The sequence below is a fragment of the Apus apus genome, chromosome 2, assembly GCF_020740795.1.
Source record: "Apus apus isolate bApuApu2 chromosome 2, bApuApu2.pri.cur, whole genome shotgun sequence".
NCBI lineage: Eukaryota > Metazoa > Chordata > Aves > Apodiformes > Apodidae > Apus > Apus apus.
The window spans coordinates 15,265,543-15,326,490 of record NC_067283.1 but is presented as its reverse complement, the minus strand read 5'-3'; the positions used below and the strand labels follow the sequence as shown (position 1 = coordinate 15,326,490).

General features: G+C 37.8%; 1 protein-coding gene across 1 annotated transcript; it reads right to left on the bottom strand.

The window, feature by feature from the left end:
* Window positions 1-397: 397 nt before the first annotated feature.
* KIF5B (kinesin family member 5B) lies at window positions 398-36,030 on the bottom strand. The gene is made up of 26 exons (XM_051610386.1): window positions 35,671-36,030; window positions 27,170-27,257; window positions 25,434-25,507; window positions 24,871-24,975; window positions 24,414-24,462; window positions 24,044-24,099; window positions 23,846-23,933; window positions 22,294-22,418; window positions 20,966-21,070; window positions 20,398-20,543; window positions 18,500-18,648; window positions 16,978-17,171; window positions 16,211-16,279; window positions 14,971-15,177; window positions 13,719-13,862; window positions 12,902-13,090; window positions 11,920-12,037; window positions 11,528-11,589; window positions 11,327-11,436; window positions 11,048-11,149; window positions 8,210-8,270; window positions 8,032-8,103; window positions 7,753-7,857; window positions 7,037-7,253; window positions 5,124-5,256; window positions 398-2,958 (listed from the first exon to the last, which is right to left on the bottom strand). The coding sequence occupies exons 1-26, from the start codon at window positions 35,794-35,796 to the stop codon at window positions 2,952-2,954; spliced, it is 2,901 nt and encodes a 966-aa protein (XP_051466346.1). The 5' UTR covers window positions 35,797-36,030; the 3' UTR covers window positions 398-2,951.
* Between the last annotated feature and the right edge of the window lie 24,918 nt (window positions 36,031-60,948).

Sequence of the window (60,948 nt, the reverse complement as noted above, 5' to 3'; positions counted from 1 at the left end):
CAAGAGAAGCCATTAAAAATGGATATTAAGTTGGCATATTTATGAGCTTCATGAAGTGTATGCCTTTAAGAAAGGTCAAACAAATCCCAGGTGGAAGGGGTTCAAATTCAGATATACTGTAATCAATGTCTGAACATTTCCACAGGCATCAACAGTTGTTTTTTCTTCTCTCTGGGAGTTGTGTTTGTGTTTCTTCTATCATTAACAGTCTTTTGAAGATTAAGACTGAAATATTTGTATTCATGTGGGAAAGCTTACTTGTATTAAACACTAGAATAAGTTGTTAGAGACTTCAAATAATCACAATTTACAGAGATAAAACTGGTCATGAAACCTATCCAATGAAGAACACGATATGGAGACAATTTAACAAAGAGATGTAAAGACCAAATAAATGCACAGTTAAAAGATTTTTCTTCTCTTTATTTAAACACAAATACATTTACAGCATGCAGGTAAGTTAAAACTATATGGCGTCTTCCCCAAACCAATTGTTTTAATACATCTTAAGTGTACTGAAGTTAAAATCATATACCACAGGTAGACTTGTCCTCTCATGTCAAATTTAGTTACACACAGTAGTGAGTCATCATTTAAGTTATGTAAATAATTTAGTTGTTCACCAGAAATAAATATTATGTCACCAAGTTCCTATCCTAAACCACCTTTTAAAAAATATGATCTAGAGGAACATAAAAAATAAGAACCATTCAAAGACTGCAAGTTGAAACAGCAGTGTTGAACATTCCCCCTACAGACTTGAGTATTTTAATTTACAAAAAACAGTAATTGTCCTGGCTGGCTGGCCTATGACAGCCAAACCAGAGAACAAAAAAAGTTGGTTTTTTTTTTTCTTTTTTTACATTTTAAGAGGCAGTTCTTGGTAAACTTCATAAAAGGTTTAAAAAAAAAAGTTTAAATACAAAAGGTGATGTACACTAAGCTACAGGCTAGTTACCACTTAATTTATTATTTTTTTTAAACACAGCAATTTTCAGCACCAAAACCCTTGATAATCACCTACAGGAATGAAACCCCCAATCACAGGCATGAGAAAAAATCCTGCTTCATTTGAATGTACTTTAAAGAAAGAGGGGTTGTTTGGTTTTATGATTGTGTAATAACAAATGAAGGTCTGAAAACCTGTAGTTAACATTGAGAAAGAGAACAGAGTGCTGTTTCCATTATGAGAATTTTCATTCAAAATAATTTGCTGTTCCTTTGTTTTTCTTTCCTCAGTGTGCTGCCTTTAATCATGCTCTAAAACAATGGCAGGTTTGGAGTATTTGGCAGCCTTAATGAACAAAATAGTCTTAAAGGCTGAAAACTCCAAAACAGTGAGATTTTCGACTAATACAACTCAAACTTTAAATATCAAACTATTAAAAATTCGGACTATTGTAGATATAGAAAAAAGTGGTTCAAGGTCTAAAATCTGACTACACTCCATCATAATATAAATATTTTTTCTATTTATAATATAAAAGTTGAAAGTGATTTGCTGTCTGAACAGTCATAAGGTCTCTGTTTCCACAATAACTGATGAATACCCAGCAAAAAAAATTCAAGCCAGCACACAAACTGGTACCAACTGGGTCTGGAAAGCTAACTAGATTCTTTCAGAATTATTAAGTTCCTTCTTTCTCCAAGGCTTGGTAGCTAATTTCTATCCAGAAGGCAGCTGTTCTAAAAAGTATAGTGGCTAGACCCTATGAGTAAGTTAGGAAAATTACACTATAAAATTTCAACACCCAGATTCAGCTCAGTGGGAGTACTGGAGCTCAGAAACAAAAAAACCCATGTTTCATTTTGTTAGCCACTTTACACGACTTTATTGCAAAGAGAAGAAAAATATTCAACAACTCCTACTTTGGACATCTCATACACCTACTTACAAATGGATTACAAATACAATTCAGGATAGCACTTTTACTGAGTCGTTTTAAACATGTCTCTGGGATTTCCAGATACATCAGTTTTAAAAAGTTGTATCCTTTATTAGTGTATCAGAATTCATTGGCCAGTTGCTGACATTTTTACTTTATTGAAAGTTAAAATTTTAGCCAAAAATTCCAGTACTGTATATGCAGTGGAATATCAGGTTACATTTTAGATTGTGCTCATTTCACTAGTATAAAATAGTGAAAGTGAACTGCCACAGATAAAGACAAATGGACAGAGAGGCTCATCAGAATGAAGCAGAATGTTTTCACTCCACGAGACTGTGCTGTGTGTAGCATCAGGAACAGGACAGATGGGATAATCCACTGCCATAGTCTTTTTTGTAAACTTAGGTTTACTCTTATTACTGTACAATATTTAAGTCTAAATTACCCGAGAAACGGGCATTTAATCAGATAACAGTTAAACAGCCTTGTTCACATTGAACTCTAGTTCTGTGGTGCAGTGCCTTATGGCAGTTGTCGTAAGCACACTTCAGGATTCTTACCCTGTACAAATAAATTTAGTTCCAATGCTCCATGTAGCATTCCAAAAGAAAACTATAATGCAGAGTGCCGTTCTAATTCAATGGGACACGTAGTGTTATGTGAAGTGGTAAAAATGAAAGTATACTTAAACACTGTTGCACATTCCCTAAGACATGAAGATGTACACAAATTAAGCTAGAAAATTTGAACTAAGATTTTCTCAACGTACATTCAGCTTGGCACAGTGCAGACTAAATTTAAGACATGAAAGACAAACTGTGTAATGAGCAGAGCTACACTTTAACATATCATTTTTCAAGACGCCAAAATTGCACTCTAGGTTGTTGGGGTTTTTTTTGGAAATCAGATAGCAGAATTTGTAGAAGGGGGAAGAGCTGTACAGGCCAGGTATAATTTATACATTTTCAAAAAATAATCCTACAGTCCCCAAAGGGAGAGATTACTGTCATGGAATGACTCCCTCTACACGATATCCAAACCTTCTCACACTTCATTTACTTCTCAGCAACTGTAAATTAGAAAAAAATAACAGTTAAGTGCTTGTACCTCATAAGCCAAAAGAGCAAAGTTATTTACATTTTATGTAGACTGTAGTTACTATTTACATAGTCTGTAAGAGCTCAATTCTTAGACCACTCCGATAAGTGCTAGTAAAACATCTGCTTTAGAATAAAGAAATTAGGCAATGAAATTAGAAAAAAAAGAGAATTTAGGAATTTAAGAAATGCTGTCAGTTACAAGCACATTTGCAGCATGATAAACTGACCAGTTATCCAGTCTTGGTTGCCATGACAGAGTAAACATTACAAACAAATTATTATAACCTAGCTCCACTTCCTATGACTGCTGCTACTTTTCCAGGCCAGTGAGAAGTGTCTGGATAAAACCTACAAGCTGCTGCAAAGTTCTGACTTTTCTATTTTCGGAAGATGAAATGGGTACAAAGAGATCATTTGTCATTAATCATCCTAAAAAAGTTTGCATGTGTTAAATGGTGGTAACCAAATGTAAACCAGTACATCACGTTGCTACTGTACAAAAAAGTTTTTCTCTAACCAGAGGTTCAGATGGTTAGTATCTGTATTAATGCTCAAAAGAAGTGTAACAGATATTACTACAGAGCAAAATTATACATACTGGCTACCTGAATATTCACAAGCTCAGAACAAATTTATATTAAGTAGCAAAGTAAAGTTCAAAATTTTTTTTTCCTTTAATTCCATAAGGAACAGATTCTTCAAAAAATAACATAGGCAAGTTGGAATAAATGATGACCACTCTTCTGCATTTAACTGCTAACACTTAGCAATTTTCTATTCCTTCATTATTTATCTACGCATAGTCCAAAAGTCCAAGTGCTAAGTCTCCTATCTAAATTCCCCAGTGAAAGCTTCTCCAAAGCAAGATGCAAGTTCAAAGTTTGGTTGTTTATTGCTGATTATATCAACTATAATAAGTATTCTTAAAGTGTAAGACTAAATAGGTTCTCTTCAACTAGAATTCTAGGCAACATCCGAGCATGTGCAAACTCAGGCTAAAGTAGGCATCTAAAATAAATTGGGTCAGTCATACCTTAGTGTCTACACTGGATGGCTGAGCTAGATTGCTTTTGTAGTCAAAGTAGCTATCTGGAAATTAATTTTACCATTTCCACATGACCAAGAAACCATGAATTGCCAGCTCTCTTAGTCATCCAAGGTAAACTCTGCTCGAGGTTAAAGTACAGATGACTTAAATGTCTTATGTACTAAGAGACACTACTGATCAGAACCAGGTACTCTTAAGTACTCAGCCTGATGTTCACTAAAATTGAGAGAAAGCTTTGAAAAGTCAGTCAGCTAAGAGAAAGAAACAAATAGAAACAAGATAAACTGCTCTGGAGTCCTTCAGAAGGGAAGCACCCAGGATACAAGGCCATGGAATCATTTTAGGAGTATTTTCAAACTGAAGAGACAGATAACCTTAACTAGGGAATGTCCAGAAGACATTTGTACAGGCATTAAGAAGTTAAGAAGACAAAGAATGCAGCAAAGCATTATTATTGTTCTGTAAGCAACTTAAGCATATTAAGTACCAGATCGCATGTAATTACTTAGGAGATCAGAGACATTTTCAGACAAGTGCACATATTAATTTCAATTACTTTAACTGTATTCTAGCTAGGCTAATAATTTTACCAGATGAAGACATTACTTTTCCTGTTAAATACTTCTAAATTATTGACACATGAAGCAGTGTGCAAATGTAGTGAGAACAGCAAATAAACAACACAAAAGGATAGGCCCGTTTTTTCACATTATTGCTGGATGTTTTTTGGAGACTACCGTATTTTATAAGATACTAGCAAGCCAAAATAATTTAAACCATTCACTCATTTTCCAAACAGCAGCTATTGGCTGTGTCTAGCACCAATTGACTGTTTTCACATTTTGTTCTACTCCAGCAGAACAACCCCAGAACTACCATTTTACAACAAACACTAGTTCTGTAACAAAAACAGTGGCAGCATTAGTCAGGTGTATGTGTTTACTGCTCCTCTAACTATAATATTCTGAAAAAAAAAGAAGTTAATCTGAATATTTGAGTGATTTTACATCACAGAAAGCACTGTAATAAAACTAATATGAAATGTTTTAATCATGCATTTTAAAAAATCCTGCAAGACAAACTTACACTTTGTCTTGCCGTCCACCACCTCCACGCAGTGCAACTGGCTGGCTGTTTTGAGTGAACGCACCTCCACCACGAATTGCACTTGGATGAGTTGGAGAAGCTGCTGGATGCTGGCCAGGACGGATAGGCTTAGCTACAGGAAAAGAAATATGACTTACAAATACATATATATCACAATTTTACCTTTATTTAAATTTACTAATGCTTTATTTTACAGTATCCAAAATGTAACAATCAAAATTGAATGCACTTTCAATAAAAAAACAAGTTTAGGAAAAGGTATTCTGCAAACCTAACAGATTAGTGCCAACTATAATAAACACTGAAAAGTAGACAAAGTTTTGCTTTTATTTTCCCTATTAGAATTAAAGCTAGCAAAGCTTTTGATAACTATTATCTTCACAAATATTATCTGCCCCACCTAATGTATTTCCCTGTGACAGTAAATAGTTCTTGGCAACCAGAACTCAAATAACACACATAGTTAGACGAAGTTTCATAAGGATTATGTTCCTGTAAGAAATCACTACCCTGCTCTACTTGATTGATAATGCACAGATACTCTGCTCTGCAAGTGGTTCTGGGTACTGATTAATCCACAGATAACATTGTTTCATGAACTTATAAAAATAAAACTTGCTCTGTTACCTAATTCAAAACCAGTAGTTTGACAGGTAATTCACAAGCTCAATATAGTTTGATAAACAAACTATATTTTCAATCAGTTTTTCACTAGCTCTTAACAGGACACACATTACAGTATGACTTTAAAAGTTCTGTAATAGCACACAGAAACAGTTAAACTTTCAGCAGGTAAGTGTGGATAAAACGTATCTACAGGGAGCAATGGCACCAGAGGAACAGATCTCAATTTCTGCCTGACAGGACACTTATCTTCAGTAAGACATGACTAGTTCATCTAGACATTTCTGTACAAGAGGCTTTATACCTGTGGTAAGTTCACTAGATAATTCTGTTTGTCTTTCTCTCAAGTGATCTCCAAGAAGACAGAGACAGGATAGAGCCTGTCTTCAAGCTGACAATTGAAGTGACCAAGAATTTTATTTTTTTCTGCCATAGCTCCTTGCAGACCTCCAGAATATGAGCAAAGTTCAACTGCAATGCTCATTTCAGCTGCATTAGCATTTAAGAGAAGCATATTGATTATTCAAGTCCAGACGCAGGAGAACAGAAAGGCTGGACCACACTGTTACTTCTGCAACAATAATGCAATACACACAACAAAGACCCCACACATCACACACCCTCAGCACTTGACAGCATAATGGCAGTTGGACGACCAAGAGAATAGGAGCAACTTCCCACCACACAGTAAGAAGCACTACTGGCTATGTCAGGTGCCTTGTTTTTCCATTCTCCTCTAGGGAGCGCTATGGAGTACTAGTTTGCAAACAACAGAAAACGTAATAAGGGATCTTAAGATGTTAATTGTGGGTTTCTGTCTGCCCTTCTCCCCCACAATATCAAGAGACAGCAAGATAATTTTGTTGTTAAGTTGATGGCTTAACCTCTCTGCCTGCTTTGGAATACCTATTTAGTCTTAGAAATGGGCATTATATTACAGACTTCAGACTTAGATTTAGTGTATTGTTTTGTTCTAAGAAGTGGAACATGCATTCAGGCTAGAATTCTAGGCTGGTAAGCCTTTCCCAGCTTGTACAAAAACCCAGCTAACAGGAAAGAGACCTATTTAAAAATAAATCAATAATCCAAACAACCATACACCAAAACCACTCTTACAGTCTATTCACCGAAATATAATCCATGGTAGAAAATACACCATGTTCAACACATGCAGTTCCAACTTAGGTTGAAAGATGCACATATGCACAAAGATTAAAAAAAACAGGAGACAGGTGAAGCTATTAGGAGGCAAGGGATGCTTTACTAACCAATTTGTGCAGAATGTCCTCTTCTGGCCATATTCTTGGATCTTACAGCTTCCTTTATACGATCTACTTCTTGCTGATACCGTTTGCGATCACGAGAAGCATTCTCTTTGGCTTCCTTCAGTGCAGACTCCAAAGCTTTAACTCTTTCAGCTGTAGCTCTAAGTCGCTTCTCCAGTTTCGGAAGTTCACAGCGAAGATCTGCATTATCACGTACCAGCTACAAAACAAGAAAAATTATTTTCTTGGTATCTCTCTTCATAGAGAACCAACCACACACCCTCCCACCCCTTAACAGGCAAAACAGTAGGGCGACTGTATTATCTTTGCTCAAGCTTTCAGTTGATCTCATAGTTTATCAGTAAGATTGTAATTTGATTATCAGTTACCGTGGAAGAACATGCTACCCAACACAGGCACTTAAAGTCTACAATCTTCTTCAGAGACAGGCAAGCATCCCCTAGACTGATACACTAACTCTAAACACTAACTAACTGGGATCTTCTTCCATTATACACCCACATGCACTTAAAACAGCTATTAATTTACTTCACAGGGAAACTTCTGCCTATTATATTGTATCAAGAGAGACACTCAAGATATAGAAGTATTTAATTATAAAAGTTATTTTATGACCAATATGCATTCAGTCACTTCTATAATAATGCACCTTAAATAGTTTGTTTTTAATTAAAACTTGAAATTAAGCTTCGTTGTACCTGCTTGTGAACCTTTGTAAGCTGTTCAAGATTATTCTCAAGGAAGGAAATCTTCTGCTTTTGTGCAGCACTGCCTCCTGTATCATCTGAGTCAATCTCAGCACTCTGCAGTAACAAAGACATGGGGAGGGAGAAAGGAGGCTAAGTACAACTATGATCTTGCGTATTAACATCAAACCAGAAAAATTGTATCACATATAGATCAAATCCTAATTAAGTTCTAAACTAAATTTTATGTAGCATTCTCAGAAACACAGTTTCAGCACTGCACCACGTTACCTTCTTCACTCTAGTAGCCAGATCTTGCACAAAAAGCTTCCGAAGATTGTGAAGAGTCTGAAGTTCTTTTGCCTACAGTTAAGGACAAGAAAAAAAAAATAATTCAAAAAATAACTCAGAAGGAAAAAAAAAAAGCACATATTGACATTTGCTTTGGAATATATTCTGAATAACTTACCACAGTCTCTTCCAAACCCTTTAAATCTTGCCTCGCTTGCTCCCGTCTGTCCTGCATAACCCTAAAAGAGAGCAAACTCATCCTGAAACGTCCGATGTACTGTACTATATAGTACAAATTAAAATGTCTTTGAGTTGAAGTCCTAAATTAAGGATGTAACCAACAGATAACCCCATCCTGAGAAATCTCTATGGGATGGGGTGGAAGTGGGGGAATTGCAAGAAAAAAAAAAAGTACTTTTAATACTGATGGAATACAAACAAGTGCATAAATTGTGTGTATCTAGAACAGGTAAAGAGAGACTCTCTGAGATAGGTTCAGGATGAATACTTGGGGAGATCTTATCCTACAAATGTTGTACAGTCTGACCAGCTGAGATGCTAAGTATCATGTGACAGAGTAGAGATTTTTTCTTTGTTTTGTTCTACACTTCACCCCAACACATTTGCCAAAGCTAGCATCATAAACAACAATCTCAGTTTACAGGAAGATAACTTAATGATTATGACTTTACAGAGCCTCTGCTTTCCTACTGAACATGAAAGCTTTTACTGCACTGTTAATGTTCTCTCAGATTTATAAGGCAGTGCATTTACTAAAATGGCAGGATACAGGACAAAAATGTGGGCTTTTCTTTTTATGACTTGAGGACAGAATAGGAAGGTCAGGGACTGCATGGAAATCAAGTGCTCCTAATTAAGTAGCCAAAAAGCACATCTTCCTCTTGAAATTTCTCCTCACGTGGCCAGTTGCACTGCTAGTTCCAGCTAACTGGTTAAATATTAGAAGTAATAAAATATTTTAAAGAATATCTCAGCATCCTATCCATTTTCCAGATTTCACTGGAAAAGTAGTTCCAGGCATCTTATAAAACTCTTGAAGTACAAAAAAAACTTTAAAAAATAAAAAAATAAAACATAATGTGAATTGTTTCTGGCCTATCATTTGCCACATACCTTTATGACATACAATGTAAAATAACTGGATTCAAAATGGCTGGGAGAGGACACAGAATACTAAACTAATTTTTAATGCTTCTTTGAAAGTTTTTTGAATAGAAAGTTTCTAAAACAGCAAGTGCCTTTAAAGGATCAATGATATATATATATATATATATATAGTTAAGCCTGCACACTGAAATAAGCAGCAATTATGTGGTACAAATATAAAATTTTATAAGATAACTTATTGTAACTCATGTAACTTTTGTAATCATATAAATAAATAAGAGTAAGATGGATTAACAAAAAAAGAGTACTGTTAAAGTTTTAGTCAGTTAAACCAACATTACAGTACATCATAGTAAAATAAAAAATATAAAAGCAAGCATTGCTTATTGGTTACCAGTACAGACCAGTCAGGCCCCTCTATTTAAAATTCTATGACAAAAACCTGAAAGCCACTGTGTATTTTTAAAACATAGCCAAAAAGCATGGACTTCTGAAAAAGTTTTAAGTATAATGTATTTCTAGCTTCTGTAAAGATAAGTTCACATACGCCAGAAAGGAATTGCTACTGATAATCTAGAAACAAACATTTACAGATTATGGTCAGGTTTCTAGATGTTGAGAACCGCCTTTCAGTCAGAACAGCTCGACCCCTGGATATTTAGATACAAGCAGAATTAAATTCTAATTACTGAATTAACTTTCTAGTCCCTAAATCACTAATACACTGTATTTACTCAATGAAGTATGCAGCTGATTAACCTCAAGAATAAGCCAGTTATAGAACCACCTAACCAGTTTAGTCACATCAGCACAAAAAACAAACAAACAAACAAAGAGTAAGGGAACACAAGAACCAAAATAAGGGAACTGCCACATGTCTCTTGCAGTTTTAAGAGCATGCAACACTTAACTGCAAATTGAGAAGCATATTAACAAAGAAAAATTTGTGGCCTTCATATATTAACTTTACTTCCAATTTTAAATATTAAGCCAGTGGAAAGGTTTTAAAAAAGTTCATGAAGGCTCTGCAGCCTCTCTTTAAAATAGGCAAATCGTACACTGAGAGCCACCTCATTGTATTAGGTCACTAGTTTCTAAAATGCAGTGTTCCCACTGACCTGGTTTGAGACAGGATGAAGCCAATTTTCTTTTTACTTTTTTTTTTTTTTTTTTTCCCCCTTAGTGAACTCTCTTAAGTAGCATAGCAAGTTTTCCAGCCAGTGGACTGGTAACACTCAGTGTTTACAGATACTGCAGAGAGACCAATGACACTTGGCTCTGCTTGTCAGATTTACTGCTTTGGACACTAAAGGAGCAGATCAGTCACATCTACAACCCTCCCATGGGGAGAAGCAGATTAGACAGACAGCAAAGTTGGTGAACCAAAGTATTCCACCCATGTATCTACGTTAGTCTCGGTATAAATTCAGGGATCATGGAAGTCAACTCCCTTTTCCTTCTTTTCTGTTCATGGCCAGTGTCCAGGGAAGACTCTTGTCTATCTATCACCATTGATTTCTAGGCCCATATGTTCCTGACCCTCATAACTCTCCTCTCAGCCCCCATCTCTGGGGCTTTTCAGAACTGCTCACAGATGAGGAGATGCCATGGGAGTTGCTGGGGGTGGGGGGAAGTGATAGGCATGTTGCACATTCCTGCACATACTTGTATATATTTGTACATCTTTTCTTTCATCATTAGTATTTAACTAAAGCTGTCTGTCTAGTTTAGTTTTCAAACCAGAAAGTCTCTCTCCTTTATTCTCTCTCTCCCTTCCCTACCTAGGTGGGAGGGGATCAAGAGCATTGTTGTAATTGCTTTAATTGCCAAACCTGAGCCAATCCTGTGACATCCACAAATATTTATTTTATGCACCACCATCACTTACGTAAGTTCATGCAGTTTTCTGCTTTTCTCCTGATCAGTTGCTTTCAGCTTCTCATGCTCAACTCTAAGTCGTTCCTGTTCAAGCATCATCTTCTGGTTTTGGCTGAACATAGAAAGTAAACATTAGATCAACGGAATCTGTCAGACAGGTTAATAGCAACACAAATTAGAAAGACACTGCTGGAGGAAACCCTGGCCACTTCCTTTCCACCATACTGTGCCTTTGTATTTACACAGTCCAGAGACACCTGGCACTAATAAAATAATAACCATTTCTTACTCTTGAAGTTCAGTGATAAGTTTCTCCTTTGCATCAACTTCATCTCTAAGGCTGCTGATTTGTTTCTGATGTGTCTCACGATGGCTCTGGATTTGCTGTTCCACAGCTTGCTATTAGAAGAAATGGTACATATTATACGCTTTAAGAAGCTGCCACACTTCCAGATGTTTGTTCAGTTTATAAATAATGAAATTAACTTGCCTTGACTTCATTTGCAGTTTGAACCTTATTTAAGTGCTCTTTCTCCATCTCATGGACTTTTTCTAATAGGGAGAGAAAAAACACACTTCATCCAGGTAACTAAGTGAGCACAAGAAAGACAGAGTTAATTCCCCCTTTGATTGCCAACACCTTAATATTTAAAGGAGTCCCCTCCCATTGCAATGATCAATTATATCAGTAACATCTTTAATTTAATCCTATCCATAGCAGTTCTGTTAAACAGCAAACATGCTTCCCCATTGATTAATACAGTAATTCAGTAGCAAAAAGCCTTTCTATAGCTCTGCCCTTCAAACTAAACAGAACAACCTCCTATTTATCATTTTATGCTCATAACGGTGGTGCGTGGGGTTTAGGGAGGCAATTCCTACCCTGTGCTCGAAGTTGAACTAATTCTTCGCTAAGAGAATCCACAGACTCTTCCAGTTGCCTCTTCTTCTGTTCCACATTCTGAAGATACTCAGTCAATGACTTGATCTTGGCTTCATGCTTGTAGAATGGAAAGATTAATTTATTTTGGAACTAGGTATTACGGAATTACATCTGCATGAACAGTTTATACTTATTTTTAAACAAGTAACCTGATCCCAAAACAAAAATGGTGCCAACTCAACTCTAAGAAGAATACAACTACTCAAGTAAATTTGTAATATAGCCTGTAAGACAATGCCTTATTCTGAATTGGAACAAAACTTACTTTTGTTGGGAAAAGAGATGCTTCAAACATTAAATATTTTAAGGGGCAAGAAAGTCTCACTATATCTAAAAGACTGCACTGAAATATGCATCTCCTGATTTAAAAAAAAAAATACTATCTGTACATAAAACAAAATACAGAAAAATTAAATTGTGTGTGCAGATCACTATTTTGAGAAGTGTCAGAAATCACTTCACTAAACTTTTCTAACAATCACATTAAAATTACTTCTCTCACACTGAAAGTAAACTTGATTTGATCTGCAAGCCTACTGTAGTTTTACTGAGCTCTTGCCACCTCTCCCACTTCCAGCTTGCTGAATTAGTAGGCAGAGCGCTCACTAGCCATTGCTTCAGTAAGACTTGTACATGTAAAGGATCCTGTGATGCAGAACAAGTGCTGCAAAAGCATTATCAGGCTACAGACATATTGTGGAAATTCTGACATCCTGTCACACAATTACTCAGAAGCAGCCAAACTGGGAGAGTATGGAGGATACACCTGAGACTTGCAGCTCTTCAATTACAATGTACTATGTTAGGTGTCAAAAAGAAATTGCAACTTTTTTCTTTTCTTTCTTCTTTTCTTTTCTTTTTCCCAGCAGGTTAATGACTTTGAAAGAACATTTAGGAAGTACACCGTAAAGAAAAACTTACCTGTGAGATACGGAGCTGGCAGGCAGCCAATTCCTTTTCATTTTCTTCCATTTTCTTATTGCTTTCTGCTTGTGTGCCTTCTAACTGTTTGCAGCGTTTTACCATTGTTTTTACTTCTGATTTCATCTTACTAATGTATAGTCTTGCAACTGTGAATTCTTCATCTATCATGCCAGTTCCTTCAGGCTGCTGAAAAGTGCAGAACGACATATTTAGAAAGCTCAGGTAATAAAACAGAATTAAAGATTAGCTGAGGCAACTTAGTGTCCAGCACAGATCCCCCACCTCGACTGATAATCAGAGCATTTAAACACAAAAATGTAACTTTATTAAAAAAGTGTTCTGATTGATTATTTAGAAGTTTGCACAAAGGTAATGAGTCACTTGAAGAGTTCACTGAAGATTTTCTAATGCTGCTTACATTAGTTTCCTACACTGATCTTCTAGACTTGTCTTTTATTTCAGCTCCTCATTCTGTTTTTAATAGAAGTATCATCCTGATTGCCAGTCTAGATCAGCATTACTTTTCCAAAATGATGCAGTTGATTATGACATTTTCATATATAAGTTTAACAGCATGAATCAAAACACTGCTTCAGAAAAGAAAATCACACCTGCTTTTCCATGTCTGTGCATAATCCAATTCTGTTTGGGACCTGATTAAGTCACAGTAATGGATAAACTTACACCCAAACTATTAATATACATGAGGCTTCCTATGGTGGTTATTTTTACCATACTAAGAAAACTGACCCCATCTATCCACAGTGCATGTGTGTAATCCACAGCATTAAAAAGGGCACCGAATAATACTTACCTTGACATCATTATTTCCTACTGCAATTCCTATTTCTGCAAGATCTTTAAGTAAGGAGGCCATCATTTCTGTTGCTCGTTTCTTCTGATGGTTGGTCATTTCTTTAAGTTTCTGAAGCTCTGCATCTATACTGGCTAGAGTAACCTACAGTAGAAAGAAGTTACACTTTAATTAACAGAACACACTCTTGTTTTTAGAACTAGTTTCATACTGTTTACTTAAATACAGCAACATGTGGTTGGCCACTGAAATATCACATTTTATGTCTAAAACAAGAGTGGTATCAACCTATGTGCATACATCATATAGTAAAAATTTTAAAGTCCTAGAGTGACAGTGAAATGTAAAGCACTGGGGACAGAGGCTTCACCTCACAAAATGTAATCTTACAACTCTGCAACAGAATTTATGTCAACATCACTTAACAGCATTCAGTGTTCTATTTAGTCAAATCTTGCCAACTGACATTGAAAGCTGCATTCACTAGAAGATTCAGACCCACTCAATTTTCACCTTCAAAAATGGAGAACAAGTCTTGTACCACTGCAATTCTGTCTGCAATGCCAGCAAACATGCTGATCCTTTCCAGTACCAAGAATTTTAGGATAGCGGGTGGAGTACTAACTGTTTAAAACTGACTGAATCTGCCAAATAATTGGCTACCAGAACTGTCAGTCAATTCAGGAACTACATAGGTATGTGAGAAGGTGTATGGTATTCATCCTGCTGCTTCTGTATGTTCACCAGGGTGATCTTTTGGAATATATCCTCAATGTTCAGGACTACTCCTTCCAGAAGGTAAAAAGTTATATTTTATGTGCCATAAATACTGCATGCAAATAAACATTCATTTCCAGAAAAGCTGCAGCATGCTCACTGCAATTTCAAGATTGGAGGGAGCAGATTTTTTTTTTTTAGCAGAGGATTACTCCAACTGCACCAGAAAGACAAATAAAATTGAGTCAGATCACCAGTATGTAATGAAAGTGTTCATTTCTGACATGCAGGATTTTTCTGAATACTCTTCAGGTAGTAAAATGTCATAGGTACAAAAAAGACAAGAGCTATCAAGGTTAATATTCACTGCATATTTTTCTGAAGTTTACTGGTTTTAGAAAATCATCCTTTGCTAGAACTAAAGAAGTTTTAGACTTAAGCTCCCATTTTCCCTTGTGAGAATCCTTTAAACTACTTCAAGCAAGAAATACAGGTAAGGCAAGAAAAGTTACAATTTCTTATCCCAATTTCATACCGATTTTTGATTGAGCTCATCACTAAGCAGTTCATACTCTTTTGCCTTATCTTCTACTTCCTGAGACTTCTGATCATAATTGACAGCTAACTCTTCAAGGGCTTGTAGCACCTCTTTCACTTCCTCTTTAGAGGCATCATTTTCAGCCTGAAGGCGATTCAGCTCTGCTTGTAGGTTATCCTGGTCCCTTCTGGTCGATGCCAGAAGCTGCAACATTGAGAGAGATATTTTAAATTACAACAACAAATAATAATCTAGAAAATTCCACGTATAAGTTGAATGTTATTCATGCTTTTAGCTACTTGTACCTACATTTATTGTCTAACATCACGCAATAAGGATGCCAAGGACAGGTACAGTGAGAGCACAATGAACAATTATATTTATCATCTATATCCACAGCTCTTTAGCTTTTAAAGCATTGTCAAAATGCAAATGATTACAAAACAGGACATAACGACAACTGGAAACACACGAAATATTGCAAGGTCTCAAAAAAGCCACTGAACACTATTCAAGTGTCTGAAACTGTCAACAGGCTAAGGACCAAGCTTCCAGCATTTTAACACTGTTAACTGCTGAAGAATAACTAGACAACATGAACACTTGCTAAACAGGCAAACTAATTAATTTAAATAAGATTAAACAGTAGCTCCAACTTCCCAAGCCCTTGATCCATTTCCTTCTTGCCATGTATACAAAGATTAGTATTTTTTAATCTTTGTGCTATATAGAATTATTTTTTCTAATATAGTGGCTAAATAAAATTAACAATTACTAACAGGTATTTTCCCCATATAATTAATTATATCACTGGCAACATATGCATAAAAATAATTTGAATATTCTAGCAAATATGGTCTGAAGTAAGACACATACTCCCTTTTTCATTAAAACAGATTTCTTACAGTAAATCAAAGTATCCTCGATTTTGAAAAAGTGATAACTTTGTATAGGGAAAACAACTACTGATGTTTTTGCATAAAGTATTTAAATTCCTTTAATCTTCAGAGATACTTAAGGCTCAAATAAACTGGTTTAATTTTAGTCATTAGCACAATGTAGGTGGGGGGAATGAACAGGCAGAGCATTTAAATAATAAAAGCCCTATTGTACAAAAACCCTAAGTAAGCCCTTTCTCTACTCCCTGCTCATAAACTGTCACCTATTAAGAACATCTCAAATTTCTTTAAAGGAAAGACAAATAAAACCAGAATGAAGATGCAAGAATGAAACTTACCTCTTCCTGATCCAACATTTGTGTTTTCAATTTTTCTACCAGTTGGCTTTGCTGATTAATTTCTTCATCCTGCAGTTGAAGTAAGACTGTTCAGTACACTGACAAATACCACTCCGGAAAAATAATCTCAGAGACAGTAGATGTTAGGCATCTAACTTTTTCACATTCTGAGATAACTATACAACTGAAAGCAATGAAAATAGAAAAATAGTAATTTTTATTTTACTGGTTAATCCATTAGGTTCTTGTCTTCTCTAGGTTCTAACTTCCAAGAAACAACATTTCATTAAAGGATTTTTTCCCCCTCTTAAAATTTAGTACTATTGCTTCAATTGGAAATTATATTAAAATAAAATATGCATAACATGGAAGGAAAAAAATCCTGCCATCTTCAAATTACTCTTTTTACTGCTTTCTCATTATTTTCCTTTTTCTGGTACAGCACTATTCCAAACAATCACCTAGGTAAAGTAGAAATACCATTCAAGATTCTCATGGACTTCTCCTTCCTAACTTCCATTTTTATCTTTTTTTCCATGTACTGATACTTTACTATTCAGGACCTTTTTTAGTAGTTTCAGCAAAGGAGGGAGAGCAACTAGGAAAGGGCACTCACTAGATAAGGCAATTTTATTTTCCCTTAATCAAAGCTTCAGGAATAGAGCAGGCACTTCCAATGAATACTTAAGCAAGCTGTACTAACAAATGAAGACTGGCAGTTCAAGATACATTTGCAAGAGGTCTTACATTAAATAAAAATGTAATACCTTGTCATCCAGTTGTTTGTATAGCTTGGCAATTTCTTCCTCACATTTTCTTCTTTCCGCATCAGTGAAATTGCCAGTTACTCCAATTGTGGTAGCTGGTTTATCATTAATAACAGTAATATCCTTGTCCGCTGCAAAAGCTTCTAAGTTGGCCTTCTCCTTGTCAAACTGTTCATCAACTGGCACAGTCTCCCCTTAAAGAAAAGAACATACTTAGTTTTAGCACAGTCAGTCACGAAGTATTTCCCACAGTTAGCCTTGAGAAGTATTACTTACTCCCTACCAACAGTACTGATCCACAGTTAATAAGCAATCAAGCTCACATGATTGAAATGTAAAAATGTAAAAAAATTATCACTAAAACATCCAAATTACCTTATGCTTTGCTACTTCACCCAGTTACTGCCAGCTCAAGCCTCACATCAAACCGTATCTTCCTGAAATGCACCTAACTTGTCCTGAAGACAAAAAAAATCCTCTCTTTTCCCCTTGGCAGTCTGTTTTGCTTGGTACCCATACTTACTTCAAACATTGCTTTGTTTTAATTTAAAATATTTTTTAGTTACACTTCTATCCTTTTATCTTCTTTAAGGCTTTTCTGATGAGAACACACTACATGTTTATCAAGGCACTTCTCTCAAACTAAACTAAATTCCTTAGCGTCTTATTACAAAACATTTTATACAGTCCTTGGAAGGTATGGGTTCTTTCCAACACTCTTGGCATCTTGTGTCAATATTCTGGAAGAACTATACTTAGCATTCCAGGTGTGGCCTCATACAACCTCTATAGAAGATTTTAAAAATAAATAAAAAAAACAAACCCACACCCTGCTAAATTTATTTGAGTAAGTCTTTTTCTCAGCTTTACATCAGGATGTGGTGCAGTTGTCTACAAGATTGCAGGATCATCTTCTACAGCTGCCAAACTGCAGAATACATCTGCAAGTATCACCTATGTTTCCTCCCTTTCTGACTTTAAGGCTTCATATATAACCTGTGTTTTGCTAGGCCCTTTAATCAATAAGAAGTTAATGATGCAGTAAGAAAGAATGGGCACACATTCTGCACTGTCTGCAATTTTGTTTGGGGTGTGTCTTTTGCCTATTAACATATTTGAGTTTTAAACAAGGACGAGATCTTGTAATATGGCATGAGAACACCAAAGCAGAGGAAATATTTTACTCAGTTTCTGCATTTACAACTAATAGAATTCCTTCTCCCCCCAAATAAATTTTTTACAATGTATGTAACTCCAGCTCTGCCAGTGAGCCAAGTGCTGAAGCACTTCACACCAATATACTTTCAGACACTTTTGCCATTATGTGATTATTAGAAATTGCTCCAGTTGCAATATAGTGAAAAATAGGAAGTTCCAATGTCAAATTAATTTCCTAGCTTTAATATTCTTATTTTTGTCTTCCATAGTGCTCTTAGTTATTTTGTATCCTGCAGACTTAGTCAGTGCCTGTTGTCTTGCCTAAAATTTGCAGAAAAAAAAAAAATATCTAACTGCTTCTCACCATTCCGCCATCTGTTGAGTTCATTTTCCAGCCACTGTATGGTGTTACGCAGAGTCTTGTTTTTCTCTTTTTCCTTCTCATACTTTTTCTTCCACTGTTCTGCAGTGAGCTCCACGTTGACACAGACTGTGTTCTTGATGGTCTTTGCTCTACACAGAAAAAGCAAAAAGGTCTGAACTGTCATTTTAAAAGAAAGAAATTAAAGGCTATTAAATAAAATTGCTACACATCACTAGTCAAAGTGTAAACGTTCCCGCCTCTTCCAAAAGCTTATTCCTACTCCCTCACAACTTGATATTCTTTCAGTTGGATTGATACTACTTGTTAATGGACAGAGCAGCACAATAAACCTTGGGAAGGCTGAAAAATCTCTAGCTGGTTAAGTTTGAAAAGTTCAGCTGCAAACTTTCATCTAAAAAAATTCACATCAAGACAGTAGTGCTTTGAAGAAAGAGTAGCATTCACCACACCTAGCAAACATTTCTCCAATGGAAATCATGATACTTTTACAGTGCAAACCATCTAGCTTACTTAAGAAAGCTCATTTCAACAAAAAAAAAAAATCCAGTTACTAGATGTTCACTAACCAGAAAGGTGTACAAGCTATATAAAGGTCAGATGTGATGGTCTACATTCAGTCAAGCAAATCTCATGCAAATACATTAGCTCTGGAGATGGACCTACAGGCACTAATAATACATCTTCATTAAATGAACATATAGTTCTTACTTTACTGCCATACCTCACTTACCTCAGTAACTTTACTGTATAGTCTCCTACTACCACATACCCTCCCTCTTGGCCCAAGACCAAACCAGGAAAAAGTTTAACAGTAGTTAGAAATCCACCCCATTCCCCTACTATGACTCCTGATGTATCTTTCTGCAAAGTCTTATTGGGACTGATTACTACCAAAAGACACATGACTACCTACTAAGTTACATTATATTTATTTAGCATCCCTAGGAGGCTGAGTTAATATAAGTCAGGACATCAAGAGCATGAGGCAGTCAGACTATAGAGCTACAGCTGGAACACATTTCCCAATAGCTCATTCAAGAACTACTAAGAGGAAAGGAAAAGACCTCCTAGATACTGAAAGGAGACCAAATAACCTCCACTGTTACAGAATGCATTCATTACTCCACACCCACTAAATACTCATATTCTGCCAGATTTTTCAGAAGTCATCTAGTCTACTTTCCATAATAAAAAATTCTCTGAAAAGACCAGTAGAAAACCATCTCGTTGAACTAAAGTGGAAAAGGTATGCTAACAGAGAAGACCAGATGAACTGAAATGCTGACAGCTTTTGTAATGAGCCCCAGTACATGAAGTGATTAAATCCAGTGGTCAGGAACTGGAGTATTATGGTGAAGCATTAATAACAGAGTGGCAAATAAAAGAGACCCAACAAAATACCAAATCTGAAATGGGTACTTATAAATTCAATTACAAATGATACAAAAATTTAGAAGCATTAACTCAAACGTTACTGGAAAGCTAGATACAGGAAACAGACCAGATTATGTAATTCAGCATGCCATCTAAAAAAGGGTGGCAGGGGACAGTGTCTCCTGGCAAATAAAGTATTCGACTTAACAGGGAAGAACTCCCTCCTCCCTCTACTTCAGGAGAAAAATTTTAAAAAGAGAGTATTAATTACCCTCCAAGACTATACATGAAATCACATTTTGAACCAAACTACATGCCCTTCTCCTGGAAAAAAACAGTCTTCATGATCCTCCCAGTTTAAAGCCATGTGTGCACTGAAGAATTACAGAAAGCAAGCAAACATTAACTTGCTTCAGGCATCTCAACAGCGTAACTTACACATTTCTCATTGTGCATTTATTTCTGAGCATAGTAAAAGCAAAATATTAAAGTCCTTTACTCACCTTTGGCCAAAGAGAAGAGTAGATTTAGTTTCTGATTCATTGTATGAAGATGGAGAACAGCAAATAACAATAGTGGTTCTGCAATTACCTCCTAGTGAGTCTTGAAGGATTCTAGTCATTTTGCTATCACGATATGGAACATAAGTCTACCAAGAAAATGGTTAATTAAATTAGTCAGTTTTCTAGACATATTATTTAATTTGTTGAAATAAGAGCTATGCTTTTCTTAGGTGTAACTTCATTTCAAAGACATTCAATTCTACCTTAATTCATAATTCGTTAAGACTGAACACATGGGGTGACAAAGTTAAAATTCTATGTTTGGTAACTTCTAGAGCACAAGAAAACTTTCACTAGGATGCTTAGGTGTCGCAATACTAAATGTAACTTTATTATTGTCAACACCATACAAGAGTTAGGGCAATTTCCAATGCATTGATGCAACTGCATTGGTTTAAGAGACTCCATACCATACGTATCAATGAGATTGGTAAAATTTTTTGCGTATCATGTTCAGAGATGCAAGCCTTTAATGTTAAAGTATAAAAATACAAAAAAGAACACTTACACTGCTTTCAGCCAGGGCAGAGATGACATTTCCAAGAGCAGATAAAGACTTGTTGATGTTCTTGGCTTCATCCAGCACAGCACCTTCTGCTCCAGTTTTGCTAACCTACATAATATTTCAGGACATCATAAATGCATCTTCAAGAAACACCTTCCACATGTAAGACTTCAGTAATTTTTCTCCTTTTAAGTCAATCTTCCTGTCTTTATGAGCTATTCATAAACAAGTTCATTAGAATATGCAAACTCCTGTTCAGTCTCGTTCCCTGATTGACCATCAATTTTTCATTCAGAACTCGGTGTTTGAAGATGTTTCTTTTTTTTTAAACTTCAGTGAGTATTTTCCCTGCATACATGCATAGTTAAAAACTTCTATCAAATAAACAACTTCAGAAGTTGTTCTAAGTTTGTCAAAAAGTTTTAATTCCTTAAAGTAAAAGGAAATACACATTATGAATACTTTTTTCCAGAGGTCATCCTTAAGAAAGAACAAAAAAACCAACAAAACAAACCACACATCACCATCACCACCCCCTCTGGAAAACACAGCAGAGTCTGTATTAGCAAGAATTTGTGAGAACAGCTTTTAGAGGCTGAATCTGACCTACATGAGCGCTCTAGGAACTTCAGTAGATATCAGCAGAAATCTGAAGAAAATCTATCCTGACACCATTCTGTCTACCTTAGCTCTTCTGCCTTACAGGCTGAATTTAACTTACAGTTCTATAACCCTCCCTTTATTATTTTTCTCACCAAGCTGTTATCATGACCACTACTAAGCAATTCTATTTGCCTGTGTTTAAACCAACCCAAGACAAGGAATCAGAAAACCTTGTGTATTTCAAAAAGACTGGGAAAAGTACAAAAGCAAAGTTTGAAAGAAAACAGCGAAAGTAACTAAACTACAGAGAAAGAAGACCCACAACCCAGCCCTTTTTCTGTAACTTTTTTCTCACTTTAATAAGAATTAAATTGGAAGCATTTTATGAGGAAAAAAAGACCATTAATAAGAAACACAGAATAAACACAGCTACTTATCTAGCCTACATGCCTGTACAGGTTTTTAATCTCATAGATACTGGTACTGAACTGTGGCCTATTTCCTCACCCTATTTCTTATTTACAAACCCTCACTGCAGAAATGCAGATCAGCTTAAAGAGGTAGTATCTAATAGCCAACCCAGACTACAATTAAGAAATCACATTTCAAAGCAAAAATTCAAATACTTCAGAGATGACAACTGAAAAATTGGTATGACATTTAAGTAAAACATCTGATGTACAGAATAGCCAGAGTTTGTCAGAGCAGAAAAAGAAACTTAGAATTACCTTTTCACTACCTGCCAAGTCCACAAGATAAAGTTTTCCACTTAGTTTCTGTTCTGTTTGAGTATTCTCTTGTTTTACATTAATAAGAAAAATACTATGACTTCGGGAGCTGTGTTCATTCATATCTATAATCCAAAATATATAAATTGTCAAAAATATTTGTACAACCAAACTAACTTAACAAAACAGTATCTTCCCACAGCAAAATGACAGATCTAAAGCTAATCAAACTATATAGAGTAGTCTCTCAATGACAGTAAAACTAACAGTATCATGTAATTCAGTAACAAAGACCCAGTCTCCCTTTGGCTTCTATTAATACCACGTAAGATTTGCTGGCCTGTCAACTATACATTTCACACATTTAAATTACTGCATTAGAACAGAAAGCACATTTATATTCTGATACCAGAAGGTACTTTTTTGGTAGATTTACAATGTATCACGTTTTATCTTTTTGTGAAAATGTGAACTCACAGTCATAACCTCTCACCCCTGTCTGTTTTAAATACCTACTGTCCCCACCCCTCGCCATCCCCACTGTGAAACAAAAATACAGGGTAAACAAGATGTACTGAATTTAAATAATTATTTTAATTTGTTAACAAATGTTAAGCTGACTGCCATCTGCCTTAAAGACCTAAAAGGACTATATTATTGATGACACAGAAGCATTTCAACATAGAACAATAACCTTCTACACAAATTTCTGTTATTCCTCCATTACTTAGTCTGGTCCCCACTTCAGAACATTACTACCTAAGAGCAACAAAGTGGTAGTTCAGAACTGAGTCATTCCTTAAAAGGAGCATTTTTTTTTTTATTCTTCACTAAAGAAATAATAAGAAAAATTATTTAATTTTCTGAATGACTGTGTATTCTCTTTTCCTGAGTAAAGAACTAGACACAGGAAGATTGTGAAACTCGTCCCCAGACTGGCTCTCAAAGATTTGTGACAGTCACTTCAGCTGCCAAGAACTGAAGTATTATTTTGCATACACCTTATCCTTCTTTGTTTTATCTTTTTTTAAATGCCCCATCACTTCCCAGTCCCACTTCTTCTGGGAGACCTATGACATAGCTCCTTGTATCTCAGTTGCATGCCAGAGGCCAAAAAGCTTGGGACATGGGGATGCTGCTGAACTCTGCAGCACTGAATAGATATTCTCACCAGGTTTTCTTAGAACATTCAACAAACAGCCAAACTGCAGATGAGCAACAGTGCCTTCCTTGGAGAATCATAGATTAATTGAGACAAATTCCACAAACTGGGATTTTGCACTATTCCTAATGCAAAACAACACCTTTTTGCCAATGATACAAAGCTCCTCACTGATCACTTACGTTCTCCTTTCAATCCAACCCTAAGTAACAACATCTAACAAGAAATTAATTTCAATACTTGTTTCTGAAGGACATGCTGAAACTGCTTATGCCAGACCCTTTAAAAAACCTGAATTATTTCACTCACTGCTTTTGTCTTTCCTACTTTTTAAGGCATGACAGAAGCAAACCAACAAAGCACTAGAAGGAGACAAAAAAGAATACCTACTTGTAACTGCTACATGCCGGTTTGATTTTCCTTCATCTATAGTATCCATAACTTCTTCTGGACTACATACAAAACGCTCTGTGCAACCCTATAAAACAAAACAACAACAACAAAATAAATACCCCATAGCAACAAGCCAGAAGTAAGTTACACATACTGGAGGAGTGAAAGACAAAAATGTATCAGATTGATACTCACCTTTACATAGGGAACTCTATTTTTGTCCTCATGAACAGAAAGATTGGTCTTTGAAACTGGAAGACAAAAAGTTCTAAAGCTGAAGTATACATGATTTCTTTGCAAAATGAACAAGCATGTCCAAGTCATAGATACTACTCCTCAGCAACACTTTGTAAAAACTTAATATACGTGAGACAACCACTACTGCAGCTTTAGTAATACTACATAAATTAGCTTCACACTTTCTCGTTTTGATGTACCCTTATCAGGTAAAGGTTATCAGCATAGTGCATACTTATCTTAGCATCATTATAAGGTTATTGGGTTTTTTAGTATCTCTCTCCAGAACAATTTTATTTTCTGTGTTCAATATAAACAAAAGGCTTACCATCCAAAAGGTCCCTTATTTTATCCAAGTATATTTCAAAATATGACACCTAGAAGTGGGAAGGGGAATAAAGATACACCATCAGAAAGCAAAAATGCTTTGCTTTTTCATCAGAAGGATCCAGAATGAGTATTATGATCTCCCACATAATATCACATCTAGCTCAAGTGCATAAGGCTGGCCTAAAATGCATATTTTAAAAAGTAACTATTCTAATCAAGAGCTTCAAACATCATCAACACCGCCACAGGTTATCAGGATAGGTATCATCAATGTTTAATGGAAACAAGATTAAAGTGTTAACATAATTCTTCTTTAAGAAGAGTCAGTTACTTCAAAAGTAACTCATGTTCAGATTTTCCAAGTTACAGGCATTTGAAACAGATACAGAACATCCATTTAATCATACACTACTTCCAGTTTTAATATAGATAAAGTAAGTAAAAGTCAAGTTTACCTTAATATGAAACTCAAGATTCTCATCCATAGAGTAAATATAATTAAAAATATCTTGCACTATTCTTGGAATAATACCCATTCCATCTGGGTCATGAAGCTTCCCCTTATTAGAGAAAGATACAAAAAGTAGAAACATTCATACTGAATCCAGTATCACAAACAATACCCAAAGACAAAACAAACAGTTAACAGACAAATCAGTTTTAAAATGTTGACAGGTATGATGCTCTTATTTTACCTATAAAGGGAAGTCTTGATCATTTATTTTGGACCAACATTTGCAAGAAGTAAAAAGAACACCTTCAGAAATCCCCCAAACTAAAGTGTAGATGTGCTATTAATATTATTTTGTTTCTTATTCTGCTACTGAGAACTTAAAAAAAAAAAATTAACTGCCATTCTCAGTCCTAAAAAAAACATTTTGGGTATCAAAATGTTGCAGAGAAAATTAAAACTGCAAGATGAAAACAAGCAGACATTTTATCTCTAGAAAGATAAGACTATTGTTATGAGAAGACATGATAGTGACATTAAGAGGAAAATTATTTGAAGATTTCTTACTTCCATAGTGTGTGTCTTTCCAGACGACGTCTGTCCATAAGCAAATATTGTACCATTGTATCCCTCAAGCACATCTAAAGGAAAAGAGTAATTTAATTAGGGCTAATTTCCTTATTCTAATGGAAAGTCAAATTAAATAGAACACAAGCAGGCAGTTCTCAAAATGTTCAGCAAGTTGAACCATTCAGTGTTTGGGAACTCTGTGTTAAAGCTGGGGAGAGGGAGGGTGCTCCTCCCTACCCCTTTTAATGCATTAAGCCATCAACTGCATTTTACATGTTTACTGTATTAGAAGCATCTGTTTCTTCAACCAGAAAAATCAAGACAAAGTCACAAACAAAAAGGAAATTGATACAACTGCCAGGTTGAACAGATAATCTTTGATAACTTAGAAGAAGAAACCATAAATGAGAACACAATAATACTTTCTGCTTTCAGAAAAGTCTAATTGTTAAAATGTGAAGAGAATAGGCTATGCCATAAGTTTCAAGCACCTTCAACTGTAAGATTATATTTCAAAGTACCAATGAAACAAGCCAGAGTTTTAGACTGAGGGGCCAGGGGGTTGTTTGTTTACAAGTCAGTTACTGTATAATCACATCCTGCAAGCAAACTTTTGTTTTCCAAAACCAAGCATGAGTGACAAACAAGAATTTCAAGTGGGGAATTCTTTGCCACCCCATCATACACGTAATCCACCTGTACCACCACTAGAGCGCATGTGCCACATGATGTAGCACTGCCTAGAAATGCTGCACAGAGCAAACAAGAGGTCAGCTTTCAGATGGAGGAATGAGGCAGCATTACAGCTCTTAGTCAACTCAAGTTTTTAAGGAGCAAAATTTTGATCTAATCCTGATTACTTATGAAATAATTATTAAATAATTGGAGCAGCATGGTTTTCCCACAGCAATTTTCCAAATCAATTCACTTTTCTAACTATCAAAAATATACATTTACCCAATCTTCTCTTGTCACTAATAGCTGGTATTCCAGGGGTTTCTGACAAGGCCCTGTTCAAGTTGTTTTAAAAGTGGTTTCAATTAGAACTTAATACTGATCTCCTGAATAAATTAATCCATTTTATTTTCAAGAAACTATCTAATTGCCTAATACAACAACTTACTGTGGTAACAACCTTCTTTGTGGTAAGACAGGATTTTCTGAAGCTATTAGGCCAATTGTGACAATTCAACTTTGCAGAAACCATACACCCTGACCTGCACAGCAGTAACTGAGGTTTAAACTTTTAATTTTGAAGCTAATAACCACGTTCAAATAAAATCCTCCTTAAAGTGTGTATTAAGTAAACAAGCTTAGAAAGATCTCATTATTTCACAAGTTTCCTTTCCTCTTATATTCCTCCAAACAAACATAGGATGCTTTCCCCAATAAATTTGACAAGGAAATTAAAAAACCTCTAATCTAACCCTAAAAGTTATTTTGATTAATTTCTGACAAATTGTTCTAAACTTTTGTTTCCAGAGAACTGGAAAAAAACCTCAAAACATGACAGGTAAACGTATTTAAAGGTTGCAATCAACTGAAACAGCAATTAAGTATGGACATAATTTATCAGCTGAACTACAGGATCATTTTATACTGGTATGATCCATGTTGGTTCTTACTAAACATTCAGAAGGAAAAAGGAGCAATGGAAGTCATCAGTTTTCTACACTGAAATCCACACAAATATGAGACATTTCCTCAAGGTTAAAGTTGCTCTTTCACCTTACCTTTGACAATCTTTTTAGCACAATCATTGTACACTTGTTCCTGTGATGTGTTTGACTGGAATACACGGTCAAATATATATGGCTTGGACTAGAAAAACAACAACAACACACAGAAGAGCTATTAACAAACAGATATTGGAAGTAAAACTGTAACGTGTTCATTCATATAGTTTAAAAGTAGTCTATACTGTCTCAGCCCAATCTTTCGAGGTTTTTTTAAGCACTTAAAGACTGCTGTGAGGAAACAGGCATACATCTTCATATGCTTGCTACAAGCAGGGCCTTGAATTGAACATATTTGAAGTGCCATCTAAACAGTTCTCCAAAACTACTCTGCCACACGACCCCAGTTTACTTGATTTACAAGTTAAACCAATGCTAGTCTGTACACCTGAAAACCTCTTATTCTCTTCTACTCTGGTAGGTTTACTCTGGTAAACCCAAATTATTAAAAACAGCTTAAACCACATCACACAGAGTATCTGTCTTGGTAATATTTGTTAAAAACCTCAAAACAGAGAAACATTCAAATCACCTACAGTCAGCACAAGGACTATTTCCTCATACAGGATGTCTATCCTTAAAATACAACTCCATAAGCAGAGATAAAAGGTCACTTTGGAGGAAAGAATCTTTCACTTACGACTCATTTTGGAACACACTATAGGAAGAAGCTCCAACATAGCTTTTTGAAAGAAACATTGGATTTTGCATTGTTTTAAAGAACTGGTTTTCACAACACAATTTGAAACAGCTGACAATCCATTAGGATATTAAATACTATGCTCATCTGAAGTTCAAATGTTTGAGTTTTTTTCAGAGCTTGATTTAGTAGGGAGCCAAGAAGACAGACAAGGATCTAGGTCAGTTACCATTGCTAAAAATCACCGCAACTGTTACGTGCTCCATCTTGACTAAACTTAATTCTTTATCTTCCATCCCCAAGGACATTCTGCAACTGCCTCCCTGACAATGAAACAAGTACAGCTTCCATCTTTGATCCACCTACTACATTCCCTTCCCCAGCTTGACCTTCCATTTGTCTTTTAATGATATCTAGCATAACACCAAACAAAGCTTTTTAGATTCAACACATATCTATCCGCTTACATGGCTTGCATTCAGGTGGATGAGCTCCCTCTTAGAAAACACAAATAAAAATAATTACAGTGCTCACTGTGTAAATACACTCAAGAAACCACAACACTCAGCAGGCAGAAACCATCCCTAAGGTGCCAAAGTTTGTCAGAGCACTTGTTTCATAGCAGGGAAATCACATGTCTTCTCGATTACTCAGCTTCAAATATATCTCAAATTCATATGTTCTACAGGTAGAATTGAGGCCATTACATACATCAGAAGACAACTAACAAGAAGTTCAAGTAACCCTGAGGTAAGAGAATGAAGACTGAGCACATGTTACATAAAAAGGTAAGTCACTGTAGGAAAGATAACACCAGCTATACATTTTCCTTCTCACTAGCAGTTGTAGTTTCAAAAAGCCTCCAATTTCACAAATATCAATTACCTACACTACACACGGCAAGTCATCTACATCACAAAACATTTATCAGATGTGTTTCATGCTCAAGTTCTTCTGCATATTTGTATGCACTGAAATAATACCATTTTGGAGGATCAAATTTATCATCACACTTCTGAAAAACAGTAAGAAAAATGATCATGCCTAATGTCACCACAAAAAAATCTGTGCAATATTAGCAATTTGTGTTTGTACATGTAAGATCTTCCTTCTCTAAATTATTGCTCCAGAAAATATATATACATAAAACAATTATTCCAATAAAATTGATTTTAGAATAATTGGGTGAAGTTTCCTAGATACAGTCTGACAATCTATGCAGCACTGGTTAACAAGACTCACTGTTTCTCACAGATCCCAACATAACTGATCTTTGCCATTCCCAATAGAGCATGACAACTCACAGAACAGAAAATTGTTAAAATGCAAACATTATTTTGCATAGTATGCACTTGAATGTAAACACATATATTATTGTGTATTTATAATACTACTACAGAATGTTTCTGATGCTAAACAGCAGATATTTACTGAAAAGAAATTAAATTTTAAAAATAAAAAGTTATATATAACTCCAAACCTCTAGTTTCTGGTAAAGGGAGAATGCTTTTTTAGAAAGAACTGTAGGCACAATCTGCACTAGTTTACAGCCATCCTGCAGTCTCCAGGTACTTGCAGCAGGTTCTGGAAAAGCTTTCCTTCTCATAAGTTGTTAAACAGCATTTAGACGGGTTTGATTTTCTGGGTTTTTTTGTTGTTTTTTTTAATTCTGCTAAGCAAAGGTTGATTGAATCGAACTATCCTTCTTCAGCTGTTTAAAAGAAGTTACATTTACTAATTTGCAAGTAATATGTAGACAAAGAATATTTTTAGACTATTTTACTCTCCAACTGCTATTCCAATGCCTTCATAAGAGAACAGAGCCAAATTACAGTATCTCATAATTAGTCCCTTTTGTATACAAACTGTGAATATAAAGAATAGCACGTATGATGAATGCCATGGACTTGCGAGAACAAGAAGTCAAGCTGCAAGGACTTCACTCAGGCAGTAATGCCTTTAATTAATCTTCCTTATTTATACAGTGAAAGCTCCTAGGCATATGACAAATTCCAATTTCCCTCAAGTTAACAACTGCTACCGACATACCCACAAAATTTAATACTTCTGACCAGAAGAATCCTCACTGGGGGTCACGTTTATACCATTTGTCACTTCCCATCCCTTGTAGGTGGAATGTTTAATATTTGTTTACATGTCCTCCATATTTTAAGTTCCACAATACAGTTTCAAGGCATTCAAAAATCCAAGTACATCCTTCCCTCCCAGGTCACAGTACATTTATCGTGCCTAAGAAAACCCACATCAGAGGCATGTCTTTGCTCCTTCATCCCTGAATCAATAGCTAACCAAGTAGGTTTAGCCAAGCAGGTTCCAGGATAACTATGTTGTAAGAATACAAGCTACTCCCACTCAGTATGATTTCACATCTTTGACATCTGCAATGCAATGTCTTATCACTTCTCTTTACAGTCTACTTTCTACTGTAAACAAAGCTAAAACAGTATTACACAGATTACCCTGCCCTAGAAAACCTCCTCATTACCTTTAAGAGATTAATCAAGATAGATTAAAGTGTCGGGTATTTTTTTTATACCAGATGCCTTTTCTTCCTTGAGTAGTAATCACATATTATGTTGGGACTGAAAACACAAAAGGTCCAAGCAGGTGGTCTACAAGTGGTAGCAACAGTATCACTACTGTGATATGCTGCTGCCTTGACACACTCCAGAAATTTTCAGGAAATGTTACTCAGATCCTAAAAAAAAATTAACACATACTACCTATAAGCAATACAAAATATCAAGAAAACAAACAGAGCTTCTGACTTCATCTCTCCAGAGAATTCAACATATTTACTCCTTGCCTAGCATTTGTTCTGCCAGTAATCAACAAAGCAACTTCAGCTCCTGTGATTGCTTGTTCTGAAGGGATGTGTTCCCACAGGAAAAATTGCAAGCACTCTCACAGCCCTCAAAAAGTACATCTGCCAACATGATTTAGCAGTAGTTAAACTGTATCTTAACAAAGAGTTTAAGTAGACCATTCCACAGTTAATGTGAAGACAAGCTACCAGTTATTCTTATATAAAAGGATGCTCAGCCTATCTAAATTATACAAGATTTGAAGAGTACATGAGAGTTTGTTCTTCAAAAAAGTCAGTTTTTCTCAGTACTTTCAATGAGGGCTAGACAAAAATCTGTTATCACAACTAAACTGAAATCTCACAAGTCCTAGAAATACTTAGGGCTATCTCCATAGAAATACTTGAAAATATATTTCTTTTTCCCATTGTAACTTTCAGTAAATGACACAATTGGCTACTCATAACACAAATATCGTTCACCTTATTTTCTATTCATTAGTATCTGAAGCAAAGTCAGTAGTGAAAATTCACTTTAAAAATCAGTAGCATATTTTCTGCCACAACATATCCAGATGCTCTTTACTGTTTTGCTAGCATGGACTGCTAAAGCAATACTACACTCACCCATGCTTAGCTTATTGAAGTACTAAGTAACAGGATTACCTTCCCTTTATCCACCAGCATAAAATGTGTTAAAATAAAAATCCCACACTGAACAATTTCTGCGAGGTATGTTGTCAACCACCTGACTCAGTACTATTGCTAAGCTAAGGTATTGCTGCTTTGACACACCTAATGGAGTCCAACACTGCAAATGAGTGAAAAAGTACTGTTCCAAAATACTGTTTTCTTTTTAGGATAAGGAAAAAGTATTTTCTTCTTGTTGTCCCACATCCATACATACAAAACTGAAGCCAGTACAGAATAGTTGGTGGATTTCATCTCTTTCTGCTCCATTTTTCTTATTTCTGTGCAAACACTGCAGCTCATGTATCAGCTTCTACAACAGTTACTTACTGTTACAAAAGGTCTAAATGTAACTTTATTTTTTAAAAATCGTGACTGAAAACTCAATTTCCAGCATTAAAACCGAGAGTAATTTTGGAACAAGATTTTCAGCCAAGCCTTGCTTCAGTAAAAGGTTTCTTCTAAACATAAAAGTAAGCATTGCTGGCATAAAAATGGTCCCTGAATTTCAGAATAACCAAATATCAGGTGAGTGAGTTGTTTCTAAGCCAACAAAGATAGCTCTCCCTTTACAAATTGCTGTAAACTAAAATATTTGCCTCTGTTAAAACATTATACCAGTATTACATGAAAAACTTACATGTTATCCACCATTTCATGAATGAAATTTAAAAAAATAAAGTATCACTGATAGGATTTGGCTACAGATTGCAACTTCTGATTTACATTTAAGTTGCATTGTAGACATTAAGCACTTTTATTTATTATAGCAAAAATATTTTTAAAAAGTCAGTTAAAAGAATGCACCTTGTTTCTTGTGTTTATACTGTCAGGCATAGCCTTTCTTTCAGCAATGAACATTAATTATATTTTCCTTTTGAATAATCTGATGCAAAAAGGTGCAGGAATAGCAAGTGATATTCATTAATCTGATTCTAATCTAACTTCAACCTATCTTAGCTGTAATTTACTATCCAATACCAGTTTAAAAGGCAATGAAAAAGAAAGCTAAGTGTCCCAAGCTCTTTCCAGGATCTGAGATTTAAATAAACAACAAAAACAGTACTCTAAACAAATATGAAAATACAGACAGGTAGTCACGATTCTTTCCTAAAAGCCATAGAAATAAGGAATATACTATGATCATTACTAGAAACACCTGGACAACAGTGAGATATTGCCCATTTCTGTGAATGCCCATAACACCTCACCACTTCAGTCATTTGACAGTATGGTTTTAAGTTTAGGCTTCAGTCCAAAACCCTTCACTGTCACTGTATTCAGTAATCTCTCTTATATTTTGGACAGCAGTAAGATGAGCAAGACTAGGTATAGAAATGTTTTTAAAATAAGTAAAATATGTTATTCAGAATTACAAAGGTACTCAGTGGCAAGCAGTTTTACATTTGAAAAAAAGTACATAATTATATAGGCTTACTACTCCTCTCTGTTGCATCTTACTCAAAAGCCTGAAATCCATGAGCAAATTCCTAACAATTTTTGTATAAGTCCATTTATGTGTATGACATAAAAGCTGTATACTCTTAGCAAGTCACCCTACTATCTGCTTTAACAAAACCTTTTTATGTACTTAACAGGAACAGCTATTAGGAAAAAATATTTAATAGAATATTAAAATGGAAAGAAGCCCCATTTAATTAATACTTTTAAAGCTCTTCAGTAGCTAAAAAAAATTTCAGCCTGTGAAGAACAACACTTTTTCGAAGTCTGCTCTTTAAAACAGATCAACACAATATATCCCCTCAAATTGCTGTTACACGCTAGCTCCAATTAAAACAAGTATTTTATCTAACAAATCAAAACAACTCACTTGTCCCGAAAGACAACCACACCAGTAGTTACATAGAAGCTAGAAAGAGGAGGACAGACAGCTCAGCGATGGCAGGGGAGTGAAGGGAGGGGGAAGGTTTGGTTATAGTCATGGACGTGCCTCCCCACCCTCCTCCACAGAGAAGTCCAATCTGAAGTTTCATGTAAACTCTGCTTCTACCTTCTCCTAGTTTTCAACCTCCTATCTGCCATTACAGGCAACTCCCAAGTATTACTAAAGAAGCCTTTGCTGTTTCAGCACAGACCCAGGCGCACACAGAAGGTGCAAGTTCTTCAGGCAGCTGAGGAAAGCAGCTATAAAACAAAAAAGGGGCTCAATTACTGTTAAACAGACAGCCAATACATGTAGCTAAAAAGACAGAAATTAAACAGCTGAAAGTAACCATACATACAGCTTAAGGGAGGATGTTTGTATAAACTGCTTCATGAGGACTGTTCCTGTTACTCTTCTCCCTTCAACAACTCTGCAACACACACATACAAGAAGTGGCTGGCTACAGCCTTAAGCTGGTAGGTTCGTAACTTTGCAAAAAAAAATAATCTCAAATTAAAGTAATTGCCTCAACAGTTCAAGAAGCAAGTTCTAACTTTGAGAATATCAATCTCATAATATATCCACCATTACAAAAACAAAATCACCAAATATCAATCCTTGATTCAGATTTTGTGAAACAGAACTCAAATAATATCACTGCTACTTGGTTCAATAATATGGGGGGAGGCATTTCTCCCAAACTCAGACACAGGAAGTCCTGGACCTAGGATCACTGAAGGATTCTTTGTTGTCATTTTTACCAACACAGAAAACACCAAAGTACAGTTGTAATACTAAATATTAACCCCAAGTAGAAAGCCCCACATTATCCCTTAGGAGCACACCATCAGACTGTTCTAACTCAGATATTGTACCTCTTCAGACAAATTTACATTTTAGAGATTTCTAAAGCGTACTTAAAGAGTATTTAAACAATGTAAATTTGCTGTTCTCTTCAGACTACAACTACTAAAAGAATATGTGAAAAATTTATTTTTTAAAAGTCATAAAGCATCAAGTTTTCTAAACTAAAGAGAATATGCAGTGTCACAATGAATGGGTATTCACTGATGGAAGTGAGATAATTTCTTCTAGTTAAATTTTCCAGGCCTGGTTCCTCACTCTGATGAGTGTTTACCTGTACAACTTCAGGAAGAAGAGATGCACTCCAAGATACTAACTTGCCAGCTGAAATAAGCCCAAATTACCTCATTTCGTAAGCATGCTATCATTCTTGCAGCTTCAGACTCTTGGAATTCCATATTTTATTTACAAATTCAGTTGAATATTAACAGTTTAAAGCACTAGAACTTAGTAAGTCATACTAAAAATATATTATTAAATCACCTCCTTCAACTTCATAGGATGTGTGAAAAAGCTATTATTGGTAGCCTCAATAAACAGAATATAAAGATGAAACCTGAAGACAGATAATAAGTGACATCTAAGGTACTTTAAGCAATGCAAAACCAGTACTGGCCCTAGAGAGAAAAGTATTTATATGAAAACACAAATTAAAAGTTAGCAAAAACAAAACATACGTTGGCAATTAAGTGTGTTTGTACAATACCAACAAAAGCAGGCAATAAACTACAGTACTTTAATTTTATAACCCAATTCCACTTTCTAGCTAAATACAATACAGAACAAAAAGGACGAGATTGTATTTCCACTTTTAACGTCCAGACTGTTTTATAACAGGCCTCATACTTTGCAAGGTGACTTCAATTAACGTACATTTACAAACACACAATAAGTGGAACGGTCTGTTTGTTCCGATTATTTATTTTTTTTTTAAAGTTACCGGCTGAAGGCTGATTTACAGATCACAAGCACCAATGAACTGGAGCCTGAACTGATCGACATGTTCTTCCCCAAAAAAACCTCTCTGTAGACAACTACTTGAATGGTTAGCCCCAACGCACGCCTTCTCAGCGCCTCTTTAGCGGTCGCCCTCATCACGGCCGCCAAAAACCACCAGCCGCCCCGCCGAGGGACACACTGCAGGGCTCGTCTGCCGATCCTCACCTCCTAACTCATCGGTTTTCCGCGGACACACCGAGCGTGCCCTGTGGCTCGGGCTGGGCACTGAAACCTCACGCTAGCCTCAAGTCGCAAGCCTTTTGCTCGTGCCTTCGTCAGAAGTTTCCCGGCCTGCTACCACCGACGCGCCCCTGCAGCCCGGGGCCCGGCGCTCGGGACCCTCCGCCCGCTCCCTGCTCCCCACCCCACCATGCCCACCCACACCCAGACCGGCCGGCCGCGGCCCTGCCTGCCCGCCGCCCCTTCCCCCCCCACCCCACCCCCACAAAAAGCCAGCCCCCTTCCCGAGGCGTCCCCGACGGCGGGCGCTGCCGAGACTCAAGCCCTGCCCTCTCGCCGCACACCGCGCCCGTCCCCGCGGTATCTGACCCCGCCGACCCCTGACACCCCCTTCCCCGTCCGGAGGGGCCCCTCACCGCAATGACGACGGTGTCTTCGCCCTGGAACTTAGCGATGTACTTGTCACCACGGGTCACTTCGGACTCGTTGAGGGGTCTGAAGCGACACATCACTTTGATGTTACACTCCGCCGGGTCCGCCATCTTAGGCCAACGCCGCCTCCGGGGCGCTCAGCTCCGCCGCCACCCGCTGCTGCCGCTTCGCCGCCCGCTCCGGGGGTCTGCCCAGCCGCCGTTGCCGGGAAGCCCGCGTCCGCCCAAGCAGAAGGGAAAAGGGAAGGGCTCCTTCCTGGCCGCCGCCGCCGCCTCCCGCTCTCACTTCCTCCCCAATATGGCAGCCATGGCGGCACCGGCGAGTCCCGGCGCTCCCCGGCCGGGCAGAGGCGGCGCCGCCGGCCGGGCAGGGCGGTGACGTCACCCTCTGCAGCGCCCGGCCCAGCCCCGCCTCCCGGCGCGGGACCCGCTGCGCAGGCGCGCCCGGGCGCGGCGGCCCCGCCCGCCTCCGCGGAGCCCCAGGGCGCAGGCGCAGAGCCGCGGCGGGGCGGGAAGGGGCGCGGGCGGGGCTGGGGCCGCTCCGGGGCTGGGGCCGCGGCGGGGGTTGGCGCAGCCCCCGGCCCCTCCTCGGCGCGGGGCGGTGCGGAGCGGTGCGGAGCGGGGCGCGTCTGCCGCCGCACGGCTGGGGTCGAGCTCGGCCGAGGTGCCGCAGGGCGGGATGGAGCCCTCGCCCGGCCGGCGTGAGGGGCGTCGTGACACTGCCCTGTCATCAGCCCTGCCTGGGTAGAGCCGGGGTTTGTAACTGCGCCTGGAAACACAGGCCGAGTACGAGCGGTTGAGGTGGAAACCTCCGGTCTTTCTTCCTGGGTCTTTTCCCTTGTTCAGTGAGCCGAATGATAAAACCCCCAGCTGTCGTGAGGTCAGGAACTCGGTGCTCTCTGAAGTGGCCGAGAACAGCCCTAAAAATGAGCCTGCACAGCACCTTTTTTTTTTTTTTTTTAAAGCTTATTTATTACAAATGTTATTTTATTACAGGGCGCTGTAATTCTAGTCGGTGAAAACTTGTGGACTCTTACCTTGACTAAAAACCTTGTCCCACTCTGATCAGAGGTTCTCAGGCGTTTCCAACTGTCCGTCTAACATTTGGTCATGAACTTTCAGACTGGGACAGAGCATGAACTCAGACCTTGGTTCAGCCTGCTGCCTGTCAGAAATCACAATTTGTTCTGAAAGTTTTTCAAATAGCCTTGATGTTACTTGAAAAAAATTAAAAATATTAGCCTTCCTCTTAAATTAGTAAATTTTGGTAGGCCAGAATGACTCATAATAAACAGTGTCTTTCCCTTAAAAGTATTCTCTTTTTTGTTAAAAAAGGGAAAAAGATGAATTTTAACAACGACCATCTGAAATAAGGCATGCTCCACTTTTCAGACTCTTGTCAGTTTAGGTATTTCAGTGGTGTGTTTTCACTTAGGATAGGGGCAGGAGGTGATGAACGCTGCTTCAGAACGACTCCACATGACAGAAGAATTGCATCATAAACTAGTTTCATTTACAGCTTCTTTTCACACAGTAATACAAAAAACATTTTTGTGCCTAGTTTATCTGATGAGGTAAGCTAGTTCTTCTAAATGAAGTTCATGTTGTAACAGGTTCATTTTTCCGCTGCTGTTAAAAATTCTGTAGGACCGTGCTGTCTTATCCAGGGTAGCAACAATGACACCTCCCCACCTATCAGTGTATATTTGGAAATGGTTGCCTGGTAAAGCCAAGATATATAGTGAGTCTTTAGAAGATGCAGTGCTGCTCCACAACATCTAGCATATGATAGACAGCTGTCTACAGTTCTGTTTGTCTGTGGTATCAATAAAATGTTTTAAACATCATTATTATTAGCCTTCAAATGTCAGAAAGCTGATTTTTGTTGATTGCTATTTTAGAAATTTTTAATTTGTATCACAGTGGGATATATTGACACATATAAATCAACTGTTTCTGAGATTATTCACATACTTATGTCCAGGGATGTTCTTATATAGCTGCTGGATTTGGATCCTCACAGATTTCCTGTGATATGTTATTACTTTTTATGAAAGTTGTGTAAATTACTTACTATGTTTTTAATTGCTATGCTTCCATATATAAGAAAAAATAAATGTTAGCTGAAAAATGAGCAATTTCATTATTATTACTCCCAGAGTCCATGGTTTGGCTGCTGAGACAACCTTTACCTCAGCCTACTTAAGAAACTTGTTCTCATCACCCCTAAGCAAAGGGAATGTATCATTAGCTACACTTGCTGACATATAGTACCCGATGTGAGACCTTGTCAGTAAAGGAAGAAACCTCATAATATCATGATTCTCAAAAAAATAGATGCTTGGACTTGCTTACCTTTTCAGTGTTATAAAGAGCAGACACACAAAGACAACACAGACTGCTAACTAGGTAATGGTTCATTTTAACTAGGTTGCAACAAAAATTACCAGAATACTATGAAGAAGAAGCTGCCCACTGGAAGCTGTGTGCTCAGAGAGGGCACTAGGTTATCTCTATTGGTGCTAACAAATCTTGAGGACTTGTGGTTAAAGATGTGGTGTCACTTTCTTGAAAGCAGGGCAGAGACCGAACATCCTGGTAAGTTTCCCATTTTCTCACAGTTACAAAATACTCCTTCTTTGCCAGCTGGAAATATATTTACTGCCTTCTGTATTGTTATATAATGCCTGTAGCATATATTTTTTTGTCATTTAGGATAAAAAACTGTTTTAAACCTATCTATTGAACTGGGAAAAAAATTATATATCTATTAGCATAAAAAGTTCATCTTTCTGTTTGGTATTAAAGCCTAGTATGACCATATAAATCAAACAACTTTTCCTTACCTGACAAATAGGTTTGGTAAATTTTCTCAGTAAGACCAAAGTGTTTCCTTAAAAGTATTTATCTAATGAATTTCTGACTGTTAGTTCATTAACCATGTTTCTTCCCATTTATCATCTGTACAATAAAACCTATAAAATCCTTTTATAATTTACAGCTCCTTTAGATCTTCAGTCTTTGCCTGCAATAAAAAACATATTAAGCAACGGGAACTGGCAAACCTGAGCTCTTACAGTGAAGTTATATTTGGATAATTATGTAATTAAACATCAAAATTGTTCCAGCAGAGTAAAAGTGATCTTGAATTGATCTTTAAAAAAAATACGTATTTGAATAAATCTTTAAAGCAGGTGTTTGTGGAGAAGTAAATTAAAGCTGCTTCCTCATGCCCTTTAAATAATTAAATTCTGAGATTCATCAGTTGACTGTACTTGTTGACATTCAGTGTTCCTGATGCAAATACAAGTGCTCATCTGATTTTAATTTGCACTGTGCTGGAAAAATATGGCACATGATTTCTGAGAATTCAAGGTGCATTCCAGGCCAAATTTATTCTGAATTTGCAAGTCAATTTGGGGGACAAAAGAGTGATTCATTTGCCCAATATGGTGCACCTTGAACAAAATTCCATTTGGTTGTAACACTCTCTGTAAATAAAGGCTGTTAAGATGATTTATGAAATCTGGCATCATTGCCTGACACTGGAAAAGCATAACTAAGTATAACAAAATTTTTAGGTTCATACAGCTTATTCAAATATATTTTAAAGTATCTTTACCAATAGACTGTGTCTGGTCAACTCAGCTTGAAGAACTCAATAAATAAATTATTGAGACTGACAGGTTGGCAGATGGAGTTTGTTGACCTAAGATACTACTGGAGCCCAACTGGAGTATCTGAAGCTCTCATTCAGTTATTAAATTATAAAGTTTCTTTTCACTCCAGCAAACAATATGGTGAGGAATGTGCCTTCTGTCCCTGTCAAGTTTAAACTTCTATGTGAAGTAGAAGGATGGAACGTACTTTGAGGATGCATCTGCTGATACACACTCATTTCTTTTTGTAACTGGAAACCAAGACAAGTCTCCAGTTTGCCCCTACTCATCAAGATCATATTTAGTTGTTTTCAACAGTGTTAGACTAATCCGATGCAAAAGCAAGTTCTGGGAATAAAATCACATTTCAGCTAATATTTCAGCTGATTGTTGCAAATTCATGCAAACATTTTGTCAGCTCACTACCTAAAGCACTGACTCTGAATACTCTTTGAAGAAGGAACACACTTTTGGGCCTCATTTGTATTTTTAGCCATAAAAACATCTGGCATCTTTTTTCTGAAGCAGTCCATCATAAATCCCTGTTGTCAGTTGCTTTTCATTGTTTGTAACCCTTACAAAACACACCACTGGATTGTGTTTTAGCTTGGTGGTGCCTGCCTGAAGCAATTTTTTATAGTTGTGGCAAAAATGGTTTAGCTGTTTCAAAGAGTGAGATTTGACATGCATTGTTTGCCGTTGTTGCTAAAGGAAAACTCTTAAAATCATTTCATGTGGGAGTTAGAGCAGAGAACTTAAGGATCAAAATTTGTTAAGGAAAACCACGTCAGGCTCTGCTTTTGATTATCTAAAACTACTCAAGACTGACCTCAGGGAAAAATCCTCATATGAACATATTCTTTAGAGTCCTACTGAAGCTTTTACTAGATCGAGGTAAAACATCCATCCCATCACAGCTGCTGTCTGTGACTAATGGATATATATGAATCACTGAGCAAATGAACTTGCTTCATGTCTGGGCAACAGGGGTTTAGCACACTCTCGTTTTGCATTCTGTCTATCTTTGATCTGGATAATGGAGTTGAAGACAAGGAGCATGACTTTCACAGTAGGAATCTGGAAAAGTAGTTGCGATAGAAGACATAAAGCAGAAGAGCCAAGTTTGGGGACATGTGAAACAGGCAGAAAAATCTGTGGTTGCTTCAGGAGCTCCTTCAGCATTGAGAATGGGATCTAAGATCCCTCACTTTCTACTGTCACACCTGTCAGCAAAGCCAGTGAGACTCTGACAGTTCACAGAGTGGGACACCGCCCTATAGAGTTACCGTGTGCTTTGTTAGTGATAGGGGCAGAGGCAGTGGACCTCAAGTGCCATCATTAAGAGCATGTGGTAACTGAGGTACTCCAGAGAAGAGTTGGCTGCAGAACAAAATTGATGCCAGGGTGGTGTAATATAGAAAAATGTCCAGGCTTTTTAAAAGACGAAAAAATTATGCACTGGACAAGCTTTGCAAAAACTAGCATCCAAATGTTTAAACAGGACACAGAATTGTTCTTGGCTGATCCAGCCAGAAAGGTATGGTATTGACAGGAGTGGTGGTCTCAGAACAGCCCGTTTTCAAATCACTGATGGCCATGAACATCATTGCTCTGCATGTCAAGTGCACCCAGCAATGACAAGAAGTCCCACAGAGATTATGATTCTGCCACATACTTAGCTGGTGGTGAAACTTGCATTTCATAGGAAGCAGAGATTAGATCCTTACCTGATGTGCAAAATGGAAGTCAGCCCTAACTGTGTAACACCAGTGTTTCAGAATGCAACCTTTTACTTTGTCCTCATTTTAAAGTTGCTTTTCCTCCCCACACCCCCCCCAGCCCCAGTTGATTTCAATTGTTTTTTCCTTTTCCTCATCACTGCAGGACTGCTGTTCTGAAGGAGCATATCCCAGTAACCTTGCCTGGAAGTAGAAAAACTGTGCACAGAATATTTACATTTGAAAATATAGTCCTGCTTATTTTTTCACTTGTAAATGGCAAAAAAATATTAGGAGACAGAAATTACATTGTGAATTTTATAATCATTGATAGATCCAAAGACTGTGCATCCTGTAAAGTGTCAGTCAGAGCTCTTCATTGATATGATACAGAGATCATTTTGCACTTTTTTTCTAGGTGCTTTTATGTGCCAAAAAGCATCATTCTAATATAACCCAGGTTAGGTCATAGCTAATTTGTCTTCCTTCAGACCCCAGACCCAAGGAAGGGAGAAAATGGAAAGTAGGTTGAATGACAAGGAAATGTCAAGCTATGTCTTATGATCATATATCTGTATAATATATTATCTAGTGTCATGTATCTTGTGTACTGTAAAGCACATCACAGTGTCTCCAGTGGCCTCATGTAGCTGCTACAAGGGAGTCAGAAATTGGATGGAATGTCCCACCATGAGTGTGGAGGAATAAATGCCTGGATTTTTTTTAGTATTTTTTTTCCAGAGCTTCTGTATTTATTGAGATTGTGCAGGTGATTCATCAAGATTTTATGCTCAGTGATTCAAAATAAATTTTGATGGATCTTACGGAATCTTCTCTGACACTTTTGCCTCCACTGTGGTCAGGAGGAGTTCATCAGGCACTTGCAAAAAAAAAAAAAAGTCTAAAATCATGTGTTTTTCTGAATTTCAATTTACAGATACCAAAAGAATTTTTAAAAATGTAAATGTAGCTGTTCAAACACCTTATTTTCCTTTTTTTTCTTCAAAGTATAAAGCTCAAAAGATGGTAGTATTTGGGAAGGTCTAATTGTTTTCTTAGGGAAGGACCTAAAGCTTGCTTGAGCAGAGCAACCATCTTGCCTTCCTTCTTGTTTATTGATTCTTATGGCTAACTGGCCCAGCTTGTCACACAGCTATCAGCCAATGAAAAGTAAAGACATAATCAGTTCAAGATGTATGGGCTTTGCCTCCCACTGATATTGTTCCAAAATATTATACCTGGCTAGAGCTTTTTGTTCAGTTCATGCGTCAAAAAACATCAGGGTCTATGACTGTTGAAGGAAATGGTGTTTTTCACAGTCACCACACACACAGAACGTGATTGTAAAATTTGTATTTAAGTGTCATTGTTTAGAAAAATCACCATACACAGCTTTTTACTCAGCAAATCTGAAACAGGCTTGTACTCAAAATCATATCTGTAATCTATTGGCAAAAATATATTTTATGAATTCAAGCCTTGTACTAGTTCATTTATCAACAGAATTATCACAATTCTAAAATTGATTGTTAGTGACAGCACAACAGATACACAGAATGGAGCTGACTTTCAGAATCCAGTTTGAAATTGCTGGGCTGGAAAAATTTCTCTGGCAATGGTAAACAAACCATTCACAAGGGGTGAGAGGGTGGGACAACTGTGCTTCAAAATCAGCCTTTTCTATTCAGTTCGTGCTGACCTCACATTCACTCCCCATCCTGACTTCTAATCTTCCCATAAATGGATGTGTGCCTTGCATGCAGAAACGTTAGTCTTAGTAGCTGGAGAGCTGCCCTGAGTGAAGGGAGTGGTGTGTGTGTGTCCATGCGTGCACAGGTATTTGTCATGGTGCAATTCATACCACTTCCTCCATCTCCTCAGAGTCATATTTTCATCCAGATCATTTACCCAGCTGTCCACAGGATACTGTACAGAGGTTTTATCAGCTATTCAAGATGTTTAGTAAAAGTTTTTGGTTTTGGCTTTGTTTTCTTTTTTTGAATCTGGACGTTTGCCAGATCTTACAACATACTATGTGGGAAAGCAGCAGTTCTTGGTGATTATTCAGAAGCTTTGGTGCTAAAGTGCTGATTTAGCACATTAGGGAGTGGCTGAGTAAAGCAAGGAAAACATGGGAAGGGATGAGACAGGTACTAATCACTCTCTGGCAACATCTAAAGACCTTTTCTCATCCTAAGTAAACTTCCTTCGTATCTGTATTTCATTCATGCAGGTGGTCAGTTTTCAGCTTTTATGTAGCCAGACCTTGTCTATCCAGCCCTGATACATTTGTTGTTTCCTAATGTCCAGAAGGCTCCTCAAGCAGTTAAAAAAATACAGCTACTAATATAATCTTTCTTGCCCCTTGCTTTAATTCTCTTTTCTTTAAATATCTTCACAGCATTGAAGATCATTGTTTTTGCATTCCATTATTTGTATGACTTTGCTGCTGTTTGTTTGTTTGTCCTTGCCTCTGCTCATGGCTTTTCTGTCCTCTTTTTTCTCGTAGTGATGACAGGATACAGTTTTTATCTTTCTCCCATAGTTGCCAGTGATTTCTGCTGTATCACTGAACTATCAAATCATCTGGAAGAATCACCTGTCATGCTGCCTACCAAAATGATGAATAATATGGACAAAGACAAAAAAAAATTGAGAACCATTTCTGTAAACCCCTTTATTTCTATTATTAAGAAGACATGGATTCCAAAGCTATTCAACCTTTTGACCATAGTACTTCTAGATTATTTTTCTTCACTAGACATTAACAACCTTGTTGTTTTCCTAATTGTTAGGGTGTTTATAAAGCATTACCAGAAATAAAGAGAAAAAAATAGAATAGTGGAACTGAAATTGCCTTTGCAATTCCCATGCCCCTTAAATAATTATAATCTGGCTTGTCCGTGTGCACCTATTTCAGAAACGATGCTATCATCATTCCTAGCAAAGAATGTTTCCTTCATGGGTTACAGCTGGGAAGACAGGGTTTGTACTTGGATGGAATAAGAACACGGATTACTCAGTTGGTGTAGTCTTCATTTTTGGAATTCCCAAAAAACATTAGACTTGCCACGAACTATAAGGGAAGGAAACATAATAAGGTTTATGTCCTTTAAAATGGGAAACAGTGCCCCTTGCAGTAGCTGGAACTTACATAGCAAAATGTTAGCAAAATTAGAATTTTCTGTGTAATCTTTGTGCTGCCCAAGCATTTAGCAGGCAGCACCTACTATGCTCTGAAAAAAAAAATGCATATATGTGGTTTGCATTTAATCTAGGATTTGCAAGTTTAATTGTATCAGTCTTTTATGCATGAGTTGACTCTCTGGAGCAGCTGTACTTTCTGTGTAAGGATTACAGATTACACTGATTACAGAGACATCGGTCCTACTTCCAGTGCTGGGAGATACAGCCTGGTCTACAAGAAGCAGCACTGGTTGCTGTTATTTTTTATCTCTAATACTTAGCCAAATCATGTAAGGGTTAATGCACAAATCCATGTTGTTTTAATAGAAAAAAAATGCATTACATTCCTGTTGTATTCCCCGCGGCTACATTTCCCTGGGAAAAGATAGACAACAATGGTACATTGTTATAAGAAACTCAGAGTGTTTTATGATGAAGGCTGATAAGTTTATGGATGGGGATCACAAAACAAGATAAGAATGACTCTGAAGTTAGAATTAAAGCTTGAGATAAATATTCTTTCATATTCAGATTTATTAGTAAGCCTAATACCCAAGTGCATGTGAGAGAGGAGATCCTGTGTGTTGTGTTTTAGTCCCTCATTACAGGATTTCTCTTGCTTAGCTATGGGAGTTGGGTAGAGGGTGGTGGGCTTAGTGCTTGGTGAGATGCACGGCTGCTGCTTCTGGTGTTAGAAGCTCTCAGAACATCTTAGGATCTTTCGGTCAATTTACTTCCAATTCTTACTGCTGTAAGGATGTTGGGAAATGATCTCTCCTGCTTTCTTCTTATGGTACATCAGAGGTATAGCTTTTGTCCTTTTCCTCTGTCTCTCAGGTCTACAGGCAATCAGAAACAGTGTGCACTCTGAGGTATGGGATTGTTCATGTTGTATGGCTCTTTTAGGACTAAATATCAGTTGCAATAGTTCTTGGATTGCCTGGGATATCATTCCTAATCCTAATCCTAATCCCTAAGTATTCTTTTTTAGTCCTCTGTTGATATCTTCTAGATTGTACTAAGATCTGAATCCAGAGAATAAGAAGCAGTGCCTGTAAGCTTAAAGGTGGTTGTTTGGAACTCTGACCTGCTTGGGACTTAGAATTTCTTGAGAAATCCCAGCTGAGCATTTTGTGGATGTTGAACAGGTAACAAGAGCTGTTTCTGTTTAGAGTATGAAGTACATTTTTCCTTTCTCCCATTTGCATGTGGCTGAGAGAAGTGGGACAGCTCTTTCCCTGGGAGGCAAGCACTCTCTGTCTTATATATCACAGCTCAACAGCATAACCTGGTCTTTAAAAAAGGCAAGTACTAGCATGCTGGCTGCATCACTTTAGGATTAACTAAAAAGTCCAACGTGGAATAAAGCTTTATTAAGATCACTGAAGGCATGATGAGATACATGTGGTTTTAGAGGAAACTCTTTCAGAAAATTTCATGTGTATTAGTGAAAACACAGCAAAGTGCTCATACCAGTGTGTTCTGATGAATAGAAGTTGTTATAAGTTAAGTATCATTTCTGATCTGAGAAAAAAATTACATGAACTATCACATTTTTCTTTAGAAAATCCATTTCTTTGCCTGTAAGGATTTTTTTCTGCACATACTAATGACAAAAGTAATTTTACTTTGTTTTTTATTCCTTTTAGACATCGGAATCATGTGTTAGGTAGTAAGCTGAATTCTGTTCCTTTCTATATATGGTAATCAACATTTACTGCATTTCTAGCAAGTATATTTATGTAACTTAATCAGAACACTGAAAAAGGGGCAGAGGTTCGGTTTGCCTCCAACAGGCTTCCTGTGAGATTACCAGTGTTCATGGTTTTGATCTTTTCTCAAGGTTCAACACTAAAATAAACAAAATCATATAAAAAATATTTCAAAGTTGCTTTCAACTCCTTAATTGATTATTAATTTATCCAGATTACTTTGCCTCCACAAAGGAAAAACAGCCCAGCTGAGAAAATAGTCATCTTTTATCTATGTCAACACTGTTCTTCAAGTAAATCTTTTTTGAGAAGTATTGAGGGAAAAGTCTGTCTAAGGAAACATCATACACCATTGCACATGGGAACCTCAGTATTTATGGTCTGGTTGGTATCCAGAAGAATCTCTTCAGTATTTTGACGAGGGAAAACAGAAGTTTAGTCTTCCAGGAAAGTGTTGCATTCTTTTTTTAACCTTGCCTGGGACAGGAGGCTTCTGAGAGTATTAAACAATCAGAACATTTAAAATTAGAAAAGATTTCACCTGAACTACCATAAGCATCTAGAATCTAGTCTGGTCTTCCTAGTCTTCTCTTAGAATATGGACAAATTTAAATACCCCAGAAGGTTATTTATGTCATTGCAAGACAGGTCAGATAAACCATCCTTTGGAGAGGTCCATGTACCTTCTGTTAACTCTAAAAGAGCCAAGTAAACTGATTTAGCTTGCAATCCTAGACATGCAAATCCTAGATGCCTAAAGCTTAGGTAGGATGAACACTGAGTTGGGCTCTTAAGTGGGAGAATTTTATTTAGATGCTTAAATTTACTCATGGAGCTCTCATCTGTAAATTTGAATCCTACTTTAAGGAGGCTTCCAGAAAACTGCCTGTAGCAGCAATTCACCTGCCTCCGAACACCTTTTTAAATTACATGATAGTCTCAGATTGCTCCACATGCTTAGTACTCTTTTAAGAACAGTTTTTTCAAACCAGAGGCTGCATTTGGCACTCATTTGAAGGAAAGTGCTCAAATGACACAGTCAGATTGGTTCTCTGTCTGCATTTTGCAAGATCAAACAGAATCCACTAAAACATTATTGATTCAAACTTTGTGCAGAAGTTCTCCCGAGAAGAGCTCTGTCATTAGCCCTCTGAAAGGGCTGATTAGACTCTGACATGAGTTATGAGCTACCAAATAGAGGAGCTACCAAATGGTATTTGTCTACGTAGTGAAAAGCATAGGACATTAGCAGGGGGTAGGAGTAGATGATCTCCTGAGTTTGCTTCCAGCCTCATCTTTTTTATATCAAAGAGGTAGATTTGGCGAGTGCCTGTGGTGCATTTGAAAGAAAAGTAGTGAACAACCAGCTGCAAACCAGAATCCTTTAAGGATTGACTGAACAGCCTGCCAATAATGGACTATTATGAGCTTTACCCACCAGGTGGGAACACAGGCATTATTATAAATGAATGTACATTATATTGAATGTTAAATAGACTTGAATGAAAACAAATCCTAAGCACAGAATTGTGTATTGAAATTATCTACCCACACAGGGTTAAAAAAATTGATCTACTGATGTATTTATTGACACACTGCATCAATTTGACATTTTTCTGTCAGAGCACAGCACACAATTTTCCTTTTAATTTATAGATTTTTTTAATGTGGGTATCAGAGTGTTCTTCCTTTTTGGAAGGGACAATAATGACAATGACATGAAAAATAAGCTACCATATGTTACGGTAGGGGACTTTTTTGCTGTTTTCTTTGTGTCTCTAAATACACAGTTCATTTTCATGAGCTCCAGGTTATGAAATGTTCTTATTATCATTTGATGTATTTTAATAATTTAGATTCAAATCAATATAACTCTCAGCACATGCAATCAAAATTAATTTTAAGTAGAAGAGCAGTATCAACATTTTGCAAGTTTCTGCAGTCTTTCCAGGTTCATTTTGCCCAGTATGAGAATGTTTTCAGTGCTGCAATTGAGTTAAAAGTGAAAATAATGAATTTCACATTATTCAAGAGGTGAGATTTGAAGGTAGAAAATGATTTAGTATTATAATACCAGACTCCTGAAACAGATGCTTACAGGCTGATTCATCTATGTGCAATAGTCCTCATTCAAACAATCTGTATGATTTTTTTGGGGGCCCAGTTTTAACCCTGCAGCAATGCTTATGATTTCCTAAAGAACTAGGGGGAGGGAAGGAGGACCTGAGAGAAAGCTGATGGATAAGGCTGTGGAACTTATTTGCTGAAATAAAAATGTGAAAGAATTATTTTGATTCAATGCATTCCCTTTGGATTTTTTCGGCTTTGCTATATTGTGGTTTTTGTCAAGTTGATGACTGAAGAATAAGTAGCTTCTCGTAACGTTAGGTGCATATGATGACATGCTGTCAACATCCAGGCTCTTTAACTGCATTACACTTGCTTATATTTTCAAATACTGTTAATGGAGCTTCAGTGCTGTCACAGAGATAATCAATTACGTGACAGATGATTTGCCAATGAATGCAATTGATGTCTATCATAAATGTTTTGATATTTCTGAGATTGCCACAATCAAATACCATTTTCAATGGAATGCTCAATTATTTTGTCAGAGGAACAAATGTATCATTGACAAAACCAGAAACATTTAGTTATATAATTTTAAATCACAAACATTAGATCTGTACAACTGTCTTATGTGCCTTTCACAATGTGCTGATTGCTTGCTGTCTGCCAGTCTACCACGAGCTACATAAACTACCTTGAGTCTGTGCAGAAAACTTTGCCATTCAATTTAGAAAGTACAAATTATTTTCTTTTCTTAGGGCATGTGGTTTTTTCTCTGCTCAGTGTGAAATTAGCATTGTCATCTATGATCTTGCAATTCAGGCTAAGAATGTAACCAGGTAAAATGGCAGAAAGAATATGTAGACTCAGCCAAGCTGCTCTGTATCCACTGTCATTCTCACCAGCAGACTCTGAGTGTTGATTTTTTACAGCTAGCAGTTACCTTGGGATGCATGTAAAAACCCTTTCAATATCAAGATGTTAATCAGTAGGGCAGTTCTAGCTGCAGGTCAGTCCGAGCTATTTTGCAGATGCATTTTAATCTTGCTTTATATGCCTGTATAAAGTTTGCGAAGCAATATAGGGTCCTTCAGTGCTGAGCCTGCTTGGGTATTCACTGGATCTTCATTTAAAAAGCATTCCCAGTGCCCATACAAGGCAAGAACTATTTACATAGGCATTAATGAGCCTTTCTAGCACTGTTCTCCCTTGCATGCCATGTCTCTGCCTGGGTTACAAGTGCAAAGGCAAAATCCCAGTGGCACTACTGGCAAAGAATCAAACACAGAACCATAACCCTCATCTCTGCTTCAAGACATGATCATCTTATTTGAATCCATTTATTGATACAAATGAAGTTTTTGTTATTTTCTCCATTTCTCAGTGATTTTCTGCTCAGTGAGATAATTTCAAAACCTGTAAGCTTTTCAAAAACAAACAGTTCTGCTTTATTCTGCCTGCAAATACAAGCTATTAGGCACAGAGCTGATTGGGTTTTTTTTACATTTTGTTTAACTTTGTCTTTTCTGCCTTTTACTTTTGAAGAGCAAAACATCTGTAATACCTAAACAAGTGATTAACTGAAAGATCAAACAAACTTTGTATGTGTTTAGAGGGCATAGCAGGTCAGCTGCATGTGAACCACACATGGTAGTTCTTTATCCTGATTTGTTTGTTTGTTTCTTACAGTATTTCAAGGTTTTTGTCAAAAGAAAGGTGTTGAACAGGAACTAGCTTTTGTTTTTTACATGATAAGGCAAAGATTAGGCTCCTAGTTCAGTAACTGAAACAAAAACAGGCAGAGGTTTGAGCAGTTTCCTTTCATGCTCTAACAGTACAAAAAATACAAAACCCTTCCAAATGTCTAAAATGCCCAGGTGCTCTGCAATGGGAGATTTAACATTCTGCTCCTAACAAACAGTTGAGTTCAATTCTCTCATCATCATTAGCAAATTACTGCCAGCTATTTGCTTGGTGTTCTGCAAGGAGCAATAGGCCAGTCCCCCGCACAGAGGTGTCCCCAGTGCCCAAACTATCGTTTTTGTCACACTCGTCATGATCTGGGCAGCAACGAGTGATGGATGAACAGAAGGGTGACATCACTTTCTCTTCCTACCAGTCGTCTTCTCAAGTTAGGACTGAGATTCCTTAGCAGCCAGAGAAAACTTGTGCTGCTGCACCCTTCAGTCAAACAATTGCAGCTATAATTGTAACGAGTACAGAAGGCCCACAGAGACTTTTATTACATTGCCCTTAAGACTTGGTTTGGGCATAGTGGGACTGGAAAGAACCTGACTTAACCAGGTGCCTCAGAGCACAGCACAGCACCAGTCTAAGGAGTGGTGCTTTTGCAATTGTCCTCTAAAAACACGCTTCTCCTCCTGACCACAATGTACAGCAAAGTACTTTAATATCTTGGATGGGATTTTTCAGCTGAGAAGCAGAATGAAACACTATAAATTTTCATCGTATTTTGTCCTGTCTTCATACAAACTACACCCAGAGATTTCACTAGCACAGACAAAAGCAGCAGAGTTACTGTCCTGCTGTCTGAAAAGAACTCAGCATTGCTATGCTGAACTTGACCAAAGTAATGAGGGGAACTACTGAAAGCTAGAACTAATTTTTACTTGAAAGAAGAAAACAAGTATTGCTTTCTTGGTGATAGGAATATTCCCTCCTCATAATGGTGTAAAGGATTTCAAGGAACATGAATCTTCAAGTAGATCATGGAAGCCATAAAGATGTTTGACTTTGCTGACAGCAGAGATACAGCAAAAAATAAGGAAAAAATATCCTGAGCAGCTTGTGTGGTAATTATAAACACACAGAGAAAGCTTCCTATCACTATCAGTCCTCCTCTTGCCAAATGATGTGATTTCTGTGTGAAGTGTTGAGGTGTTTTCTGAATATTGACAACAATCTCTTTGTATGCTGGACAGAGCAGGGTATGCTCTCAATCGGTCAGCTGATAGGGGTATCCAAGAGAAATTCTTTTAAAGTTTTTTCTGGGTTGAAAATTAGGGGAAAAGTTATTGTTAGAATTTTTTAGTAAATTAATTTTTCCTCTTCAATATAAAAAGGAAAGGAAAATTAATCATAAAATCAGTAAATGACATTTGAAGTTTGAAGCTTTCTCTAGTGAGCCCAATCTGATTTTTCTCTAGGAGTGCACAGGGGCTGTGAATTCAACTGGGCCAAGGAGGCCAAACAGTGTTTTGGGATCCTTCACCTCTTGTAGGAGTGAAGAAATGAGTGACACTGCCAAAAAGAAAAGGGAATAGGACTCTCACTGACCTGTACAAGTGTCTTTTCCCAGAGACCAAAAGATCTTCAGTAATGAAGTCTGGGTACTGTGATAATCCTGCATCCCCCATCGCCAGGGAGAGAGCTCAGTCAGCAGGGTGAGGGCAGGGATACATGCCAAGCCCTCCCACTGGACCTGCATCTATCCTAGACTACTTAGCAAACAGCCAGAGTTGGCTGGGGACAAATGGTGCTCTTGCCCACAGCATGTCTTTTATCCCCACCCACTGAAAGGAATCCTGTGCTTGGCACTAGATTGCCAGGAGCACAGGATCACTCCCCTCTGCTTGTTCCTCAGCCCATTTCCATGCCAGCCAGAGCAGAAGTCAGCCTATGGAATTTGGATTTTGGAAACTAAGACCAGTTAATTTAGCATTTTGATTCTACCCTCCAGGAAATAGGTCTTTCTAAAGCATGGGGGGTTTAATTTAAATTTTGCCTCAGAGTCTGGTTAGCAAAATATTTCATCTGTTTAAGATCTCAGAACTCTTTTTGACCTCAATTAATGCTTTGAGAAACTGAGCTAGTAAGTGTTTGAGACCTTACTTTACCATTACAGGAATATATATATATTAGAAACATGTGCTTTGCTAAAATGGTCTTGGAACAGTTTCTGCATGCCTGTGTGTCCCCTTGGATCATTACTACCATTCTTTCTGTGCTGGCATTCCAGAGCTGCTGATTCACAGCCTACATCTGGTTCTGTAGCGTTCTTGCCAGCTCAAAGCCTGATGCATTATCTGGACTCTTAACTTGTTCAAGTCATTCTCCCTCTGTTACTGACTTGTTTATTTTGGCATCCTGTGTTTTATAAATAAATTTCTGCAGGGCCTTTCCTCACTGTATTTGATTAGACTATTTGATTTATCAGAAATGTTTTCTTTCCTTCTTTCTTCCTTCAGGATCAGTTTTGCAGCTGAGGCTAAGAAGACAGTTGCTCATGTATATATGGAGGTCTGCTGACTTCAGAAAGGCATGGGATTGGTGAGGAATTCCACTTAGGAAGAATGACCAGGCCCAGGATTGGGATACAGCTCTGCAAACTGTCAGTGGTGGGAGCAGAAATGGAGCTTTCCAGACCTGTTACTGTGGATAGTCAGTATTTTTGAAACTTAACATTAAGATGTTTGCAGACTGACATTTACCCCAATTGTTTTATGTTGAATTATATCTGTGTTGATTAATGTATAATTGTTAGGTGGTTTGAATCCTTCAGTCACGTTATACAACTTGGACATCAAAGACAACATGTGAGATCAAATTGCAGCTGAGATTTCTACCCGATTTGTAGGCTATAGAGAGTCTGGGAACAGTGCAACAGTAACTCCACATCACTGCATGCATGCCAGGAAGGTGCCCTTCTTCAGATTCCTGCACTAAACCATATGAAAAGTGAATTGACTTGCCATCCTATGGCGTTTATCTCCTCTCCATCAAAAGTGGTCAAGATCCCATCCTATTGAAATAAACTAAAATTCTCAAGTCATTTCAGTGGATCTAGTATTACTTCCAATAAACATATATCCCTTGCCTTAGCCAAGGCTTTTTTTTTTTTTCCTCTACAGCAGTTTTGGCAAGAGTTCCTCGTTGGAAAAGCTGCTTAGGGCATGAGTGACTTTTATAGAGTGAGGTTTCCCTCCACTGAAATGTTTAAGCTGTGCAGCCCTCTTTGTCAATGCCCTTCACAACTCTTCCAGCTTTGCCAGGCACAAATTGTTTCCAAAGGTGGGATGTGAATCTGGTGTCTGTAGCCTTTCAGTCTTTCTTTCTTTTGGAACTTAGTTACACTGCCAATGTGGTCATGCATTCAGCCATAAGGGTGTTCTGCACTGAGAATAGGATGGGCTGGCTGTTCTCCAGAAGCCCAAACCAGCTGTCTTTCAAGAGACCTATCTATAAACTGGTATAGACACTCACCATTACTGACTTACAGCAACACCCATGTTATATTTTGAATGGATGGAGTGGGCTGGACATTGGCTGTAGTGGTTGTTGTCCATAAAACAAATAAGCAAAACAGTCCAGGCTCGACGGAGTCCTGGGTTCCTGCAATATGAACGTTACCAGCTGCCCCCAGGTTACAGCAAGGTTTGCAACACCAGTTGTTTTTTTATTCTCCAACCCATGGAGGTTCCTGGAGTCTGAGAGCTCTGGGAGAATTTTCACTTCCAGGGATTTTCTTGCTAACAAGCATGCTTCAAGTCTTTGAAAAACTGCCGTGTGTACACTTTGTTTTCAGCCTGTCACTTTTTTTTCTTTTTTTTTTTAAACACAGGTTGGTTATTGCAAGTTAAATAAGTTAACTTAAAAAGAAAGCAGATTTAAAGATCCCTGGTCTGGTTCCCATATGCTTTTTATCTTGGAGATGTCCTGCTTGCTTTCTCTACTTTTCTCTCCCCTGAGCCCATGCCCTCAGTAGCTTGAAACCATTTTGTGTCTCACACCACAGCAGCCAAACAGCCAGTGGAACAGGACAAGCTTATCTTCTGAGACCCTTGCACAAAAGCTTGATTTCTGGTGGGGTCTAACCAGCTAATCTGAAGTTAGCTCAGAAACCTGTACTGCATTGCAGACCAGAGCTGTTTGATGAGAAGCTGTGCACAGCCCCCCCTTACCTGCAGGAGGGAGGGAGAGCTGAGCTTAGGTTTTCATCTTTCTTCTAGACGTTGGCCCAGAGCAGGATGCTACAGGAAACATTATGGTTTCCATTGCAGGCATCTCTTTGTGAAATTCATCCTGAGGGTTTTCAGTCTAAATTATTTAAAGCAACAGTGACATTACAGCCAAAAATAATGTTTTTATCAGCAGATGGAAGCTAAACTGAGGTCACAATGATCCCATTTGCCATATCCTAAATAAAAGCCTTCACATTAAAAATAATAATAATTTAAAAAGTGTACAAGATATTTCATCAGTGCTTGAAACAGCTTATTTTAGTGCTAAATATTCCTCCTAAGGCAGCTGTGCTTTCCCAAGAAAAACTAAGTTACAGAGTGTAGTGCTGCTGCCCCATGTAATAACTCCTCTATTTAAGTGTCCTGATATCCCTTGTGTCTACACTGGGAATGACAATCCATGAAGGCCTGCCACACAGCCTTGGTGAATGACCAGTCCTTTTCTTTTTGTGGAGTGATAGCTGTTATCAAACAGTGGAGCTCCATTTCTGGGCAGTATAAAGACAATCTTCTGGCAGGAAGTCAGTTCCAGTTCAAGTCAGTGCTCTGCTCCAAGTATTTTTCTCATAATCATTGTGCTTTTCTGGATAGAATTCCCCTTCCTGTACTTTCACTGAAGCCTTCTCAAGCCTGAGAGCTGGCCAAGCAGCCACGTTCACAATGATTTGCTAGAAATTTGTACCAGAAAATGGAGTGGGAAGGACAAAGGACTGCAAAATGAATCCAGAGTGACTAGTGAAGAGAGGCATAGAAGCCAAACTAAGAGAGATGAGGCTTCTGGGTGCTAAACATGTTATCACTAGAGGAAATCTTCTAGTAGTTATAGTACTGGTATTTTGAATATATTTGAGGAAAAAACTAAATTGAGCAAGATACTAAGTCACTGTAGGAATATATAGCAAGAGCCATATAAGTAAGGCCCCTAAATCCTGTGGCATGGATGTAATTCACTCCCAGGCACTGTGCCAACTCCAGGCCTAATCTCTGCTGAATTATTTCTGAGCCTGGTCTTTGTGATTGCTGATGAATCTGTCTTTTTCCATCTTACTGTAACAGGGTGTTCAGCCCCAGCAGACATATGAAAATGAACAAGCAATTTATTTCAGGGAATGGGCTTAATGTTCCTGACAAGATGGAGATCTGCCAGCTGGGTTATCTTCTGCATCTAATTCAACTCAAATATTTTCACCCTAATGTCTATTAGACCAAGCATAACTGAAAGGTAAATTTTCCCAGTATCCACGAAACTCTGTAGCAACTGAGAAGGAGGCCACTTATTTTGTATTGAAACAGTCTGTTTCTAATAAGACACAAAACCTTGTCAGGGTTCTATACACTACTGAGTACAATTTTAATGTAGTGTTTGTAGCAATATTCTCATCATTGGTTGTTCAGCTGATCTGGCACAGCTGGATGTATTACAGAAAGACAGATTATGGGATGTCTCCCTGAAATTTCCAGGTTAAATGCAGAAGTCTTGTTAGAAAAAGCAGATCTGAAGACATTTATCACCTCCAACAAAGTTGTTCTTCCTGCTGAGACAGGGCTCCGTGTACAACATTTGACACAGACTTCCAAGTTCTTCCAGGATGTTCTACATCATGATCAGCAGCAGCAGCAGCATAAGCTGCCCAAGTGTTAGCAAGAATTCTCCTTTTCTCATTACAAATTCAGCATGGGGTGTCACATGCAGAGCACTGAAGCACATTTTTGTTAGTTTCTTCAGGGCTGGGACTGTATCACTAACCAAACCTGATGTGTCTGCTTACAGAGGTCTTCATTAATTGCATTTGTGTTGATTGGTTTAATGACAAGGTGATCTATGTCTTCCAGGACCTGGCTTGAGATCAGCTGTGCACTATTATGCTACCAAACAGCTACAAGCTGTCCTTTGTTACGCTCTGGCCAGTGCTGCAGGCAGACACACGTCCTCAAGGCAAGTCTCTGTACCCTATTGCAACACTTTTCAGCCTTCAGAATACATCTTAACTATATCAATTTTGTCTATGTCAAGTGAAACAACAAGGTAAAGCAGAAGTGCAATTAGCCACCTGGAGAAGGCAAAAAGAGTCAATGAGTGGTAAGTAGCTTGGGAGGACTGAACTATGAACCATATACCAGGAGAGAAACAAGGATGAACAGCTTGATATACTAGATATAAAAATCCTTAAAAGTGGGTGTGGCTGGTGGCATCTGCTGGCCATCACCAGCCACACTCAGGCATTGCTCAAGAGCACCAAAACAAGCACTGTGACAAAGTGCCTATCCAAGAGGCTTGCCAAAAGCTGAGCTCCAGCAAAAAGACCATTGGCACCAAGGAAACTGCAATAAAGGCACTTAATTTTCATTCTCAAGGTTTGTTCAGTTGTCCTGTTTTGAGCCAGAATGAAGCCAATTTTGTTTTTACTGATTTTTTTTTTTCCTTCAATGAGCTTTCTTATAACTAGCAGCAAGTTTTCCAGCTACTGGGCTGATAATGCTGGAATGTTTATGTTACAGCCAAGACATCAAGGACACTTTGCTCTGCTTCAGTTTCAGTTGCTAAAGGAGCAGAAGAGTCATATTTATAACCCTCCTGTAGGAAGGAGTGGGCTAGACAGACAGCAAAATTGACCAGAGATATTCCATACATATATTTACACGTAAGACTTGGCATAAAGTCAGGGATCACAGAAATCAAACCCCTTCCTGCTTTTTTTTTTCCCATTCTTTTCCATCCAGGTTTCCAGTGTCCAGGGAGAATTCCATCTATCCATCTCCTTTGATCCCCAGTCCCATGCATTCCTGACCCTCATCACTCTCCCCTCAGCTCCTGTCTGCTCTGCCCTGCCCTTTCTCCTGCAGCTCCAGGACATTTCAGAACTGCTCACAGCTCAGGAGATGCCGGGGGAGTTGCTGGGGTGGAGGGAGACAACAGGGTTTTGCACATTCCTGCACATACTTCATCTGCACATATTTTCTTTTATCATAAGTATTTAATTAAATCTGTCTAGTTTAGTTTTCAATCCAGAAAGTCTCTCTCCTGTTTTTCTCTCTCCTTCCCTACCTGGGTGGGAGGGAGAATCAAGAGCATTGCTGTCATTGGTTTAATTGTCAATCCTGAGTCAAACTGACATCAGTGTTTACCCACATCCATCTCCTCATCCTGGGGCAATCTTCTCCTCCTGCCTTCCATAATGCCCCTGCTGCACCTTACTACAGGTTTTACTTTCCAAGACACAAATGATACCGAGTATCTCTAGAGCACAAGCAAAATATTAAATCAAACAAAACTCAGGAAGTTTTTCTTCTGAAATTCTTCACTTTGACCATATTGCCAACAAAACACATCCTGTCTCATCCCTTGGCTGCCTTCCTCCCTGCACGTCATCTGATTTGGGCCACAGAAACTACAGCAGTCTCCTTTGCTTTCCAGATTCGGTGAGGACCACACCAGCTGCAGTTTGGGCCCTGGCTGAGGTGACCATGCTGAGCTATGCTGGCATGTTTAGAACTGTGCTCCATGATGGGTAGTTATGACAAGAAACATCCCTCCAGGGAACTGAACAGAGATCACATATTTTGAAGTGCTGGGTAAGGTTAAAATACAAGAGGTTAATACCAGGCTCTAGTATCACATCTGCTACAAATGCCCTCGGGGTGTTTCAATGACCAAAATGAATGGTGAAGTTTTCAACCAGGAACAAATCGGTCTCTCATGAATCATCAGAATGAGAAAGGAAAAGCATTTGAGGCCATGAACATTTACGTATCTGGTTACACATGCAAATTAAATGCTTAGATATATAAAAGCCTAATTTGCTTTGATAGATAACCACATATAAACTGGATCTAGAATTTGAAAATCTGGCCTGATTTGACATAACTACTAACTGATGCAAATCAAATTGATCAGGTCCTCTGCATCTGAGTCATGTTCCCTAAATCTTACAGCCACATTGTATTCAATGAACATTTATACGAGAAAGTGATTAAAGGAAGAAATATTCACCACAAGGGTTACAGAGCTTCTACTCTACTAGTAAATGTGCAACGGAACTTGAAGATGCATCAAAAACTCATGCACACCGTGAATTCAGGAGAGGTCACATAGCAAGAGATGCTGATGCTCTGATTTTTGGTTTTTGTATACCCACTGTTTTTGTTCTTTATCATACTACTTTGCCTCCTTCAGGTATATGATGGAGAGAATTTTCACAGAGGTGAAGTATTCTTTTTTCTAGCAAGACTTATTTCCTATGAGATTGCGTGTAATACAATCACAGTGGACTAAATTAGGTTTTATCTAGAGGCCACAATTTTATTCCTTATTGTTTGGCCATTTTGCTTACAGTTCCTCTCTGTAACCCATTCACAATTCAAGGCAGTAACACCTACAGGCAGAAATCAGTACCATGCATAATGTCTGGGCTCTAAACTTCAGTGCACTTCTATTCTTCACCTGCTCTATTATTTGATACTAAAATGCTAAAGTTATTCAGCTGCACTACAGAGGTGTGTTGAAAGGCTTTTGCTAAATATGGATTACAAGCTGAATTACCTCTGCTACATGTACCTGAAGATTAGAGTAATCCCTCGTGGCATGCAACTGAAATCCACTAAACCCACAGAGAGGGAGTCCCAGGCACTGCTGGGTAGAACACAACTTCCCTGCTCATCACAGGAATCCTTGGTAGGAGCAGGGGGTGGAAAGCTTGCCTTGCTTTGCTTTCTGCTGAGATCCCCATGAGGAGAGTGAGTATCTGCCAGGGAGGGAGACAAGGAATAGAAAAGGGGGAGAGTGGAACCCATCTGTTACAGTAGAACCAAGTACAGATGAAAAGATGAACACAGAAAAGATTAACATAAATTTGTCACTTTTGCTGATCTTGCCAGACTACTCTGCATATGTAGCAGTTTTGAGAGAGTAATAAAAATGACTCTCCAGAAAATGTTTAGAAATAAGAGAAAAAATAATGGCAATCCATGAAAGGAGGCAATAAAGGGTAGCAATGGCAGGTAACCCTTTGGCTGAGAAAATTAGTCATAATGGAAATATTACCCTCTATGTCATTCTGCCATTAGATGTACCAAAGACATTTTGTTAGTCAGTGCCTGATATTTCTGACTGGGGATTGATTTAACCTCAAGTTCTTTCATCTCTTTATTCTACTGGTAGTTAAAGTGCTCATTTTACTACCACATGTGGCTGCCCATGCTGCATTTCAGGCACTTTTCTTGTTGGTTTGTCTTGCCTGGGACAGCGTGATTCAGCTTGTGGCCAGAGGCTCTTATCCCATTAGCCTATTTGCTCTACAGCTGGGAAAGCAAGGCAGGGAAGGAATTGATAACTGAGACATCAGAATTAGCCTAAGTCAAGTAAAAGAAGTTTTAACAAATGTAATTCTGTACCAACAAGGGTTTTTTATAGCTAGTACTTGTGGGTTTGGTAGGTAAAGATATAATTCCTGATTTTTACATGAAGAAATAAACATGGTATGTGTACTTTGTCATCTTACATTGCAAAAAAACTTTACAAAGTGACTTGGAATGGTGACTAAACTCTAAAACAGGTGAGTAACAGTCTCACTAATTACAGTGAGTAACTTTTGTAGTTATCCATACTGTGCTTCCTATTTCCCTAAAATATTGTCACTCTTAAATCTTGCAGACCACAGAATTCTAGCATTTAGTTGCTATTATTGTGTCTTATCTTTATATGTTGTAAGCAGGGAAGTTATTTCCTCATGCTAATAGGTTTGGGTCTTTGAACTTTCCCTAGTTGGCTGGGAGCTGCAGCTAAACATTTCTGTACCACAGACACCTCCTACTTCCAGAGACATCACTTAACACTGAATACCAAATTAGCAATTATAAACCTGCTAATCACTACAGTGGTATTCACAAAGGCTTTCTTTAGCCCAGCCAGGTTAATCTCCCTGTGTTGCCTCTATAGTCAGAAGGAAATTTTTATAGAGCAATTCAGAGCAGAAACCCAAAACTTAAGTGCTCTAAATGACTCTGTAGAGTAGATCTGGTTATAGGGGGTCTCAGGAGACAGCTTCCCTAGGCTGCAGATATCTCTACATTATGCCACACACACCCCTTTTTTTTTCCTAGATAAGAGAATAAATTCTAATAAATCAAAACAAATAGCAGTCATGCAAAGGACAAAAATTAACAAAGGAGAAAGCTGCTGATCTCATGCATCCCTGCAAAGAAAATGAGGAAAGGGTGGAGAATTGCCCAGACACTTTCTGATTATCCTGTGAGATAGGATGGGAACAATGAGGTGGCTGGGGTGAGCCTGAACAGAGCACTTTTGTTTTGGCACTTCAACAACTGTTGGCAGCATTTTCTTTTTTAATGTCAACATTATGTGCACAACTTCAAGGTAAGCTTTCCAAGTCACTCAAGTTAATTGATACATCAGGGATGCAGAACTGGAACATTATGTCCTTGATGCTACTTAAAAATATTGCTAACTATATGTTGCCTTTGAAGAAGGCACTAGAAAAATCCAAATGCATTATAGAAGTGTTGGACAGAAATGGCGGGGGGGGGGGAGATTCACTGCAGCCATTTCCTTTAATCTCTCTCTGATTGACTGAAAAACTGTGAGATTGTATCTTCTGCTCTAGTTTTGAAGATTAAATACTGTCCTGCCTCTAAAGTTGGATATCTTTTCATCTTATCCAGAACTGTCCTTCTGCTGACTGTGTGTTTTATACAAAAGAAGTAAGTGCTTTTTGCTCTGAACTTACAGCTGTCTGCTGCAATGGAGCCTCAGGGCTTCAAAGCTGAGGGGTTTGAATTTGGTGCAAGAGCTTGTTAGTGCAGAGACAGGCTCCTCTGACCAGTGGAGCAAAGGAACATTACTTAGCAGCAGCCGTTACTCATGGAATGTATCATCCATGTGTAGACTTAGGCTGTAGGTACCACATACTCTCAGGCCACA

Coding starts and splice junctions, on each gene's coding strand:
- KIF5B (XM_051610386.1), bottom strand. CDS start 35,796: ATGGCGGACCCGGCGGAGTGTAACATCAAAGTGATGTGTCGCTTCAGA. Junction 24,976..25,433: donor GAAAGACACACACTATGGAA/GTAAGAAATCTT, acceptor TTCTCTAATAAG/GGGAAGCTTCATGACCCAGA. Junction 7,254..7,752: donor TTACAAAGGTTCACAAGCAG/GTACAACGAAGC, acceptor CTTGTTTTGTAG/CTGGTACGTGATAATGCAGA.